Consider the following 72,089-nt stretch of genomic DNA (forward strand, 5'->3'; position numbering starts at 1 on the left):
GTCAAGGTGTTAATTGGATTTCCTATTATTTTAAAGTTTGTATACTTTTTTTGTATTTACTGGTTGTCTTATTTAAACCAATTTACCTCTGAACTAAAGAGAGAAAACAAAATGTATATTTTCACAGTACACTTAACACATTCATTTAATTTTTTAAAACTTTTGCCTGTATTTCTTTTTTTTCTATTTCTTTTTCTATTTATTTATTAATTTGAAAGTCAGAGTTACACAGAGAGAGAAGGATAGGCAGAAAGAAAGAGGTCTTCCATCTGCTGTTTCACCCTCCAATTGGCCGCAATGGCCGGAGCTATGCCAATCCGAAGCCAGGAGCCAAGAGCCTCCTCCAGGTCTCCCACGTGGTGCAGGGACCCAAGGATTTGGGCCATCTTCTACTGCTTTCCCAGGCCATAGAAGAGAGCTGGATTCGAAGTGGAGCAGCCAGGACTCGAACCGGCGCCCATATGAGTTGCCGGCACTGCTGGTGGTGGCTTTACATGCTATGCCACAGTGCCAGCCCCTCATTTAATTTTTACATTTTGAGTGAAGTGAAAAGCAATTAAAGCATAATCTAGGAGGGAAGGTCAATGCATTAGCTGGAAGATCTGTTTTGAAGTTCTGTCTCATTTCAACTCTGAGACTCAGTTTCCTCAGCTATAATATTTATGTCATTACTTGAGGACTATATAGCACAAGTATATGAATAATTTACTAGTTGCTTATTGTCATGTGAGTTGCCAAGGGATAGCTATGATAAAGAAAGACTGTGAAATCAAGGAAAATGTATCTTATTACTTGCTCAGGACTTTATATCAGATGCCGTATGTTGTATCTTTTTGTGGTAAAAGATTAAATGTGACCTGCAAGGGATCATTTTCTTGTCTAGTATAAGTCCTAGACTAGAAGCAGGTCTAGTGGCTCCTTATTTCTTTACACTTGGTTCTTGTGATCTTATGTCTCTGGTAGTAAGAAAGGGAACATAAACATGGAAACAGGTACAAAGAATATTCTTAAGAGATTAGAGAAGAGCTAGCTCAGTCCATTTATTCCATTACTCTCTCTCTTTGATTTTACCATGATCCCATTATATCTCTTGAGGGCTCCTCACCCACTCAAGAAGGAAATAGTCCAAGTTATGGAGGTGGAAATAAGGGAAAAGAAAAACTAAAACAGACAAACAATTGTATTATCCCAGGAGAGCTACAGAGAGAGAACAATTTAAAGAAAGATAATCCAGGTAGATGGTTGGTCAATTGATTGATTCATTCATCCAAATCCTATAGAGTGTCTATCATGATATCAGGCTCTTTATTAAGGACAAAGGCAGACATGGACCCTTTATTCATAAAGCATAGATATTAATGGAAAGAAACAGTAAAAAATAAATGCATAATTGACTAATATAATTTCTTACTATGGTCAGAACTATGAAGAAAATAACACATGCTGCTATTATAGTAAATGGAGAAAGACTGAGTTAAGTCTGAGTGAATTTTATGGAAGCCTTCACCATTCAATAAAAACTGATTTGGTATCTATAGAGTGCTGGACGTTGGCACCCATTGGTCACTGCCTCTTTCACCAAAGGCCCTGAGAAAATTATGTCTGAGTAAGATGCTCTGTCTTCCCAAGAGATATAATTTTGAACAACTTTTCATACCCCATGTCATCTTTACAAGAGCCAAGGCAACTAAGTAAACTGTCACAGGGACTGGTTTTAATAAAATAATAAGGAAATGTGCACCGAAAAAGTCAGGAACAAGTTTCCCTGTTGCATCTTTCCCTGCTAAGATTATAAAAGCATGGATAGAGGGCCTCCTGCTAGGGGAAGAGGGAATTAAGTCCTGGCCTTAGACTTGAAAACCAAATCTGCTTTGGTGAAATCTAGAGTAGTACAGGTCCTCCTGGCACTTGCATCCAAAGCAATATCTGCACATTTAACTTAACTACATTTAACAGATGGCCAAGGAAGCATATCCACTATCTATCCCCCATACTCCAATAGGCAGCACAACAAGAATCCAACTACTAGGTCATAGGGTGGGAAAGTGAGCCTAAGCATTTATTTTGAAACTTAGTGGTGGATTTACTGTAGTGAAACCCAACACCAAATAAAACGCAAAGGCCTCTGGGCACAGACCAGGGGTTACAGAAGCAGCCTCTTGATCTGCAACAACATTAACCAGAATGCTATACTCTAGTGAGATGGACTCATTTGGGTTTTTATCACTGTCAGCATCATGCCATGCTTGCCTGGTATACACCCTGAGAATGCGCACTGCCTGCTAATATTGAAACTTGGGTGTAACCCAGTTTAGTATCAGCAGGATGGCCAGGGGCTGTGTCCTTCACCTGTCTCCCAACCTTGGGCAGAGAGTAAGGAGTAAGGCTTCAACCACAGAGAAGTGGGGCAGGAAAGTGATTTCAGGATTATTTCTTGAGCCTCAGTGCTAGTCTTACCTTTATGAAACTAAGAAACTAGATAGAGACCAGAGGACCCCATCCTTAAATCAGAGACAGAGGCTTTAGACCTGCCATGGCATCAAGTGAAGATCTGCATCCAGGTAGTGCAGAGGAGGGTTTCAGACTGCATTATTCGCAGCCTCTTAAGGGCTTGGGTGTATCTTTAAAGGAGTGCATGTTCCTTACAGGTGAGGATCAGGAGCAAACTAGCTTTGTGTCAACCTGGGTGGCTGAGGGAATGCCTTAACCACCCTCCCCTAGTCATGGACAAACAGCAAGGAGCAAGACCCAAGCTACTGAGGAGTAACGCACTGAAGTGAGCACAGAATAGTGTCGTGTCTCTGGTAAAACCATCACTGGGTATGGACAGTCCCTGTTCTCTGGCTGGTGCCTCTGTACGGAGGCCCAGGAACTGATCCAGTTCAAATTGATGACTTGTGACCCTGTTCAACTGGATTTACTTTATCCCAGTCAGCATCACCTGTGGTTGCTTGCAGTGACCTTGTGATATAAGCCCACCTGTGCAGAAAGCATATGGTAACAAAGTGGGCCTTGACTTTAACCCATGCTGTTCTGGTCTTGGCATGATGTGTATTCCAGGTGTGATCTAGAATTGTGGCACAGATGAACACAGGACTGCTCACTCTATTCATCCCCAAACTGTGAGCAACCAAACAAGGAAACAGCAGTTGTTTGTGGGAAGAAAACATAGGTAGGTGCAATAGGGGCTTTTGTGTTTATGCTCAATTTTGGGCTGACATTATCATTAACCCAACCATGCCCCTGCTTACATGCATACCCAAGCAACCCCTCCAGATTTCCTCATCAACAGTCCCAAAACCTCACTTATAATGGACTAAAAGGTCAGTGACCTTGTAGCAAGCCCCACAGGCTTTTACTGAGATGCATGCATCCCTGATGGGGCTGAGAGAAGCACACAACACAGTGCACTGCTGCTGTCATGAGTTTCTATGGAGAAAGATTTCAGAAGACCACTATGGCATCCAAACCAGAAATAAAGCCAAAATAGCCTCCCAAAACTGAAACTGAAGGTGCATCCTCAGGAAAAAGCCTTTTACCATGAAAACCATGTGACAGAAACAATTTTCCAAATCTGCAGATATCCACAAAGTTTCACAGGAAGTGTTAAGAAGAAGACGATGTTGGGGCCGGCACTGTTGTGCAGTAGGTTACTCTGCCTACAGCGCTGACATCCCACATGGGTGCCAGTTTGAGGCCTGGTTGCTCCACTTCTGATCCAGCTCTCTGCTATGGCCTGGGAAAGCAGTAGAAGATAGCCAAAATGCTTGGGCCTCTGCACCCGTGTGGGAGACCCGGAGGAAGCTCCTGGCTCCTGGCTTCGGATCGGCACAGCTCTGGCCTTTGTGGCCATCTCGGGAGTGAACCAGCAGATGGAAGACCTCTCTCTCTCTCTCTGCCTCTGCCTTTCTGTAATTCTGCCTTTCCAATAAATAAATAAATCTTTAAAAAATACAGTGTTATGCTTTCCAAAGGTAAATAATAATTCTTTAGTAACCGGCTCCAAAGAAAAGGAGATTGATGTAATACCTCCTGAAGAATTCTAAAGAATATGGACAGTTAAATAAAATCCTGGAAACAGGCTTGGAATGGATGAGAAATTTAGTAATGAGAGAGATATACAAAAAGAACCAAATAGAAATTTTGAAAATGGAGAATTCAATAAACCTCAACAATAGACTCTATCAAGAAGAAGAAAAATATATGAAGTTGAAATATCTCAGTAATACAAAAGAAAAAAAAAACAAGAAGAAAATCAAAACAAAGAAGACAACATCTGAGAACTTTGGGACATAATTAAAGGAAAAAAATGCTTGAACTGTGTCAAATACTGAGGGTGAAGAGAGGACCATAGATTTAAAGAAACAATTCAATGACACAATAACAAAAAATTCACATTCACCAACCTGAGAAAGGTGTGGACATCCAAGTACAGGCAATTCATAGTACACCAAACAGACATGATCAGGAAAGATCCTCATGTGACACATTATAGTTAAACTTGAAAGTACAACACAAAATGAGAATTCTAACATTTTCAAGAGGTAAGTGCCACGTCACTTTTAAGGGAATGCTCATTTGGTCAATGGTAGATTTTTCCACAGAAACCTTACAGGTCAGGAGGAATAGAATGATATATTCTAAGTTATGAAAGAGATAAATGCTAATGTGGAATATGCTACTTGGTGAATTTAACTTTAATAAATGAAGGAGAAGTAGACTTTCTGAGGCAAGCAAAAGCTGAAGGCGCTTGTCACCACTAGACCAGCTCTACAAAAGATGCTTAAAGGAGTCTCACATATCATATGATCATCTTAATAGATGCAGAAAATGCATTTTATAAAATTCAACATAAATTTATGATAAAAAGATCTTGAACAAATTAGGAATAAAAAGAATATACTTCAACATAATAAGGGCTATACATGACAAATACACAGCTAACATCAAGATCTGGAACCAGGCAAGGATGTCCATTCTTAGCATTCTTCACTGTAGTAGTGAAAGTTTAGCTGGAGACATAAGGAAAGAGAAAGAAATAAAAAAATACAAATAGGAAATGAGGAATTAAAATTATCCATGTTCGCAGATAGCATGATTTCATATAGAGAGAAATGTAAACATTTCAACAACAGGATATTAGAACTGATAAACAAGTTCAGTAAAGTGGCAGGATACAAAATAAGCACACAAAAATAAATAGTATTTTGATAAGGAACTCACTGAGAAAGAAATTCTAAGAAGAATCTCTTCACAATAGTTACAAAAGTGCCTTGTAATAAATTTAAGAATGTTAATGACTTGTACAATGAAAATTAAAAAACACTTAGAAAATAAACTAAAAAAAGACATAAAAATTGGAACAATCTCCACTGTTCCTGGACTGAAAATTAATATCATTAAAATTTCCCTATTTCTACTAAAGTTATTTATAGTCAGTATAGTCCCCATCAAAATATCAATGACATTCGTTAGAGAACTCAAGGAATCTATCCTAAAATTCATATAAAAGCACAAAAGATCCTGAATAGTCAAAGCAATCTTCAACAGCAACAACAAGCAGGACACATCAAAATATTATATTTCAGGATATACACAATTTATTGTAACCAATGCAAAATGGTACATTTGGAGCAATGGAATTGATTTTTGACAAAGTTTCCAAAAACATACACTGGATAAAGGGCAGTCTTTTTCCTAAATTGTGCTAGTAAAACTGGATACCTATAGGCAGAAGATTGCATTTTGAACTGCCTTTCTCCCACATCTCACACTATAAAGTAATCAACTCAAAATGGATCAAAGATCTAAAAGTAAGACCTGAAGCTATGAAACTACTAGGCAAAACTATGAAGGGAAAAACTTCAAAGTAAAACATTTCAAGTTACTGGCAACGGTGATGGTATTTTGGATAAGACTCCTAAAACAGGCAACTAATGCAAAAATAGACAAATGTGATTATATCAAATCAAGAATCTTCTTTGCACACATACACAGAATCAACAAAATAAAGAGACAATAGGGCCGGTGCCACGGCTCAATAGGTTAATCTCCGCCTAGCGGTGCCGGCACACCGGGTTCTAGTCCCGGTTGGGGTACTGGATTCTGTCCCGGTTGCCCCTCTTCCAGGCCAGCCCTCTGCTATGGCCCAGGAGTGCAGTGGAGGATGGCCCAAGTGCTTGGACCCTGCACCCCATGGGAGACCAGGAGAAGCACCTGGCTCCTGGCTTCCGATCAGCGCGATGCACCAGCTGCAGCGCGCCAGCCATGGCGGCCATTGGAGGGTGAACCAACGGCAAAAGGAAGACCTTTCTCTCTCTCTCTCTCTCACTGTCCACTCTGCCTGTCAAAAATAAAAAAAAAATAAAAAAAGAAGAGACAATAGAATGGGAAAAATACTTACAAACTAAGCATGTGACAAAGGATTAATATCCATATAAAAACATATAAGGTACTTGGAAAATTCAACAACAAAACCCAAAGCATCTAGTTAAGAAGTTGGTAAAGAATCAGAAGAAATATGAATGGCCAAAGAATACATGAAAAAATATTCAGTATCACTGACTGTCTGAGAAATGCAAATTAAAACCAAAATGAGATATCATCTCACTGCAGTTGGAATGGATATTAACAAAAACACAAAAAACAACAAATGCTGGTGGGAATGAAAATTAGTACAACCATTATGGACAGCAGTATGAAGTTTCCTGAAAAAACTAAAAGCAAGTGGGTGTTGTACCATAGTGGTTATGCTGTCTCTTGGATGCCTGCATCCTATATTGGAACACCTGGGATCCAGTAGCATCTCTGTTTCTGATCTAGCTTCCTGCTAAAACACTCTGAGAGGTAGCAGTTGTTGGCTCAAATACTTGGGTCCCTAGCATTCATGTGGGAGACCTGGATGGAATGGCTAGTTCCTGGCTTCACCCTTGTCTGGCCCTGGCTGTTGCAGGCATTTAAGAAGTGAACCAGCAGATGGAAAATCATATTTCTTTCTTTCTCTCTCTCCCTCTGTCATTTTACATTTCAAATAAATAAATAAACTGAAAAGCTAAAAATAGAGCTATCATATGGTCCAATCATTCCACTTCTGGTATATATTAGAAGGATGTGAAATCAGCAAATTAAAGAGATATTTGCACTCCCATGTTCATTGCAGCACTATTCACAAGAGCAAAGATATGGAATGTAAGTGTTCAATAGATGATTGGATAAAGAAAATGTGGTATAAATGCACAATGAAATTATTCAGCCATAAAAGCCAATGAAATCCTGACATTTTTGGTCAAACAGATGGAACTGGAGATTACTATTTGAAGTGAAATAAGTCAGGCACAGAAGGACAAATAGTGTATGTTTTCTCTCACATGTGGAGGCGCTGGTCAATAAAATGGTCAATCTTAACTTTGGATAGCAATTGCTAGAGGCTGTGAAGAATAGGGCTAGAAGGATAGAGGGAAATTGAATAATAAGTACCAAAACACAGCAAGAAAGACGAACAGCTTCTGGTCTTCCACAGCATTGTGGGTGACCATAGTTCACAATAATGTGTAATGTGCTATATAAAGAACTGCAAGAGAGGAGCAGATAGATTCCAAACACAAAGACAAGGAAATGGAAAGACCAGTTGTCCGATATGAATGCCTTACACTGTGTGTATGTGTTGAAATATTGCACTGCATCCCATAAAATGGTACTACAAATTTTACATGTTCACCAAAAATATGACATAAAATAAGAAAAAAACAGGCCCTTTCTTTAGTTTCTTGGCTAATTTTGTCTGCGACACCTTCTGAGTCCGTACCTACCGGCTGAAGTATGTGACTGGTGGCTGCTATTGAAGATTACTGAGTTGAATGAGATGACTTGAAATCATATGCAGAAAACTCTTTAATAAAATTGATTCAACAGATACGTATTTTCTACCTGAATGCCAGACATAATTAGTGAATAACAACTTCACCCCACTTATACATATCTCGTACAGAGTTTATGGTTTACTCCTAGATGTAATATGAATATTATTTTCCTTTTTTTTTTACTAACAGGCATAGTTTGGACTAGAATTTCTGTGATGAAGCCATTTTTCTTTGTGCTGTATTTAGTTGAAGTGTTAAATATTTGCAAAGCATTTACTGTATTATATTTATTTAGAGGAATTTTCAACCCAACATCCCTACACCTAGCATAATTGCTTTACTCTTTATCAGGTTAGGTCACTAGGTAAGGTGAGGACTATTTCAACTTAGTGTTTTGTATTTCTAGCCTTTTGGTTTATACCAAGATTTTATTTTGCCAAGAATTTTTCTGCTTTGAAGTTATTTATTAGGCTATATGCAGGTGTGAAGCTGTAACTTCTACAGGCCTTATGGTTTAATCCACTATCTCAAAACAGCGAGGTGAGTCTATTTATCATTCCTACTTTTTAATGTATTTTAGCAGACTAAGGAATATTGGTTGAAGATGCAGAAACATACATCTTATAAGAAAATGGGCCGACTTAACATCTTCTACTCTGAGATGGGCATGATGCCCAAAACATTCACAGCAATAAAATTATTCCTTAACTTACAATGATTAATGAGAAAAAGGTGCCACTTTACCTCAGCTAAATGCTACAATGACAGAACAAATAGTAGAGAAGAAATGAAAGTTTCTTTTAGTTTTTTTCCTGAGCTAGTACAGGTTAGAATAACAGGAAAATGATGGCCACAGAATGTCCACTTCCCAGTAGGTGGAAAAAACAAAACAAAACAAAACAAAAAAAAAACCGGTGCCACTACATTACCAATAGGCAAACTGCTTAAAGGTCAAGGGCAAATGAATGTCAACAAAGATGCCCAGGCAAATAATATTTGGAGAGGATATGAAATCTATTTGTTAATATTTACCCCATGATAGCTACTCATAATTTTTTCAGTGGAAATCATTTAAGAGGTATGGAATTAACACTGTACTTTAGAATCCACCTGGAAAGTGCTATATTCACTTAACTGTCAGAGGATTCTCCATCTCAAAACAGAAACAGGGGAAACAAACAAAAAATTTTAAGATGTAATAGTTCTAACAGGATAAGGAAAAAGAAAAAAAATGACAAGAGCACATGACTCTGATAGTCTGTGTATTTTTCCCCCATTTTAAAACAAACGAAAATATGAACTATTGTGCAATTCTCTCTGATCCATTTTCAAAACTGAGTGACACATTCATGTCATTATCTTGGATAAAACATTTCAGATTGGGAGAAAGATATTTTTGGAAATCACAGGGTGACCAGGCAATTTCTGATTCTGCCTGTGAAATCGAGTAGCCTCTAGGAAAGAGGTGAATTTGTGTCTGACAAAAAAAGAATGAGTGGGCAAGGACTGGGTGGTAATGACACAACACAGGAAAAGGGTAGACTGAAAAAAATAATTCCAAAAGCAATCTTTTATTTCAGACAATATTAATTTCCTTGTATTGAAGTTTGCTTTGAGAAATGTCATTTTCTAGTCCTGTGTATCAAGATAGACTGCTATGTATTGTTTACTACTTAGCTTATCTAGAACAATCAGGCAGGTGCTTGAAAGAATTTTTTTCCTTGTTTTTGGCATCTAATCTATTTTATATCATCAACAGATTATTTGGAACCTCTGACAGTCAGATAAATAACTACAAAGCATTGTATTTTAGCCTCCATAGCATTTTTTTTTTTTTTTTTTTTTTTGCTGATACTTTCACTGCTGTGAAAACCACTGTACTGAAAGGATGTGGATCCTGCCCAAAGACAGAGATGCTGCTGAGTGTGTTGAAAATTAGTCAGTCTGAGGTTTTAAAAAGCTTAATTTGGAAAATGCTGGCTCTATATTTGGATTTTATTTCTTTTTATCTTTCTGAGAGCACTGAGTGAATCATTCTCAAGGGTGATAAGTAGCCCTTACCTCTCAAAGGAGGAAACTCTGCTTCATGAATACACCCAAGAGAGGAGGCTTTCTGAACAGGCCTTAACATCCAGCTGAATAGAGTCAGGATTCAGCAGAGAAACATCTGGGTTAATAAGGGATGGGGGAGCACTTGGGGAGTTTCTTACTAAGACTAAAATACAACTTGTTATAAAGATTTCTATTATAACAGGGTCAAGGGGAATTGCAAAATAAGGAAGGAATCAATTCTGGGCAGCCAGAATCTTATTTTTGCTGCTGGCACATGCAGTGCTTGGGAATTACTGCATTAAGCATGACTTGATAAATTTTTCCTCTGTCTCTCTCATTATAATTATATACAAAAGCAAGAAACTGAATATTCACTCTAGGATATTGGGTTCCAGATTAAGATGTTCCTAACATTTGTATATTTAAAACTTGCTACAAACGTTGAAATCATTTCTATGAGAATATAGCAATAGGTTAAGACAAATGATGGTTTCTATTTTTTCTTTTCCTTCCATTTTCTAATTTGCTAATGTAATGGGGCCAGGGTATCATACTCAGTGTTGTCCAGCAGACATTTTTGTGATGATCACAATGCTCTGTATCTGTAGTGTAAAACAGTGGTCAACAGTCCTATGCCTAAATAGTCACATGTGGCTGGTTGCTATGACATTAACAGAAAGGTCTGAGGCTGAAATAAAACCATAGGCAATGCATTTACCTATATTGATTAGAATTCTTAAATGTTAGAATTAGTACTATTAAAACGTTGTATAATGTTGGTACTTACAAATAATGGATTTACTTTTCCTTTACGTTTTATGCCAAATAAGGAACATACATTTTCAGATAAGGTTAGGAATTTGGTGAATGTGCTTTCATGAACAATCTTACTTCTCCTGCTTTGTGTAGGTGATTGATCTCTGAATCATGTCAAGGGAAGTATCTGCTCCTGAAGAAGCTACATCATGACATTTAGTAGTAATTGAACATGAATTGTCTGAAAGTTGCAGTATCTTGGCTTTGCTCAGGATTAGTTTTGCTTTTTTTAAGTAGGCCAGAACTGTCAAGGTATTATGTGAAGGATATTAGATAAAGTGTTCAGGAGTGGTGAATACTTTGAATTATAGTTCATTTGTATAAGAAATCAAATAACTGACATTTAATTTTTTACTGATTATTATGTGCATGAATTCTTTTTTAAAAAAGATTTATTTATTTGAAAGGCAGAGTTACAGAGAGAGAGAGAGAGAGAGCTTTCATCCATTGGTTTACTCCCCAAATGGCCACAGTGGTTGAAGCTGGGCCAGGCCAAAACCAGGAGCCAGGAGCCAGCGCTTCTTCCGAGTCTGCCACATAATTGGCAGGGGCTTAAACAGCTAGGCCATCATCTACTGCTTTCATAGGAACATTAGCATGTTATCAGGGACCTGGATTTGAAGAGGGTAGCCAGGACACAAACTGTCACCTATATGGGATGCTGGCATTGTAGGTGGCAGTATAACCTGCTACAATGCTGGCTCCACATGTATGAATTCTATTCTGTGGTCTAGTACATTCATCTGTTAACTACACAAAGTCTCACCTCTTATCAAGAACCATACTTCACTCTTTCAGGATGATAGAACCTAGCCTACATGAACATCATAAGGATACCAACATTTTATCTATAAAGTGCCAACAAAATATGCTCACATTTATATCTGCAGTTAGTTTCTATTCCTATGAACTTCTTTAATTTTGTACCAAATGAATGGCTTTCACAGAAAAACAGGCTTTTGTAGCTATTCACAAACAAACAGCATCATCTTGGGGTTAATGATTTCATTACACATGACATGGAAAAGTAAGTTATGTAAGAATCATGACAAAATCATAATAGAAGGCATTATGGTGCGTAATAATTTGATCTTCTCATCCTCATCTTCATTCTCCTTGTTGCCTCCAAAGAAGAAATTGCTGGTGGTGTACTGTGGCATGAACAATGGTTGACCAGAGCTGATTCTGTTCATCTTATCCCAATGCCATGTTCAGTGACATTATGTTGGATCTTGAAATCAGCCACTTTGGGAATATTCATTCCAGAAAATTGTCCAAATGCTACAAATCAAAGAAATTTTAATTTGTGAGATCGGGTTGTTAAACATTTCCTAGCATAGCAAGAGGTGACCAGCTCCATGCTAATCACAATGGTGGAAAATGAAGTAGCAGAGAAAGAGACTAGGGGATTTTGTTTTCTTTCTAATCTTGTCTTATCCTTTTCATTTAACTTTCTGTAAGCCAATTTAAGGGAAATAATGCATAAGTCAAAATGGACCATCCTTATATATACAACCTTTATGATAAGCTGTGGTTAATTTTATATGAGCCATTAGTATAAATAGGACCTCCACTGTGAGGATTTTGAAAGGAATTTATAAATGAAGGTGGAACAGTCCAAAGCTTGTCAGTGACACATTTCAAGATCCCACAGTAATTACAAAAGGTGCCAAATCCTGTCACATTTGTGGAGAACAATGAAATGTATAACTTAAATGTGGTCTTGTGTTGGAGCCATTCAAAGTAAACCCTTTGGGAGTTAATGGCGGAGTTTAACAATACCTAGAAACAAGTATGCCACGTTTCCAAAGCTAAAAGTTTGCTGAAGTTCACTGCATGGTAAATGGGGCTAAGTGATCCTTTCTAACTGCTAGATGTGGTTCATTACTGCCTGTAATTTTAGTTTCAATTCTCATTCCATTCTCTTCTACCTTACTGCTTTACTTATTTCCACAGATTGCAATTTCCTCTTGACTCAGGAAATGAAAAGTGAATGAGGCTGGTAAAATGGACTCTGGGAATTTAATGAAAAGACTATGAACATCTATGAAAATTTTCACACTCTCTTTCATTTCCCCCTTGTCAATTTCATTCTAAAATGTTTACCAGGGTAGGGAGGCCAGTCAGTTTGGGTATACAAAATACATAAAATGTTGTCAGCTTAAAGGATTGCCCTTAAAAACATTACTTTCAGAGATGTTTTTGGAAATGGGAAGTGAAACCACACTCAAGATTTCTAATCAGAGAGAATTGTTAAAGCAATGCTTCTTACTCAAGGAAATGAACTCATTTTTTACTCATTAAAATGCTCTTTTAATTTATTGTGTAACTGAGAGAGGGAGACAGAGAGAGGGAAGGAAGAATGGGTGGGGGGAAGGAAGGAGGGAGAGTGAGAGAGAGCACTCCCATTTGCTGGTTCACTCTAAGTGCCTTCAATGGTTGGCAGAGTTTGAGCTGAGGCTAAAGGGAGGAATACAGTCCACGTCTCCAAGTCTCCTGAGTGGGTCACAGGCTGATTGCTTTGTTAGTGAGATCAGGGATGTTGGCAACACTGAAGAAAAAATTATTTCCAAGTTTTCTCGCAACAGAAATCTGGCTTCTAATGAAGATCAGTACATAACAAATTAACAATCCTATAATTCTGATTCCCTCCAGTGGGTAACCAGGGTTGGAGATAAAGGAGAGTTCAATTTTCCTATTTCAGTTGGAAGTTCACACATTGCAGAAGGCAGTCTACTTTTTGGAAAATAGACATCAGAAACAGTCCTGCTTCTATAAAAATCCAAACAGTAGCAGTTAACTTGCAGTACTTCCTTTCAGAGCACTTCTTAAGAGACTAAAAGATTTGTATATTAAAACAAATTCAAATCTTAATTATTTATTTAATATAGAAGGAGTATTTTCCTGTTTTAGTATTTAAGTGATGTTTAATATATTTCATGACTGACTGGTATTATAGTTGATGGTTTGTTTTCTGTGTGTCCATACCCTTTAATAACTTTGTTTTTAGCAGCAGAACAACAGCAATCCATGTAGAAATAACTAATTTATAATGAGGAAAATCTCTTTTAAAATGTAGAAAGAAGTAAAATATTAATTTCCTATCTACCATACAGAATGAGACAGTACTTATAAAAGAAAAATACGCTTTTTAATTGATCTACACAGAAAAGTAAAAATTACTCTAAATTCATTACCTAAAAACAATTAAGGGAATATTTTTCCTAAGTAAAACATTTTTTTTGTGATTCCTAACAAAACTATAGTGATGACGTTCTTTTCTGACGGGTGAGTGGGAGGGACTTTGTTAAACTAATAATGTAGTATATAAAATTCTTTGAGGCTAGCAGTGTATTCATAAAACTACAAACAGTAATTGCAGAACTGGTCAAAATTAATGGCTTAGAAAGCAGCTTTAAACTTTGTGTTTTGAAATTGCTCATTAAACGTAAATCACAACTGAAGTAGAGAACTTTTGTTGTTAATTTTTTTCAGAGAACTATATTATAATATCACACACATACTTTTAAAAAAGATTGTTGTATCTGGTTAACATTCATGTAGAATGCTGAGGAAAAATGATTTATAAATGCCATAGGAATTTTTAACTGAAAAGTTGACAGCTGCTGTTTTTTTTTTTCTATAAAAAAGGACAACATGAAAATCAAATTGAGTTTACATTAGTTTTTAATATTACCAGACTGAATTTCTACTATTCACTTTGCTTTGGGATTCATCTGGTGATTCTAGTGTTAGAAGTAAAGGGGGGAATAAACTACTGAATTTGATTTAAAATAAGGACTGGATTAGGAATTTTTGAAATGCCATATCCTGTATGTTCTGGCATATTCATTGCTACATTTAGACATACTGACCTCAGTGTTGTTTCCATACTCATATGATGGAATAATGACTAAGGAAAAGTTGAAAATGTGTAATAGATATGTAAGGAATTATATTTAGTAAATATACAATAAGTAATATTTTAAGTTTATTGATTTCTTTTGGTTTGTGTGTATTATTTTGGCTAGGTAGTATTCATGAGAGTATTTTGGAAGTTAAAAATATGTGCCATTTACTGAAGTGTGTGATAAACATTTTTATATGAGTAAAGTTAATGAAATAAAACTAATTTCATTGCCAAAATTCAAAAAAAAAAAAAAAAGAGACTAAAAGAAAGGCGGAAAGAAAAAAAGAAACTTTGACAACTGAAAAGACAAAAATGAAACAGAACTGGAGATGATCTGTATGACAAATGCACATTAGATGCCTACAAGAGGTTCATGGAAAATGTGTGTGATGAAAAAACAATTTATGGATTTCAATTTATTTTGCACCAAAATAAACTTGTCTTCTAATTCAATATTTTCTATGAACTTTCTGAAATCTCCCTGTACTTTCAAAATATTTCAAGGTGTTCAGTTTGATTCTTAAATGGCTAACTTAGGAAGCATAACATTGAATGTGAATTTTTCATAGAACCCCACTTTTATCCTAACATCTAAATGGAAGTCAGAAATTCCCATTTTCAAAACCCCCAGCTTCTTTTTGGCCAAATTTTCAAATTCTCTAAGACTTATCTTTCCTTATCCATAAAATGAAGACACTCATGATACCTATTTCACAGGTTTATTGTTTTCACCATTTATTTTTGTTTCTATCCCCAAGTCATGCTGTGGATCCATTTACTTGTCTCCAGTCTGTGCTGTGTTCTTAACCCAACTGCTAACATTTTTGCCTGGGACACTACAATGATATTCTCCAGGTCTTCTGTTTTTCCCTTCTTGATTTTTTCCACATTTCCTGACTAAGCATACAGAAACCATACCATTAAAAAAAATGACTAGTTCAGGAGCTGGCACTGTGGTATGATGAGTGAAGCCGCCCCCTGCAGTGCCGGCATCCCATGTGGATGCTGGTTCGAGTCCCGGCTGCTCCACTTCCTATCCAGTTCTCTGCTATGGCCTGGGAAAGCAGTGGAAGATGGCCCAAGGCCATGGGCCCCTGCACCCACATGGGAGACCCAGAGGAAGCTCCTGGCTCCAGGCCTTGGACCGGCGCAGCTCTAGCCCTTGCGGCCATTCGGGGAGTGAACCAATGGATGGAAGACCTCTCTTTCTCTTTGTCTCTCCTTCTCTCTGTGTAACTCTGACTTTTAAATAAATAAATAAATCTTAAAAAAATAACTAGTTCAGAGTATGTTACTGTTTTGCTTAAAACAACTCAACTTCTTCCTTTTACTCTTGGAATAAAAAAATTAAACTTCTTTCTGTTGCCTGTAAGCGCTTAAGGGATAGGCTTCCTTTGTTCATCTTCTTCTGCATGTTGCACTTGTTGCCTCTTCTTCCTAGAAGAGTTTATTCCCATTTTATGGTGTGGGTGGCTCATTTTTATCCTTTGGGTCCTTCTTAAGTGATGATTCTACAGACCAGGTCTTCCTTACTCTTTCTTCTCAATTGTCCATAACTTGTTATTGCCAATCTAATCACCATGTTTATTTTCTTTATTGCAGTATAAATTTAACTTAAAAGTTATTGTTTATTTGAGAGGCAGAGAGACAGACAGACAGACACAGAGAGAGAGAGAGAGACTAAGAAATATATACACAGAGGGAGAGAGTAAGCTCACATACACTGGTTTACTCCCCTAAATGCTTCAGTGGCCGTGGCTGAGCTGGGCCCAAGTCAGAAACTAGCAACACTATCCAGGTCTTTCTCATGGGTGGCAGGAACATAATTACTTGAGTCTGCATAAGTTGGAAGCTGGAGACCGGAGTTGGATCCAAGAATAGAATCAAGGCATACCAATGTGGGATGCAGGCATCTTAGCAGCAACACTTACCTTCTACTAAAGTTGTCTTTTAAAATTTATTGTGTTCTTGTTTGTGCGTTGTTCCCCTAGGAATCTAAGCCTAATTCATATCCAGGTTTTGTTGAATACAACGTTTTGTTGTTCACCATTGTATTTGCAGGGCCCAGTAATCATGGGGAATGTAGAAGGGGTCTTCCTTGAAAAAGTTCATGGAAATCATATAGTATGAAAAAACTATGCTTGGATTTCAAAATTTCTGGCACCAAAATCAACTTCTTTTTTATCTCATTTTCCCATGACTCTTTTTAAGTCCTCTCATGACTGTCATGTACAATAACAACTACATTTATTGAAATTACTCTGTGATAGGCCCTTTCCCCAAGGCTTTATGTGTACAAACTTGTTTATTTCAATATTATTTGTATCCATTATCCAGGTTGCATTTTAACTATTGTGGCCAAAGTGACTTAGTTGAGTGGTAGACCAAACCAGACTATCTACAGAATCCAACTGTGTAATCATCTTCCCAATCTTGTTTAATGTTTGTTGAATAAGTAAATACTTATTGCATAGTATGTGCAAAGCATCAAGGGTTAAACTAAAGCTATTAAGAATTTTACTGCAGGTAAAACTGCTGCCTGCAGTGCCGGCATCCCCTATGGGCACTGATTTGAGTCCTGGCTGCTGCACTTCCGATCCAGCTCTCTGCTAGGAAAGCAGCAGAAGATGGCCCAAGTTCTTGTACCTCCGCACTCACATGGGAGACCTGGAAGAAACTCCTGGCTCCTGGTTTCACATTGGCACAGTTCAGGCCATTGCAGTCATTTTGGGAGTGAACCAGCATATGGAAAATAACTCTCTCTGCCTCTGCCTCTCTGTAACTCTGACTTACAAACAAATAAATAAATCTTAAAAAATATTGTTAATGTTCCATCATTTTATTCTCTTACTTGCCTTCTTTCAGAGTTGTTGTGGTCAGGGTTTGAGTTAAAACTTTTAGGGAGCTGAATGTATGAGTTGTGGATAAGACCGTGAAAGTTCCTCCGAATTAGCTTTCTGTCGATATTAATTCTGTGGCGGACATGCTGCCGTGAGTCAAATCAGCTGATTTGGCTCAAGGCGATTTCAAACAGCCTTGTGGAATATGTGTCTTCATTTTAAATTTGAGGATATAATGCTACTCGATGTTTCACAAATCTTACTTATAATCAGTGTTGCACTTCTGTGGAAGCTGTAAAATATATTTCAGTGACTGGAAACCATTCAAAAGATTATCTTGAGATTTGCTACTTTTAAATTATAAGTCGAATAAGTGCACTGAGCAACAGAAGAGAAATTCCAGGACTGAGCCTTCATCTAATCCCTACTCCTATCTTGTGTTGGTCTTGGCTCATTTCTGTCAAATTTGACCTTTGATATAGGACTAACAGTAATAAAGGAGATGAACATGATGCTAGCTACATACTGTACATTTAAATTTTAAGTTGTTCTGATTTGAACCAACTTCATATCCTGAAAAGACTAGTTAATATGTGAGGAAACAGAAACCTTATCTGCACAGAATTCATTTCAGAGTAGTAGCTTCCCTCATCTTCACTCTGGGGATTTGATAGGGACTCCTGATGATCTTGTCTTACAAAATTATTAGAAAGATTTTAATGTAATGATAAATATATGCAAAATATTTATGTAGTATCAAATGCATGATTATTACAGTATCCCTTATCCAAAATACTAGGTACCAGAATGTTTCACATTTTGGAATTTTTTTTCAGATTTTGTAATATTTGCATTTGAGGTATTAAGGATAGGACTCAAGTCTAAACACAAAATACTTTTGTTTCATATATGCTTTATACATATAACTTGAAGGTAGTTTCATTCAATAGTTTTGGTATACCTGTGTTTTGACCTGGAACTGTAGTATATAAAAATATCTTGATCATTTTTTCCTTTAAACTTGAGACTTTCTGGAGAACTGAAGGATGATTGAATCCTTTGCTTTTTAAAAGAAAGCAGTATAAAATTCACTGTAGGAGCACTCACTTTGCCTAGCAGTTAAGATGCCTGTGTTTCACATCAGAGTAGCTGGGTTCAGTTCTCAGCTCTAGCTCCTATTTCTAAGTTTGCTCTTGGTGCAAATCCTGGAAGGCAATGGTAAAGGGAGCTCTCTGTTATGCTGTCTCTTCCTCTTGAATAAATAACAAAAACTTACTGTATGGTTATGCATTGATAGCAATTCCTGAATGCTGTCTGTGTAGATAAGGTATTACTTTCTTGTTATAAATTCTGAAGAACTGGTGATCTCTTTAATGTTATGGTTAAATGAAGATCCTAAAAACCAAAAACAGAGGGTGGTCTGGACTGTCTCCTTTGTTTACCATGTGATCTTACTTTGACCAAAAGGTCTACTTAGATTCTTCATTATTGAACACATGTTATTGTGATCCTTACTCTTTATATTTTTAATAGTATCTGAGTATTTGATGGCTTTAGATAATGGCTGGAGCTGGGCCAGCTCAAAACCAGGAGCCTGGAACTCCATCCAGGTCTCTCATGTGGGTGGCAGGCATCCAAATTCTTGGCCATCTTCTGCTGCTGTTTCAGGCAGATTAGAAGGGAAGTGGAATGGAAGTGGAGCAGCTGGGACTCAAATCAGCACTCTGATATGGACTGCTGGTGTCATAGGCTTTAGCTTAACTCACTGCACCTCAGTGCTGGCCCTGTGACACTTCCTTTTTAAGTGAAGTGCAAGCAATAAATCCTCATAATGACAAGTTAAAAATTCAGAATGAAGGATTTTTTTAACTATTTACAACTTTCTTTTTCTTCTTCCACTTAAGCGATTAGTATGCTCAGTATTTATTGACTCACAGTAAAGATGCAACGGTGAAGAAAACTTGGACAAAAGTCTTTGAGCATTTATTTTCCAAAGGTTAATTCCATTAACGAATTTAGACTGAATAGATCTGAAGAAAATATCAAAAGTATGGCAATACCTATGAGAAAAAAATCAGGATTGACAGAATCCTGGAGGGGTGGATTAATCAAGGAAGAAAAAGGGGATAGAAAAGACTTCACTTGGGTTTTGGGGAGGGGAGACTAACAGAACACATTTTGGGCTCTCCTGAGAGAATGGGACTCTGGCTCTACTTCTTGGCCATGTGTCCCAAGAGGCAACACAAGCCATGGAAATAACAAATTTTGATGTGCTAAAGGGATGTAAGAAGTGACAAGGCAGCGAAACCTGCTGAGGGAAGTCTCAGCCTAAGACTTCACAAATGATGAGAGAAGTTGCTACAAGGAGGTCCACTGGGAAACATGGCATAGGTTGGGGTCTGCTCTAGGACTTGATCTGGAGCCTTCAGCTTTCTCTGACAAATCATCTCAGAAGAGGTTTGCAGCTTGGCAAAGCATAGAGGACTGTTTCTATGCCATCTGTCATGCTCAGCTCTCTGCTTATCATTTGACAACACGGTCCCCTGTACTTTGACCATGTATTTGAACTACCTCAATTTGGGGTTACTGGATAAGAATAGCTCAATAAGAGTTGTTCGGCTATCCTGTTGCTCTTTACATAAAGTAGCTCTGGAATGGGTGTGGTTCTTATGGAGAGACACCTCTCTGAGTCCCGTTAAAGTCATTGACAGGAGGGGAATCTTAAGTCCTGAAGACAGGGCACCCAAAGTTATTACACCTCAGTACATGTTACTTTATCTGGGCAGAATGTATTTGCAGATGTGATTAAATTAAGGACTTTGAGATGAGATTACCCTGAATGATACTGGTGGGTCCTAAACACAATCTCTATAGGAGAGAGGCAGAGGGAAATTTGAAACAGGCACACAGAAAAGAAAATGTTGCTGCTGGTGATGGGAAATTTGTCTTCTTAGAGAAGTGTGTTCCTCTCAAAGTGGAAGGTGACAATAGGGCTTTTTACTTTATTTTTTTAAAGATATATTTTATTTATTTATTTATTTATTTATTTATTGGAAAAACAGAGTTACAGAGAGGCAGAGGCAGAAAGAGAGAAAGAGGTCTTCTATCTAGTGGTTCACTCCCCAGATGGCTGCAATGGCTGGAGCTGTGCCAATCCAAAGCCAGGAGCCAAGAGTTTCCTCCAGGTCTCCCATGCGGATGTCTATTGTTTTCCCAGGCCATAGTAGAGAGATGGATTGGAAGAGGAACAGCTGGGACTCAAACTGGCACCCATATGGGATGCTGGCACTGCAGATGGTGGCTAGCCTACTATGCCACAGCACCAGCCCCAAAGGCTTTTTAAACATTTAAGCTAACACCATGGCTTTTTTTTGCCTTTGTTATAGCATGGGATAACTTCTCAATTGCAGTTAAAACTGGAAGGTGGGCTTCCCATTAACTACCTCATGTTTCTTGTACAAATGTTTATGTTTTTCAAAAATATATTTTAAGCTTATATATGTACAGATAGATGTGTATATATCCATATGTAATCTTGAATTATCCTAAATTAACTCAATGTTGTATTATCAATTTTGATTTATTTTAAGCAACTCTTGGAAATATAGTTTTTTTTAAAATTTTTTTGACAGGCAGAGTGGACAGTGAGAGAGACAGAGAGAAAGGTCTTCCTTTGCCATTGATATAGTTTTTAATGTTTATACAATAGTACTTCTTGTGGTTGTAAAATTTATCCTATTCTTGTTTGAAGTTGCATTGTTTTCTGATTTTTTTTTGCTTTCAAACTTTTATTTAATGAATATAAATTTCCAAAGTACAGCTTATGGATTACAATGGCTTCCCCCCCATAACGTCCCTCCCACCCGCAACCCTCCCCTTTCCCACTCCCTCTCCCCTTCCATTCACATCAAGACTCATTTTCAATTCTCTTTATATACAGAAGATCATTTTAGCATACATTAAATAAAGATATAACAGTTTGCTCCCACACAGAAACATAAAGTGAAAAATACTGTTTGAGTACTAGTTATAGCATTAAATCTCAATGTACAGCACACTAAGGACAAAGATCCTACATGAGGAGTAAGTGCACAGTGACTCCTGTTGTTGACTTAACAATTTGACACTCTCGTTTATGGCCTCAGTAATCACCCTAGGCTCTTGTCATGAGCTTCCAAGGCTATGGAAGTCCCCTGAGTTCACTGACTCTGATCATATTTAGACAAGACCATGGTCAAAGTGGAAGTTCTCTCCTCCCTTCAGAGAAAGGTACCTCCTTCTTTGATGATCCATTCTTTCCACTGGGATCTCACTCGCAGAGATCTTTCATTTAGGTTTTTTTTTTCCCCAGAGTGTCTTGGCTTTCCATGCCTGAAATACTCTCATGGGCTTTTCAGCCGGATCCGCATTCCTTCAGGGCTGATTCTGAGGCCAGAGTGCTGTTTAGGACATCTGCCATTCTATGGGTCTGCTGTGTATCTCACTTCCCATGTTGGATCATTCTCTCCGTTTTTTATTCTATCAGCTAGTATTTGCAGACACTATTTTTGTTTATGTGATCCCTTCTGATTATTTAAAGACATAACAAATGATTTGAGGAATCTCCTACATGCAGTGCTTTGCAAATTTACCTTAGTGGATGTATGCATAAAAGAGAAATTTCTATTTAAAATGATGTAAACTTTGACAATCTTTTTATATGTGTCATAAAAATGTTTTCCAAAGTCTTGTAACAATTTCTGTTCATTCCTGCAGTATTTGAGAGTGGCCACTCCACTGCATCAGGAGTAACTCCATAGTAAGTATTGCCATAGTAAGTACTACCAACTCATCTTTCCACCATAGTCAGTTTGTGCCCTATCACACAGTGTTAGTTGGTTAATACAGATAGCGTAGGCCTTACTCAACACTGTACTTAGCAATGACCCACAGGACACAAGCACACAGTAGGTGCAGACTTGGCATTCCTTTTGCAATGGCTCAGATCCATCAGAGTCTACTTCCTGATGGTTCCTTTTCTCATACTGGGATTCATTTTGGTTCCTGAGATTCACTAATAATGTGTGCAGGACACAGTGGCTCCAGGGGCAAGCGTTTACATTTGGGGTTTGTGTTAATTTCTGTTTGTACCATAAAAATGACAGTAAATTTAAAGGCCTAGAACAACAAAGTTTATTATTCCCAAGCTCTATAGCTCAGGCGTCCAGTGAGCTCAGTTGGTGTCTCCACTGTGATGCGTCAATGCTGAAAGCTGGAGGCTCTCAGAGGAAAATCTGCTTCCAGGCTTTCTAAGGCTGTTGCAGAATTTAATTCTGGGTGGTTGTGGGGCTCAAGTCTTTGTTTCCTTCTGGCTTTCAGTCAAGAATTGTTCTCAGCTTCCAGAGGCTGCCCGCATCTCTTGGCTTATGGACCCGACCCTTATGTTTTCAAAGCCATCAATAGTGTGTCAAGGCTTCTTTATGCCCTGTCTCTCCTGAATCTTTCTTTTACTTTATTTCTCTTCCTGCACCCAGCAAAGGATCTCCAATTTTAAGATTTCATGTAATTATATCTGCTCTAAAATAATTCAGGATAATCTCCCTATTTCATTTAATCACATCTGCTGCATCCTTTTTGCCATGGAAACAGCATAATTAAAATTCTAATGATTAGGATGAGAATGTCTTTGGGGAGTCATTATTCTGCTGCCTACAGGCTTTCTTTATTTTTATATTCGGTTAGATGTGTGGGAATAAAGAGATCGTGGATCTCTCTTCCATGCTTCATCCAACTGCAATGCAAAAATCTTCAATTACACCTTCATTTATAGTTATCCATCCACACGAGGGTTTCTGAGTCTTGGCTGTATTGGCATTTTGGTCTGGACTTTGTTGTTGTTGTGAAGCAAGGCTGTGCTGTTTATTGCAGGATGGTGAGAGACATTTTTGGTGTTGGCCACTAGTTCCTCTTCCAACTATGACAATCAAAAATGGTGCCTGAGACTGTCAAGTGTCAGTTGGAGGGCAAAACAGCTCATGGTTTAGAGAACTGTCCACTTAATTAAGTAGGTATATTTGACTAAAAGAGATTATTTTTCTTTATTTGGATAATAAATCCACATTTTTCATTTTAGTAAAATCCACTGGTGTATGTATAAAGAGATCTGATCAAGATCAACTCTTCCTCTTGTGGGAGCACCCAGGGGGGAAATTGAGCTAATAACCTATTGAGCTAGTAACATTTTTTTCTTCCCAGTTTGATAGTGAAGAGTTAAAAATTATTTCTTTCCTTTGAATATGTTAGGTACTATGTGCTAGAATGTTATGACAATTACAATATCACTAGAATTTTTCATCTCCACTGTAATCTCTTGGGACCTCCATGGTGTATCCTATCATTGAAACAAATGTTTTATCATCATATCATGGAATATTTGAATAATATAGAACTCCTAGAAGATAGATAACAAGAAAAATAATGCAAGGTTTCATGCCGTATCTTTTAAAATATGGTTTTGATGACTAATGATGAGTTTCTAAAGAGTTTAATATTATAAAGGATTTCATGGGTGATGACAGAAGTTCTTAATGTATAAAAATGTTAGCTTTGAAAAGCATTTTATTCTCAACCAACTTTGACACAAATATATAAACATTTAACATTTGTTTAATATTTAACATATATATTCCATTAATATTTAATATTTAACATATATATATATATATATATATATATATATATTCCACCCTCCCTACAAGGTTTTGAAATGTGTGGTCACTGTATAGATCACTGTGCATCAGAAATCTACTCAATTAATAGATATTTTCAATCTGGTTTCTAGGCAGTTTTCCTAGCAATGCAGCAGTTTCTTACACAAATACAAAATGATTTACAGGTAAAGTAGAACAACAGCTTTGTTGCTATTCTACTGACCTTTTAGAGTCAAATACAAAATCCACTATCTAGCCGGCGCCGCGGCTCACTAGGCTAATCCTCTGCCTTGCGGCGCCAGCAACCTGGGTTCTAGTCCCGGCCCGGTTGCCCCTCTTCCAGGCCAGCTCTCTGCTGTGGCCCGGGAGTGCAGTGGAGGATGGCCCAAGTGCTTGGGCCCTGCACCCCATGGGAGACCAGCAGATGCACCTGGCTCCTGCCATTGGATCAGCGCGGTGCGCTGGCTGCAGGGTGACGGCCATGGCGGCCATTGGAGGATGAACCAACGGCAAAGGAAGACCTTTCTCTCTCTCTCTCTCTCTCTCTCTCTCACTATCCACTCTGCCTGTCAAAAAATTAAAAAAAAAAAAAAGAAACAAAATCCATTATCACAGATGACAAAATTTTATAGGATCAAGACATGGCCTGGCATTACTTCCATTGCAGTTAAATAGTTGCAATCTGATCTAGAGAATCTTTGTTTGCTCCTATCAATGGGTTTCCATTATTTCTTGCTTGATATTCCTTGTTTAAGCTCAATTTAAAATATATCTCATTTGTAGCAGAGGCATTAATTTTTAATGTGTGATGATGACATTTGTTATTAAGTCATTTTTTTTATTTCACTGAAATATGTCTGTAGAAATCATATTGTTCAGACCAGAGAAGTTTGGCTAACATGCAGTTTGATTTAGTTTACTCTTACTCCTTAATGATGGTATTTAATTTTAAAAATTATTAATTAACTTACTGTATTACAAAAAAGAATTAAGGCAGAATATGGAAGTCTGTACTTCTTTTCTACTAAAATCTCTTATCAATGTTTATTTACCCCCTAGATTGAGACAAACTTTTCTACTATTTAATTGTAATTGCAAATAGAATTCCTTGCTCCCTAAGAAGTTCTTAATGTATAAAGACAAGTTCTGAGTTCATGATTTTGACTTGTATTTTGGTCCCTAGCTCTAGCGTCAGCCACACTAAACTTGGCAAAAATACTTCACGCTAACAGTGACACAGCATTTATATTCATTTATACCATCATGGAGTATGTGAGGCTGAATATAAATAAGTACTGAGAAAACTTGGTAAGACAAGTGATACAAGAATTTAATAGAGAATTAGGGACAGGCAAGGGTGTTTCTGGTTTTTATTTGTTTTGAGAGGATATTTAATTTTCAGGGTCTTATCATATCCTGAACTTCAGAGGAAAAAAGTCTATATTTTACTTGGAATCATTGAACACTCTACCTGATCCTAGTTGCAAATGCCTTTGCAACTTTTTGGACAGTTTTCTGGTTCTGATCTCAAACATCAAAAGGATAGGAAGGGACAGAATATATTAAAGAAAAATGTTAACACTTTTTCTTTTGAGAAAGATTAGTATTAGCTATCTGTATGGTATGATTTCAGACTTCTTAAACCTCTAAAACACTTTCTCCACTAACTCCTTTTATCTGATACTGTCCTCATTAACTGTCTCTTTCACTGATTTAAAATTTTATTCACTGTTAAAAATCACAACACTTAACATTTCATCTAACTAGTCATTTCACAGAGGTGTAATGGGCTTTGCAAATCGCTGTCCTCAGGGTAGGCTTTGCAAGAGGTCTAGAAGAAAGGATAACCACTGTGGAAACCACTCACTTGAATTTCCTTACAATCAAACTTTCTCCTCAACAGTGTACCAGCCATAGGCACACCTGTCTCTTCTCCCTCTTCCCCTCTCTTTCTACCTCACTCTTTTCCTCCTTCTTTTATTTTCCATTCTTCCATCCTTCCTTCTCTACTTCGTTTGTTCTGTTTTTTTTTTTAATGATGATATTTTTGTTGAGCCCTTTCTCCATTTTTGAAATTCAGAAAAATTTCTAGTACATATTTCAGTTTTGATAACTCTGTTTAATAATTATTTTTATTTTCTCAAACATTGTAGACTCATTTAATTTAGTTGGCAGGTCCATTATTTCCCATGTATATCATGATAGTTTTTTTATACAAAGATGAACCTTTCTCCTCTATTCCACTATAGGATGAGATATATGAATACCTTAGAATTAAAAACAATTAACATCATTTTGCTGCAGCATCATTAACTATTTGATATATCTATTATCTCTTTTCTATAGGATCAGTGATTTCTTTTTAAAGATTTATTTATTATTTATTTGAAAGTCAGAGTTACACAGAGAGAAAAGGAGAGGCAGAGAGAGAGAGAGGGGCAGAGAGATATAAGTCTTCTATCCACTGGTTCACTCCTCAATTGGCCACAACGGCCAGAGCTGCACCAATCTGAAGACGGGAGCCAGGAGCTTCTTCTGGGTCTCCCACACAGGTTCAGGGACCCAAACACTTGGGCCATCTTCTACTGCTTTCCCAGGGCATAGCAGTGAGCTGGATCAGAAGTTGAGCAGCCAGGATATGATCCAGTGCCCATATGGGATGCTGGCACTGCAGGCGGCAGCTTTACCCGCTACGCCACAGCACAGGACGTGGTGATTTTTTTTCACCTTTACTCCCTGCATTCATTTGGTTTCTCATTCAGTACATGGCTCTATGTGTTCTGTTTTGTAGTATTTTAATGTACTTATTATTCCTATAATTTGTTTTTGTCCCCAGTTTGTTTTATTAAGATTTGCAATCTCGTTTTCCCTGTTATTATTTTGTCCTTTCATATTGGGTGTCTTGTTTAACTGATTTCCTGTGTTGAATCCTTCTAAAGTACAAGTGTCTCATTATGGAGATGTTTTCTCTGCTGTTTGAGTAGTGTTTAATTAATGTTCCTTGCATTTAAAAATTTTCTGCTGATCTTTTACTGTTTATTTTGTCTGACCAGAATTTAGAAATAACAAAACAATTAGGTATTTCTTGTAATTGGAAAACACTGTGGAGCTGTATAAAGAAGTTCCTTGTCTCCTCATTCCCACCTGTGTCACTATGGTTGAGTGTTTTGTGTATATATTTCCACATTTTCTTTCTGTTACAAAATATATATGTAAATATATATACTCAAACATACACATTTTTACACATGTGTACATATGCTTTTCTATGTTTTTTAACAGGAACTGGGGCAGGTGTTATAGCACAGCAGGTCAAGCCCCTGTGCTTGAATGACAGCATCTCATAACAGAGTGCCTGGTTCAAGGCCTGACTACTCTGCTTCAGATCAAGCTTCCAACATATCCATCCTAGGAGGCAGCAGGTGAATTTGGTCCCTGCATGGGATATCTGCATGGAGTTCCTGGCTCCTGGCTTTAGAAAGATTTATTTATTTGAAAGAGTTAGAGAGTTAGAGGAAGAAAGAGACAGACAAGAGAGCTTCCATCTGCTGGTTCACTCTCCAGATGGCTCCGATGGCCAGGGTCAAGCCAGGCCAAAGCCAGGAGCCTTAAACTCCATCTGGGTCTCCCACATGGATACAGGGGTACAAAGACTTGGGTCATCTGCTGCTTTTCCAGGCACATTACCTGGGTGCTGGATAGGAAGTGGAACAGCAGGGACTTGAACTGGTACACATAAGGAATGCCCGCATTGCAAGTGGTGGCTTAACTCATTGCACCATAATGCCAGCCCCTAAATTTGCCTTTTAAAAGGTAATAATCTATAATAAGTCCCCTTTCAAACTGCTGACCAAATTCATTTTCTAAAATTGCTACTTAATAGTGTGTTTTATGTATATATTATAATTTATTCAATTATATCACTATTAAGAACATTTGGGCAATTGTTGTTGTTAACTGTTGTAAACAATGCTTCAGTAGATACATTTGTGCATATATTCTTATACAATAATGCTTTTACATCTGTTGTATTGAGGCCAAAAAAGAAAATATTATGGCAGAGGGTGCATGTTGAATTATTGCTAAGCTAGATAATTTTAGGTTGAAAATTTTTTTGCACTCCATTGTCTTTTTTAAAAAAATTATTTCTCCAGAAAGCTCAAAATAGCTCACGTTTTCATCATCATTGCTTTTGAATACCTGTTTTTCTCTCCACTAGCAAGTTCTAGATGTTATCAAAATTTTAGTTGCCAAAACAATGAAGGAGAAATGGTAACTCATAGTTAGTTTGATTTTTGATTCTTGGGCTAAAAGTCAAAATGAGCAAATTTTCAAATGTTCACCTACATTTCTTCTTCCAAAAAGTACTTCATTATATCCTTTGACCATTTTTTTTTCTATTGAGTTACTTGCTATTTACATATAAGTTTATATTTTTTCCTTGAGTATAATTTTTTGGTCATACATGTTACAAGTGTTTTCTCCTAGTTTCTGTACACCTTTGATATTTATGAAATGTTTTATTATTTTGTTCTTCGCAATATTATGATCTCATGAATGCTGTTTTCTGTAAAATCAAGTAGTATGCCTTAGTGACATATTATAAACATTATTATAGGTTTTATATGTTTATTTCACTCTAGAGTATATATTTCTCATGTTTAAAACATTTCATTCTATCTCTTTTCTAATCTTTCATCTCTGTTAACCCATCTCATTTATGGCGCTCTCTAACCTTGGGAGCATATTCTAGAATCTTCTCTTGTACTGTTGTATGGATTGATTTCTCTCAACCAATGTGCCATTACTACATTTATTGACTTCACTTTTCCTAGTACTCTTATTTTTAAAACTTTATTTTATTTATTTAGAAGGCAGATAAACAGAGGGAGAGAAAGAGATTTTTTAATTGCTGGCCCATTCCCCAGATACCTTCCATTCCTGGGGCTGGACAGGTTGAAACCAGGAGTTCGGGATTCTACCCATATCTCCCACATTGGTGGCAGCCATCACCCGCCTTCCATAGTACACATTAGCAGGAAGCTGGAATTGGAAGTGAAGTGGGGACTCGAATCCAAGTACCATACCAATATGGGATACAGATATTTCATTGCTTGCCCTAATCCTACTATTTTGATGCTGTTTGTTTTATAACTTATTTTGGGCAATAGTACCCTCAATCAAGGTCCTAGGAGAGTATATATGAAGTAAAATTTAGGTATCCTTGTATGCCTGAAAATGAAACATTATTTTGTCTACAAAGTTAATAATCTATGTTGGCTAGATAATTTTAGTTGAAATTCTTTTTGTACTCCATTGTCTTTTTTTTTTTAAAAAAAGATTCAGTTTTTGAAAGGCAAAGTGACAGGGGTGTGTGTGGAGTCAGAGAGAGAGAGAGAGAGAGAGAGAGAGAGAGAGAGAGAGAGAGAGTTCCATCTTCCATCTGCTAATTGACTCTCCAAATGGCTGCAATGGCTGGGACTCCTTCAGGCTGAAGCCAGGAGCCTGGAATTCCATCTGGGCTTCCCACATTGGTTTCAGTGACCCAAGTATACATATCATCATCCCCTACTTCCCCAGCCACGTTAGCAGGGAGCTGGATTGAAAGCAGAGCAGCTGGGTCTTGAGCCATTTGCTCTGATATGGAATGTATAGAATGCTGGCATCTCAAGAGGTGTCTTAATCCCCTGGGCCATAATGCCAGCCCTCTTCTCCATTTTTTAATGGCATCCAGGAATGTCTATTAAATGTTTTGTTTGGGGACCAGTGCCATGGCTCACTTGGTTAATTCTCCGCCTGCAGCGCCGGCATCCCACATAGGCAATGGGTTCTAGTCCTGCTTGCTCCTCTTCCAATCCAGCTCTCTGCTGTGGCCTGGGAGGGCAGTGGAGGATGGCCCAAGTGCTTGGTCCCCTGCACCCGCATGGGAGACCAGGAAGAAGCACCTGGCTCCTGGCTTCGGATCAGTGCAGCTCCAGCTGTGGTGGCCATTTAGGGAGTGAACCAACGGAAGGAACACCTTTTTCTCTCTCTCTCATTCTCTATAGCTCTACCTGTCAATTAAATAAAATGTTTTGTTTGCTTGCTTACTTGTTTTATTAATATTGGGCAAAGGTCCTTTTTACTCTTTTTATCCATTTGAGAGACAGAGACAGGAAGAGAAAGCTTCCATCTCTTTGTTTGCTCTCCAAAGGCCCACAACAACCATTGCTTGGCCCAGGGTCAGAAGCCAGAAGTTGGAACTCACTACAGGCCTCCCATGTGGCTGTTAGGAACAAACCTTCTTGAGCCATCACTACTGCCTTCCTGGGGTCTGCATCAGCAGGAAATTGAAATCTGGAGCCAGAGGCAGGACTTGAACCCAGCATTCTGATATGGGATGTGGGCATCTTAACTAATGCCATAATTACCATACACTTGCCACCATTCAAAGTTTAACACATGTGTAATGTTTCTTTATAGGTCACTTGTTTTTTTCTTCCTATTCAATGTCTTCTGAATGATGGTATATTCTTTTTTAAAAATAATTATTTTATTTATTTGAAAGAGCTACAGAGAGAGGTAGAGCCAGAGAGAGAGAGAGAGAGAGAGAGAGAGAGAGAGGTGTTCCACTCCGCTGGTTCACTCCCCAAATGACTGCAACGGCCAGGGCTGAGCTGATCCAAAGCCAGGAGCCAGGAGCTTATTCCGGGTCTCCTATGTGGGTGCAGGGGCCCAAGGAATTGGGCCATCTTCTACTGCTTTCCCAGGCTATAGCAGAGAGCTGGATCAGAACAGGAGCACCTGGGACTCAAACCAGTGCCCATATGGGATGCCAGTGCTGCAGGTTGGGACTTTAACCCACTGTGCTACAGCACCAGCCCTGAGAGTGTATTCTTTTTCCTGTTTAGTATGAAGTACAGAACTAAAAAAAAAAAAAAAAAAAAAAAAAAAAAAAGACCTGGAGTTAGCCACGTTCTTTCAATCTTAAGATTTATATCTCTTTCAGACTTAAAAAAATTCTTACGCACATTAAAATATTATTTACTTCTTGTTGTGGACTGAATTGTATTCTCCTCATGTTCATATGTTTAAGCTATAACTCACTCCCCCCCATGTGACTATCTGGAGATAGGCACTTTAAAGGAGGTAAATAAGGTTAAATGAGTTCATAAAGATGATGTTCCTATATAAGTAGAAGAGACACGAGCTCTCTCCCGCTCTCTCTTCACCCACACACAGAAGAAAGGTCATGTGAGGACAGAACAGGAAAGTGGCCATCTGCAAGGCAGTCTGAGAAGTCTCTCCAGAGGCTAACTTTGCTGGCATTTAGATCTTCAACTTCCAATCTCTAGAACTGCCAAAAAATAAATTTCAATTGTTTAAGCCACCCAATCATTCTGTTATGGCATCCTGAACTGACTAATATACTTCCTTACTCTTCATTTTCTTGATGTCTTTTTTAGGAATTCCCATTAGTTGGATGCTTGCCTTTTGGAGAAATTGTGTTTTCATTTCTTTTCTTTTTTTTTCTTTTCTAATTTTTAATAGCACATTTAGATAACTGCTTAATTTTACCTTTCAATCCTACTAAATTAATTTTTTTTTTTGACAGGCAGAGTGGACAGTGAGAGAGAGAGACAGAGAGAAAGGTCTTCCTTTGCCGTTGGTTCACCCTCCAATGGCCGCCGCGGCCGGAGCACCACGCTGATCCGATGGCAGGAGCCAGGAGCCAGGAGCCAGGTGCTTCTCCTGGTCTCCCATGGGGTGCAGGGCCCAAGTACTTGGGCCATCCTCCACTGCACTCCCTGGCCACAGCAGAGAGCTGGCCTGGAAGAGGGCAACCGGGACAGAATCCGGCGCCCCAACCGGGACTAGAACCCGGTGTGCCGGCGCCGCAAGGCGGAGGATTAGCCTAGTGAGCCGCGGCGCCGGCCTAAATTAATATTTTTGAAACCATTTTTTCCTCATTTCTAAGAACTCTTCTTTTCGGATTGTCCAATTTAATTTCAAATTACCCTGAGTTAATAGGTAAAATATCAAAAATTTCATGAAAAAAATGGAATTGATATTCATGTTGGTGTAAACATTTTTAATTTCATGCATATGAATACTGCTCAAAAATTCATGAAAATGCATGTTATGAAAAAGGTATGCATGGATTTCAAAGTTTTTTTGACAATAAAAGAAACATTTAATTCCATTTCTGTGTACTTTTTGAAGTATCCTTCTACTTTGAAAGTTATTATTTTGTGTAAACTGTTGAAATCTTTACTTAATATATGCTAAATTAATCTTCTGTATATAAAGATGGTTGAAAATTAATCTTGATGTGAATGGAAGGGGAGAGGGAGTGGGAGAAGGGAGTGTTGTGGATGGGAGAGAAGTTATGGGGGGGGAAAGCTATTTTTGTTGGTTTTTTTTTTTTTTTTTTTTTTTGGCAGGCAGAGTGGACAGTGAGAGAGAGACAGAGAGAAAGGTCTTCCATTGCCGTTGGTTCACCCTCCAGTGGCCGCCGCGGCCGGCACACCGCGCTGATCCGAAGGCAGGAGCCAGGTGCTTCTCCTGGTCTCCCATGAGGTGCAGGGCCCAAGCACTTGGGCCATCCTCCACTGCACTCCCTGGCCACAGCAGAGAGCTGGCCTGGAAGAGGGCAACCGGGACAGAATCCGGCGCCCCAACCGGGACTAGAACCCGGTGTGCCGGCGCCGCAAGGTGGAGGATTAGCCTAGTGAGCCACAGTGCCGGCCGAAGGGGGGAAGCTATTGTAATCCATAAGCTGTACTTTGATAATTTATGTTCATTAAATAAAATATTAAAAAAGTTATTATTTTGCAATCAAATAAATGTAACTTTCTTAATTTCTGGAGTTGGTTTTATTTTGGCTTGTGTTAGACTTGTTCTTTCATTTTAAGATGTTTTCAAACAATTATTCAGCAAAGACTTTTGAGCACTTATTGTGCCCCAGGCACATTCTAGGCACTACAAATTCTGTGGTCAGCAAAACAGAAAATTGAACCCCATAGAGCTTTTATCCTACGGTGGGAGAATTCTATAATGCATGAGTAAACTCAAAATAGACATTCTGAATTTATGCAGCTGTGATGTGAAGAAAGTTCCAGCTTTGGGGACTTTTCCGTGTGATAGAGAATGACTTGGTAGTTAGGTTAGACCTCTCCAAGGAAGTTGAGACCTGAAAGAAGAAATGTCAGCCAAAAAGAACAGCTATCATTAATGTCCTGAAGATGGAGTAGTCTTTGGAAATCTCACATACACCAAGATCAGTGTGTTTGCAGCAGTGTGAGAAAGAGGGTGATTGACAGGACATGAAGTGAGGAAAGGTGGCAAGGACAATATCGTCTTGGAGTGCAAGTCTCGGTAAGGAATTTGAATTTCATTTTGAGTGAGAAAGAAGTCCTTTGAACAGCAGAGACAGAACAAGTTTTGAGTTACATTTTTAAAAGTTCACTCTATGGGCAGGCATTTGACACAGTGGTTAAGATGCCACTTGGGACATTAACTGAATGCCTGATTCAAGTTCTGGCTACTCCGCTTTTGAACCAGCCTATGGCTTTTGTCTAGCCTGGGATGCAGGGATTATGGCTTAAGTGCTTAGGTCCCTGCTACTATATGGAAAACCTGTATAGAATTCTGGGCTCCTCGCTACAACCCAGCCAGCCAAACTCTGGCTGTCATACACATCTGGGGAGTGAACCAGCAGATGGAAGATTTCTCTGTCTGTCTGTCTCTCTCTCTCAGCTTTTCTGTCTGCCTTTTAAATGAAAAATGAAAAACGTTCATTCTAGCTTCTCAATAGAAAATGCATTGTAGGAAGTGGTAAATTTGGATTTTTCTGCAGACAAAAAAAAAAATCTGTCCCTTAATTGACTTTTTTCTCTTTTCACTTGGCACATTGTATTCATTTCTCCCTTGTAGTTTATTATGTAGTTCCTGTCCCATTGAATATATCTGCATTGACATTTGTCATTTTCAGCTCTTTGTAGAACTTGAATGTAACATGCTTCAATTGTGTGATACTCTTTCCTTATCTCACTGGAAACAAGATTGTCTTATTCTTGGAGATCCATTACAATGTTTTCTGTTGTTATGAGAATCTCACTTAGAGCTGGAGGTGGGACACTCTTGAAGTATATCCTTGTTTCTTATTACCTTTTTGTATGTAACAAAATTTTTTTCCCCTGCATATTTTTACTTCATTTAGAGATTATGATAACTAAATATGAAATTTTGAAAATAGTGTTCACTTTTAAAAAAATCCATCTCTGCACCCCCAAAGGGTCTGCCCATGAACTCTAAGCACAGGAATTCAAGAAAGGCTTCAATAATGAATAACTGGAACATTTCTCCCTCAATCCCTCTCTCCCTCCCTCCTTCCCTCCCTCTATGCCTCCCTTCTCTCTCTCTCTGCCACCCCTCTGTGTTCCATCCCTCTATCTCTCTTTAGTCACTCAACATCATACATGGAATAAGCACCATGTTCCAAATTTTGAACACTGGTGTATGCTAGAGATCCAATGCCAAACAAGGCTTCCATACCCTCTAGAAATTCAAAGATTTTGCACCCATCATCTATTGCTTTGAACCCTGTTAAATCTATGAGTCTTCTCCCCAGTGGAGGGGTGGTTGAGGGTGAAAATTATCTCATATATAAGAGATCTGGAAAAAGATCACCAGAAATATGTATTATGAAAAAAAAAACTACACATGGGTTTCAATTTTTTTATAAGAGTAAACTTAATTTTTATTTCCAGAATTTTGTGTAGTATTTTTGTATTTCTTGCATTCCTTTCTCATACCAAATGTACTTGGACATTACTTTAAGAGGTGCATGGTTTCTCATGATCTGTATTATCCTGCCTTAAGTGATCATAATTCATTTTTTTCCAGATTCCTTTTTTTAACTTTTATTTAGCAAATATAAATTTCCAAAGTACAGCTTATGGATTACAATGGCATTTTCCCTCCCATAACTTCCTTCCCGCCCACAACCCTCCCAACTCCTGCTCCCTCTCCCATTACATTCATATCAAGATTCATTTTCAATTATCTTTATATACAGGAGATCAATATAGTATATATTAAGTAAAGATTTCAACAGATTGCACCCACACAGAACATAAAGTATAAAATACTGTTTGAGTACTAGTTATAGCATTAATTCACACTGAACAACACATTAAGGACAGAGATCCTACATGAGGAGTAAGTGCACAGTGACTCCTGTTGTTGACTTAACAAATTGACACTCTTGTTTATGGCGACAGTAATCTCTCCAGGCTTTAGTCATGAGTTTCCAAGGCTATGGAAACCTTTTGAGTTTGCTGACTCTGATCATATTTAGACAAGGTCATAGTCAAAGTGGAGGTTCTCTCCTCCCTTCAGAGAAAGGTACCTCCTTCTTGGATGGCCTATCCTTTCTACTAGGATCTCACTCGCAGAGATCTTTCATTTAGTTTTTTTTTTTGTTTGTTTTTATGCCAGAGTGTCTTGGCATTCCATATTCCTAGAATACTCTGATGGGCTCTTCAGCCAGATCTGAATGCCTGAAGGTTGATTCTGAGGCCAAAGTGCTGTTTAGGACATCTGGCCTTCTATGAGTCTGCTGTGTATCCCACTTCCCATATTGGATCGTTCTCTCCCTTTTTTATCCTATCAGTTAGTATTAGCAGACACTATTCTTGTTTATGTAATCCCTTTGACTCTTAGACCTATCAGTATGATCAATTGTGAGCTGAAATTGATTACTTTGAGTAGTGAGATGGCATTGGTACATGCCACCTTGATGGGATTGAATTGGAATCCCCTGTCACATTTCTAACTCTACCATTTGGGACAAGTCAGCTTGAGCATGTCCCAAATTGTACATCTCTCTCTCTTATTCCCACTCTTATATTTAACAGAGATCACTTTTCAGTTACATTTAAACACCTAAGAATAATTGTGTGTTAATTACAGAGTTCAACCAATAGTATTAAGTAGAACAAAAAAAATACTAAGAGGGATAAAGTATTAAGTTGTTCATCAACAGTCAGGACAAAGGCTGATCAAGTCATTCTTTCTCATAGCGTCCATTTCACTTCAATAGGTTTCATTTTTGGTGCTCGGTTAGTTGTCACTGATCAGGGAAAACATATGATATTTGTTCCTCTGGGTCTGGTTTGTTTCACTCAGCATGATGTATTCCAGATTCCTCCATTTTGTTGCAAATGACTGGATTTCATTTTTTTTACTGCTGTATAGTATTCTATAGAGTACATGTCCCATAATTTCTTTATCCAGTTTACTGTTGATGGGCATTTGTATTGATTCCAGGTCTTAGCTATTGTGACTTGAGCTGCAATAAACATTAGGGTGCAGACCGCTTTTTTGTTTGCCAATTTAATTTCCTTTGGGTAAATTCCAAGGAGTGGGATGGCTGGGTTGTATGATAGGATTATATTCAGGTTTCTGAGGAATCTCCAGACCGACTTCTATATTGGCTTTACCAGTATTTTGATTGGTATCACATTGAATCTATAAATTGCTTTTGGGAGAATGGACATTTTGATGATAATGATTCTTCCAATTCATGAGCTTGGAAGACTTTTCCATTTTTTGGTATCCTCTTCTATTTCTTTCTTTAAGATTTTGTAATTCTCATCATAGAGTTCTTTAACTTCCTTGGTTACCTTTATTCCAAGGTATTTGATTGTTTTTGTGGCTATTGTGAATGGGATTGATCTTAGAAGTTCTTTCTCAGCCATGGCATTGCCTATGTTTACAAAGGCTGTTGATTTTTGTGCATTGATTTTCTATCCTGCTACTTTGCCAGACTCTTCTATGAGTTCCAATAGTCTCTTAGTAGAGTTCTTTGGATCCCCTAAAATAAAGAGTCATATCGTCTGCAAAGAGGGATAGTTTGACTTCTTCCTTCCCAATTTGTATCCCTTTAATTTCTTTTTCTTGCCTAATAGCTCTGGCTAGAACCTCCAGAACTATATTGAATAGCAGTGGTGAGAGTGGGCATCCCTGTCTGGTACCAGATCTCAGTGGAAATGCTTCCAACTTTTCCCCATTCAATAGGACGCTGGCCGTGGGTTTTTCATAAATTGCTTTGATTGTATTGAGGAATGTTCCTTCCATACCCAGTTTGCTTAGAGTTTTCATCATGAAAGGGTGTTGAATTTTATCAAATGCTTTCTCTGCATCTAATGAGATAATTGTATGGTTTTTCTTCTGCAGTCTGTTAATGTGGTGTATCACATTGATTGATTTGCACACATTGAACCATCCCTGCATACCAGGGATAAATCCCACTTGGTCTGGGTGGATGATCTTTCTGATGTGTTGTTGCATTCTATTGGCGAGAATTTTATTGAGGATTTTTGCGTCTATGTTCATCAGGGATATTGGTCTGTAATTCTCTTTCAATGCTGCATCTTTTTCCAGCTTAGGGATTAAGGTGATGCTGGCTTCATAGAAAGAATTTTGGAGGATTCCCTCTATTTCGATTGTTCTGAGTAGTTTGAGGAAAATTGGAGTTAGTTCTTCTTTAAATGTCTGGTAGAATTCAGCAGTGAATCCATCTAGTCCTAGGCTTTTCTTTGTTGGGAGGGCCTTTATTACTGTTTCAATTTCTGTCTCAGTTATGGGTCTGTTTAGGTTTTCGATGTCTTCCTGGTTCAATTTAGGTAGGTTGCATGTGTCCAGGAATCTATCCATTTCTGATAGGTTTCCCTGTTTGCTGGCATACAAGTCCTTGTAGTAATTTCTGATGATTCTTTTTATTTCTGTGGTGTCTTTTGTTACATTTCCTTTTTTTGTCTCTGACTATTGATTTGGGTCTTTTCTTTTTTTAGTTAGTTGGGCCAATGGGGTGTCAATTTTGTTTATTTTTTCAAAAAACCAGCTCCTCGTTTGGCTGATTTTTTTGTAATTTTTTTTTTTTTTTGGATTGAATCTTGTTGATTTCTTCTCTGATTTTAATTATTTCTCTTCTCCTACTAGAATTGGGTCTGGATTGCTGCAGTTATTCTGATCCTTGAGATGCATTGAAAGCTCATCTATTTGGTGCCTTTCTAATTTATTGATGTAGGCACCTATTGCTATAAACTTTCCTCTTAACACTGCTTTTGCTATATCCCATAAGTTTTGATATGTTGTGCTGTTATCCTCATTTACTTCCAGAAAGTTTTTGATTTCTCTTTTGATTTCTTGTATGACCCAGTGTTCATTCAGGAGCATGTTTTTCAGTCTCCATGTGTTTGTATACTCTCTAGGGATTCCTGAGTTTCTAATTTCCAACTTCATTCCACTGTGGTGTAAGAAGTTGCATAGTATGATTCTAATTCTTTTGAATTTGCTGAGACTTACTTTATGGCCTAGTATGTGGTCAATCCTAGAGAAGCTTCCATGCACTGCTGAGAAGAATGTAAAGTCTTTAGATGTAGGATTGAAAGTTCTGTAGATATCTGTTAGATCCATTTGAGCCATAGTGTCGTTTAAATCTACTGTTTCCTTGTTGATCTTCTATTCAGTTGAACTGTCTATTTCTTTTCTTCTTTTTTTTTTTTTTTTTTTTTGACAGGCAGAGTGGACAGTGAGAGAGAGAGACAGAGAGAAAGGTCTTCCTTTGCCGTTGGTTCACCCTCCAATGGCCGCCGCGGCCAGCGCGCTGCAGCCGGCGCACCACGCTGATCCAATGGCAGGAGCCAGGAGCCAGGTGCTTTTCCTGGTCTCCCATGGGGTGCAGGGCCCAAGCACTTGGGCCATCCTCCACTGCACTCCCTGGCCACAGCAGAGAGCTGGCCCGGAAGAGGGGCAACCGGGACAGAATCCAATGCCCCGACCGGGACTAGAACCCGGTGTGCCAGCGCCGCTAGGCAGAGGATTAGCCTAGTGAGCCGCGGTGCCGGCCCGAACTGTCTATTTCTTAGAGTGGAGTATTGAAGTCCCCCAGTACTATTGGAGTCTAAGTCTCCCTTTAAGTCCCTTAACACACCTTTTAAATAACCGGTGCCCTGTAATTAGGTGCATATACATTTATAATGGTTACATCTTCCTGTTGAATTGAACCCTTAATCACTATATAGTGTCCCTGTTTGTCTCTCTTAACAGTTTTTTTTTAACTTCTTGAAAGATTTTTAATTTCTACAAGGTGATTTTCTTGCTTTTTTTGTTAACAAAGTGGCTTTTCTTTTTTATATTTTTATTTTTATTTAATGAATATAAATTTCCAAAGTACAGCTTATGGATTACAATGGCTTTCCCCCCACAATGACTTCCCTCCAACCCGCAAACCTTCCCTTTCCCGCTCTCTCTCCCCTTCCATTCATATCAAGATTCATTTTCAATTCTCTTTATATACAGAAGATCAGTTTAGCATACATTAAGTAAAGATTTCAACAGTTTGCACCCACATACAAACACAAAGCGAAAAATAATGTTTGAGTACTCATTTTAGCATTAAATCATAATGTACAGCACATTAAGGACAGAGATCCTACATGAGGAGTAAGTGCACAGTGACTCCTATTGTTGACTTTACAAATTGACACTCCTGTTTATGGCATCAGTAATCTCCCTAGGCTCTTGTCATGAGCTTCCAAGGCTATGGAAGCCTTTTGAGCTCACCGACTCTTATCTTATTTAGACAAGGTCATAGTCAAAGTGGAAGTTCTCTCCTCCCTTCAGAGAAAGGTATCTCCTTCTTTGAAGACCTGTTCTTCCCACGGATATCTCCCTCACAGATCTTTCATTTAGTTCATTTTTTTTTTTTTTTTTTGCCAGAGTGTCTTGGCTTTCCATGCCTGAAATACTCTCATGGGCTTTTCAGCCAGATCTGCATGCCTTAAGGGCTGATTCTGAGGCCAGAGTGCTGTTTAGGACATCCACCATTCTATGAGTCTGCTGTGTATCTCGCTTCCCATGTTGGATCGTTCTCTCCCTTTTTTTATTCTATCGGTTAGTATTAGCAGACACTAGTCTTGTTTATGTGATCCCTTTGACTCTTAGACCTATCAGTATGATCAATTGTGAGCTGAAATTGATTACTTTGAGTAGTGAGATGGCATTGGTACATGCCACCATGATGGGATTGAATTGGAATCCCCTGGTATGTTTCTAACTCTACCATTTGGGCAACTCTTAACAGTTTTTGTGTTAAAGTTTGTTTTGTCTGATATTAACTTGGCTACACCTGCTTTTTTTCATTTCTGTTGGCATGGAATATCTTTTTCCAACCTTTCACTTTCAGTCTGCATGCATCTTTGTTGGAAAGATGTGTTTCTTGTAGGCAGCAAATAGATGGGTTTTTGTTCCTTAATCCATTCAGCCCTCTGTGGCTTTTACCTGTAGAGTTGAGTCCATTAACGTTCACTGTGACTATTGATAAGTAGTGACTTTGCCCTGCCATTTTCCCAAAGATATTTTCTAGTATATGCTTTGAGCTTCTTATGATCTTTTACTGGTAGGTTTTCTTCCTTTATCTTCTTTCATATTGATAACCGTGTTTCTGTGTTTCTGTAACAAGGAGGACATTGTGACACCCCCAAATGAACAGGACTCCCCACTCCAAGATTATGAAGATGATGAGATAGAAGAAATGGAAGATACGGATTTCAAAAAATTTATGATAAGAACATTTAAAAGTTTTCAAAAACAAATTCTTGAACTACAGAAATCTTTACTGGACAGGATAGAAAATCTCTGTCATGAAAATTAAATCTTAAGGAGGAATCAAAATGAAATACAGAAACTAGTAGCACATGAAAGTGTGATAGTGAAGAGAAATCAAAATGAAATGAAGAATTCAATAGATCAAATGACAAACACAGTAGAGAACCTTAAAAACAGTCAGTGAAGCAGAAGAGAGGATATCGGACTTAGAAGACAGAGAACAGGAAAGGATACAGTCAGACCAAAGAAAAGAAGAGGAAATTAGAAATCTAAAACATATTGTCGGGAATCTACAGGATACTATTAAAAAACCAAACATTCAAATTCTAGGAGTTCCTGAAAGCATGGAGAGAGAGAAAGGATTAGAAGGCCTTTTTAGTGAGATAATAGCAGAGAACTTCCTGGGTTTGGAGAAGGACAGAGGCATCCTAGTACAGGAAGCTCATAGAACCCCTAGTAAACATGACCAAAAGAGATCCTCACCACGACATGTTGTAATCAAACTCACCACAGTGAAACAGAAAGAAAAGATCCTAAAATGTGCAGGAGAGAAACGTCAGATTACTCTCACAGGATCTCCAGTTAGACTCACAGCAGACTTCTCATCAGAAACCCTACAGGCTAGGAGGGAATGGCGAGACATAGCCCAGATACTAAGAGAGAAAAACTGCCATCCCAGAATATTATATCCTGCTAAGCTCTCATTTGTGAATGAAGGTGAAGTAAAGACCTATCACAGCAAACAGAAATTGAAAGAATTTGTCGCCACTTGTCCAGCCCTGCAAAAGATGCTTAAAGATCATAATTCATTTTGAAAATCATGTTTATAGCTCTCATATACTTCTCCAATACTTTTAAAATAGTAAGTATTAAAAAATATTATCAAATTAAATGCTCTGCTATGGATGGTACAAGGTATTTCAGGAAGTGTCTGGCACAACACTGTAATTTGCTTCCACTAAAACAGTGCTGAGGTGGGACAAGGCAAGTTTCAACATTGAAGGAAGGGAAGGATATCTGGGGTTGCAGAAATGGAGCCTTGGGTGGGAAATGATCTTTGAGAATTTTTTAAGTAGCTTTTTTCATTTTCTTGAGTCAAGCACAGAATTCCATGACAAGAAAACAAAGAGTGAATGACAGAAAGTAGCCAGGTTTTACACTGGTTTAGTTTTCTTCTATGGGCATATTGCTGTCTCTGTTTTTCTCTTCTAGTGAGAATCACAGAAGACTTACTTATTAGCTCACTGTTTTTGGTCACTTTCTCATTGCTAAAGATTTTGGAAGTCGTTGTGTTGTAAGAGCTTATACTTCCTCTTAATTTTGAAAATAGTAGGAAGGGTGGAGAACATGTCTTGGGATAATTATTGTATACAAGACTTTACACCATTGTATATTTGTTATACATATGTATGCTATATACTTATATAGCATATATAGTACAATGTAGTAAATATAGTACAACACAACACACATAATCCTTCCTAACATTTTTTTTTAAATGTTCATTTTCATGAATGGAAAAGCAAAAAAGAGAGGGGGAGAGAGAGAGAAAGACAGAGAGATCTCTCTACTGCTGTTTTACTCCCCAAATGCCTGCAGAAGTTAGGTATGGGCCAGGCTAATGTCAGGATCCTATGATTCCATACAGATCTTCCACGTGGATGGCAGGGACCCAGGTATTTGAGCCATCATTTATACTGCTTCCCAGGATACGTTAGCAGGAAGTTGGATATTCAGTAGAGTAGCCAGGGCTTGAACCAAGCACTCTCATATTGGTTGTGAACATCTCAAGCAGCAGCGTGACCTGCTGCACCAAAATGCCTGCTTGTATATATTTATTTTTAGAGTGCTGAAATTCAATTTTGCCACAAAGTCTTCCTGGAAGAGTCTACAGGCTATTTTCCCCACTTATCTATAAAACATATATGGTACTTAACTAGCAATACAAGGGAATTTATAATATTACAATATATATTTAAATATTAGAAATATTAAAAATAATAATAGGTACTATGTATTGAGTATTCATTATATGCCAGACATCATGACATGCAAACCAGAATTTAAACTCCCTATTGGCCATAACAGTGTATTTGAGTTCATTGTGTCTCCATTATATCATGGTATCTGCATAAAAAGAATATTGAACAAAATAATCAAATTACTGGTTTATTTTGTTAGATAATTTGCTTTTTAAATTTCCTGTCTTCAACTGAAAATAAGAATTTTGGAAATATGATATCATTAGTTGTCTAAAATATTTGAAAATACAAATAACATTGGATTTTACTTACTGAATATCCAGAACTGTACCATGACTAGCATGATGTGAATTCTTGCAATAGAATAAAATGACTGATAATATTCACTGATTATTATGTGCAGGTATTGTAACAATAATTTTGAAGGGTCACAGTTTTTAATTGCATGACAATTGAATGTGATAAGTATCCTCATTACAGTGAATTTCAAGGGAAGACATTGGAGTTCTTTCATGCTATACTGTCTGTCCATATAAATACAGCATTTTGATTTTGTATTTGTATACTTCCATTTTTGTCAGTTTATGTTTTTTTTATTTTAACAATATAGTTAACAGTTTACAGTATTTTTTATGAGAAACTAACAAAATACATGAAAAAATATATGGTCTCAATAGTATATGATTTCTTTAAAAGGACAATTGTTGATTGAAAAGCTGCATCAATAACCCTCATAAGGTGACTGCTTTGGAATAACAGAAGAGACTGGGGCAAGGCTGTGGAGATTTCTGAATTGATTTATTGCTTCATTCTAGTTCAAGCAGCTGTAGCTGAAAAGTTGATGCCAGAAGAATTACAAAATAACGTGAATGCTAGTTTGTTAAATTTCATAAAATAACCATTATATCTGAGCAAAGAATGAAAGTTTACCTATAGATGAGATGAAATACCATTTTACATTAAGGTCCAGAAGGAACTTGCTGATTCAGAACATTAACATGTGATTTTACTATTGGTAAATCTTTTTCCTCCTTACATTATATCTGTCTTATTTTTGTAGGGGGCATTTGGATATGAGGAGGTAATGATAACTAGGATTTTAAACAGTTTGAATATGCTGATAACTTCAGCCATATGTCCTTTCTTAGCTTCAAAATCCCTAATTAATCAACCATCACAGCATCCTAGAGAATGAGATCAAAGTATTATTCTCACTTTTATAAGTTCCTTTAGGCACAGAGCAGATAAGTGTCTTATCAGAGATCACTGGTAAGCCAGGGGCAGAGTGGGAATTAGAGTGTCAAACTCTGGATGCTTTATCTTGGGTTTAGTCAAGGGATTTTTACCAACTCCTAGGCAGACCCCAAGGCAAATGGAGAAGCAAGGGTGGAGCTGAGAATCACTGATACCTGGGTCTGCTGGAGGCTCTCACTGTGAATTTCTGTGTGTCTGTGAGATGTTAAGAACCCAGGAGCCCATGTGCTAACCTCCAGATAATAATATAAACAATCTGTTTTTTTCAAGTTCATCAATTTCTTGGAGCTGACAGCCTCATCTCCCTTGTTCACTGCCAAAGGCTAGTGCTGTGCTGAGTTCTACCAAGAAAATCCTCATCACTCTAGGAAACTGCTAAACGAAAATAAAATGACAATTTTCTCTTCAGTTTAACTTATAGCTCTGCTTACTCTAGAAAAGTATAAAGCTTCTACTATATATTTGTTAAAAAATGAACATATATTGAGTATACAAGACATCAATCAGTTAAGTAAAATTTGGCAAAACTGGAAAGACAGAGTGAGATGATAAAAGAAATGACTAGAGGCAAACTGATAGTTCTAAAATATTTATGGCTTCACACTACAAACAGAAACCACTAACAAATAGGTTTGCATATATATATAAAAAGGGGCTCAGATTCTGTAGTTTCATTTTTTTAAATAAAGTTGTAAAACCATAAATTGCCAAGTATTTTCTTATCACAGGTAAAATGGCTTATAAGAATTGTCAGTTGCAATGAAACTGATGAGAACATAGTCTTGTTAGCTAATAAGTAAGATGATGTTATAAATACTAATTGCTACTCTAAATATTAATGAAATCATACAAAAGGAAGCTTTCAAAGCCACAAAGAATAACTACAATGGTTATTACTGGACCAGGCTGAAGCCAGAACCCTCTGCTCTAGAGCTGACCAACTATATATCCATACAGTAGAAATAAAGGGAGAGGTGATTAAATATACTATTGGTTTTTCATTTATTAGTGAATACAAACAATTTAAGAAAGTAAAAATGAACAGATCTTAAATCAGAGTAACTCTTGGGTTACATTTTTGGTAACTTTCTGCCCAAATACATGTATTATTATAACTAAAACATTGGGCAAATCCATTTTGTCATTGTTATCTCATTAATTGATATAGTACTTCCGCTTATATGTGGGGGACATATTGCAAGACCTCAGTGGATGCCTGAAATCATGGATACTGAACCCTAAACATAAGTACTGCCATACTGCTGCAGTTGACCTGATAACCAAGATGGCTGCTAAGTGACCAATGCCAATACAGGGTGAATAGGCTAGGCAAGGGGTGATGCATGCCCCTAGCAGGATAGAGTGGAATAGTGTGAAATTTCAAGATGCTACTCAGAATGATGTGCCATTTAAAACTTAGGTATTATAATTTCTGGGATTTTTCATTTAATATTTTCTTTTTTGAAAAATAATAATTTAATTATTTTGAAAGATTAAAGAATGAGAAAGAAGGAAAGACAGAGAGAGTGGTATTGATGTTCCATCTGTTGGCTCACTCCTCTGATATCTGCAATGGTTATTGCTGGGCCAGGCTGAAGCCAGAAGCCAGGAGCCAGGAGCTTCATCTGGGTTTCCTATATTGGTGGTAGATGCCCAAACACTTGGGCCATCTTCTGTTGCTTTTCTCAGGCCATTAACAGGGAACTGGATTGGAAATGAAGAAACCAGGCCTGAACCAGGCCAAAGCAAGGAGATCAAAACTACATCTAGATCTCTTTCATGGGGGCAAGGGTCCAAATACTTGGGTCATCATCTTCTGCTTTCCCAGGCACATCAGCAGTGAGCTGGATTGGAAGCAGAGAAGATAGAACTCAAACTGACACTCCGATAGGGGATGCCAGTGTTGCAAGCTGAGAGTTTAAACTGCTGTGTCACAATATTGGTCCCAAAGTGATTTCTTTTTTTCGGGAACACAAATTATGTTGCATATCATTTCTTTGTCAACTACATCTACCTTTTTTATTCTCTCATGATTTTTAGTTCTTCTTATTTATTATACATTAGAGGGAGCTGTTCAGATTTGTTGTACATGTTTCTATTCAGTTTTCAGCAGTCCAGATCTTGTTCTTTAGTGAATCTAATCTTGAATGCTTCTAATTTTATGAAAATATTAATTTTTTTTGACAGGCAGAGTGGACAGTGAGAGAGACAGAGAGAAAGGTCTTCCTTTTGCAGTTGGTTCACCCTCCAATGGCCGCCGCGCTGCGGCCGGCGCACCGCGCTGATCCGATGGCAGGAGCCAGGTGCTTCTCCTGGTCTCCCATGGGGTGCAGGGCCCAAGCACTTGGGCCATCCTCCACTGCACTGCTGGGCCACAGCAGATAGCTGGTCTGGAAGAGGGGCAACTGGGAAAGAATCCGGCGCTCCGACTGGGACTAGAACCCCGTGTGCTGGTGCCGCAGGTGGAGGATTAGCCTAGTGAGCTGCAGTGCGGGTATGAAGATATTAATTTTATCATTTGATTCTTAATTTATTTCTTTACAGCTTTTAGGCATGTAATGCTGGAGCCGGCGCTGTGGTGCAGTGGGTTAACGCCCTGTCCTGAAGCGCTGGCATCCCATATGGGTGCTGGTTTGAGACCCTCTGCTCCATTTCTGATTCAGCTCTCAGCAGTAAAAGATGGCCCATGTCTTTGGGCCCCTGTACCCACAAGGGAGACTGGAAGAGTTCCTGGCTCCTGGCTTCCGATAGGCACAGCTCCGGCCATTGCTGTCAATTGGGCAGTGAACCATCAGATGGAAGACGTCTCTCACTCTCTCTCTCTCTCTCTCTGCCTCCCCTCTCTCTGTGTAACTTGACTTTCAAATAAATAAATCCTGTTTTTTTTTTTTTTAAAGCTAACTACTCTTTGGTAGAGTCCCTTTAAAAGAAAAAAAGGAATATAGTGTTTCTTCCCCTATTCCTGCCCTTCCATCCCCACTCTCATTCCACTTCCTACTCCCTCTCCCATTCAATTTTTCATTAAGATTCATTTTTAATTCACTTTATATACATAAGACCAACTCTGTACTAAGTAGAGATTTCCACTGTTTGCACCCACACAGACACACACAGTATAAAGTACTGTTTGAAGAAAGGTTTTACCATTATTTCTCATAGTACACCTCTTTAAGGACAGAGTTCCAACATGGGGAGTAAGTACATAGTGACAAACATTGGAAGCTTTTTGAGTCCACAAACTCCGTTGGTATTTAGACAGGGCCATGTGCAAAGTGGAAGTTTTCTCCACACTTTAGAGAAAAAAAGTACATCCTTCTTTAATAGCCCCTTCTTTCTACTGAGGTCTCACTCACAGAGATCCTTCATGTAGGTTATTTTTTGCCACAGTGCCTTGGCTTTCCATGCCTAAAATACTCTCCTAGGCTTTTCAGCCAGATATGAATGCCTTAAGGGCTGATTCTGAGGTTAGAATGCTATTTAGGGCATTTGTCATTCTATGAGTCTGCTGTATGGTCTGCTTCCCATGTTGGATCATTCTCTCCTTTTTAATTCTATCAATTATTATTAGTAGACACTTGGTCTTATTTATGTGATCCCTTTGACACTTAACCCTATCTAAATGATCAGTTACACACTTAAAATGATTGCTTTAAAATGTAAGATCACATTAGTACCTGCCAACTTAATGGAATTTGGAGTCCTATGGCAAATTTTTAGCTTTACCCTTAGGTGTAAGTCCATGGGAATGTATGCCAAACTGTACATCTCCTCCTTCTCTTATTCCCACTCCTCTTTTTTAAAGGGATCAATTTTCAATTGGATTTAAACACGTAAGAATAATTCTGTGTTAAAGAGTTCCACTGATGATATTAAGTAGAAAAAGAAAATACTAAAAAGAATAAAATAGTAAGCTGTTCCTTGACAGCCAGGACAAGGGCTGATCAAGTCATTGCTTCTGATAGTGACAGATTCACTTCTACAGGTTTTCTTTTAGGTGCTCAGTAAGATGTCATAGATGAGGAAGAACATATGATATTTGTCCTTTTTTAGGATTGGCTTATTTCACTCAGCATTCCTTAGAGTACATATCCCGTAATTTCTTTATCCAGTCTTTCACTGATGGGCGTTTAGGTTTATTCCATGTCTTAGCTATTGTGAACTGAGCTGAAATAAACATTGAGGTACAGATAGCTCTTTTATTTGCCAATTTAATTTCCCTTGGTTAAATTCCAAGGAGTAGGATTTCTGGGTCATATGGTAGGGCTATATTCAGATTTCTGAGGTATTGCAAAACTGTCTTCCATAGTGGCTTTACCAGTTCCATTCCTACCAACAGTGGATTAGTGTGCATTTTCCCCAAATCCTCACCTGCATATGTTGTTTGTTGGTTTCTGTTTGAAAGCCATTCTTACTGGGGTGAGGTGAAACCTCACTGTGGTTTTGATTTGCATTTCCCTGATGCCTAGTGATCCTGAACATTTTTTCATATGTGTGCTGGCAGTTTGGATTTCTTCCTTTGAAAAATGTCTTTTTAGTTCCTTGGCCCATCTCTTAAGTGGGTTGTTAGTTTTGTTGTTGTGGAGTTTCTTGATCTCTGTAGGTTCTGGTTATTAATCCTTTATCTGTTGCATAATTTGCAAATATTTTCTCCCATTCTCTTGGTTGCCTCTTCACTTTCCTGACTTTTTTTTTTTCAGTACAGAAACGTCTCAATTTGATGTAATCCTAGTTGTTACATTTGGCTTTGGCTGCCTGTGCGTCTGGTGTCTTTTTCAAGAAGTCTTTGCCTGTGCTAATATCTTGCAGGATTTCTCTGTTAATTTGCTTGTGTCAGGTTGTAGATTTAGATCTCAAAAAAAAGTGACCTAAATGAAAGATCTCTGTGAGTGAGATCCCAGCACAAAGTATGAGCCATCAAAGAAGGAGGTACCTTTCTCTGAAGGGAGGAGAGAACTTCCATTTTGACTATGGCCTTGTCTAAATAAGATTGGAGTTGGTGAACTCAAGAGGCTTCCATAGCCATGGCAGCTCATGACAAGAGCCTACGGTGATTGCTGATGTCATAAATAAGAGTGTCAATTGCTAAATCAACAACAGGAGTCACTGTGCACTTACTCCTCATGTAGGATCTCTGTCCTTAATGTGTCGTACTATGCGAATTAATGGTAAAACTAGTACTCAAACAGTCCTTATACTTTGTGTGTCTGTGTGGGTGCAAACTGTTGAAATCTTCACTTAGTATATACTAAGTTGATCTTCTGTATAAAAAGATAATTGAAAATGAGTCTTGATGTGAATGGGATGGGAGAGGAGTGGGAGATGGGATGGTTGCAGGTGGGAGGGAGGTCATGGGGGGAAAAAGCCACTATAATCCAAAAGTTGTACTTTGGAAATTTATATTTATTAAATAAAAGTTTTAAAAAAAGAAAAAAAGAGAAGTCTTTGCCTGTGATTATATCTTGCAGGATTTCTCTGATAATTTGATTGTGTCAAGTTGTACATTTAGATCTTTAATCCATGTTGAGTGGATTTTTGTGTAAGGTGTAAGATAGGGGTCTTGCTTCATGCTTCTGCATGTAGAAATCCAGTTTTCCCCGCACCATTTGTTGAATAGACTGTCCTTGCTCCAGGAATTGGTTTTAGATCCTTGATCAAATATAAGTTGGCTGTAGATGTTTGGACTGATTTCTGGTGTTTCTATTCTGTTCCATTGGTCTATCCATCTGTTTCTGTACCAGTACCATGTTGTTTTGATTCTAACTGTCCTGTAGTATGTCTTGAAATCAATCTGGTATTGTGATGCCTCCAGCTCTGTTTTTGTTATATAAGATTTCATTAGCTATTTGATGTCTCCTGTGCCTCCATATGAATTTGGTATTTTGATTGGTATTGCATTGAATCTATAAATTGCTTTTGGAAGAATGGACATTTTTATAATATTGATTCTTCAAATCAATGAACATGGATGCTTTTTCCATTTATTTTGACTTCTTCCTCCCCAATTTGTATCCCTTTAATTTCTTTTTCTTGACTAATGGCTCTGGCTATAACTTCCAATACTCTATTGAATAGCGATGGTGAGAGTGGGCATCCCTGTCTGGTACCAGATGTCAGTGGGAATGCTTCCAACTTTTCCCCATTCAGTAGGATGCTAGCCATGGGTTTTTCATAAATTGCCTTGATTGTGTTGAGGAACATTCCTTCTATACCCAATTTGCTTAGGGTTTTCATAATGAAAGGGTGTCATATTTTATCAAATGCTTTCTCTGCATCTTTTGAGATAATCGTATGTTTTTTCTTCTGCAGTTTGTTAATGTGGTGTATCACATTGATTGATTTGCAAATGTTGAACCATACCTGCTTCCCAGGGTTAGATCCCACTTGGTTTGGGTGGATGATATTTCTGATGTGTTGTTGGATTCTGTTGGCTAGGATTTTGTTGAGGATTTTGGAGTCTATGTTCATCAGGGAAATTGATCTGTATTTCACTGGGAAATCTAGCAGAAATGGATAGATTCCTGGAAACATACAACCTACCTAAATTGAACCAGGAAGACATAGAAAACCTAATAGACCCATAACCAAGACAGAAATTGAATCAGGAATAAAGGCTTTCCCAACAAAGAAAAGCCCTGGACCTGGTAGATTCTCTACTTAATTCTACCAGACATTTAAAGAAGAACTAACTAGAATACTTCTCAAGGTATTCAAAGCAATTGAAAGAGAAGGAATCCTCCCAAATTCTTTCTATGAAGTCAGCATCACCTTAATTCCTAAACCTGAAAAAGACGGAGCAGAGAAAGAGAAATGCAGAAGTCAAAAGTGAAGACAAAAAGATTTACAGGAGAGCAGGATTTGTAAGCTCAAAACCAAGTAGTACATGAACAAACAGCCAAAATGCCAAAAATCCCAGAGAAAACCTTTCCACAAAGAAAAACATCCAACAGTGAAAAAGTTCTTCACAAAAGAAAAAGCCCCTGCCATGAAAAGACCCCCGTGGTAATTTTATTATAATGCCCTAAAGATCACTGGTGGTAATGATGGTGGGTAGAGCACATCCTGCAGCCATGTTGGATATTTGCAGCTAGCACTGTTTGCACAATTTGGCAACTTTATGGAATTTGTGGGTTTACCTACGTGGAAAGGAGAGAAGCTTGAACAGTGCATAGGAAGTGGACTTGCAAAGTGCACAGAAAGGGAAATTTGGGTTGTGCTCAGAAAGGGAAGGGAGTTTGGAAATTGCACAGAAAGGCTGGGTCAGGCTGTCCGATGGGCTGGCTACAGCTCTCTTGCAGCGGTCATGGCTGTCAGAATGTCATTGACTGGAGCTGTCAGTCACTGACCCATACCAGCACCTGTCAGTGAAAAGCTGTCAACAATCGTTTGTGTGGAGCTGTCAATCACAAACCTGAACTGTCAAGCAGGTGGACAAGGGGTTGTGAGACTTCAGCTCCTCCCCTAGCTACCTATATTTCCATAACAGTGCTATACCTCATGTTCTCACAAAATTGAGGTTAGTTAATAAAAATAGTAGACAAAGAAGATATTGTGGGTGATATATGGAGTAATCCAGCTCCTCTCTTTTTCTCTGAGAATTCTCAATCTTGAATTGTAGGGCTTGAAGATGTGCCTAGGCCTTAGACAGTTTTGTATTTTTCATTTGTTGTTTATCTGTTCTTGTTGCTAAATGGAATATCTGCTTCTCACAATCAGAGATTCTTGATTTCTGGATAATTTGTAGAAATCTATAGTTATATTCTCACCAATAACAATTACAGAAAAACTGATTTTAGAGTGTAGTGCTACAGTGTAATTTTTTGTAGTCCTTTTACCAGGAACAGAGACTCCGTATTTACAGGTGCAAAAGTCTGTTGCCATTTTGAATAACCAGAAGTACATACAGAATGTCAAATGCAGGAAAATCTCAGGCTATTCTAAGGCCTTGAATATTTCTATCTCTATAAAATTCATTTGTTGAGATTTTAATTCTCAAGGTGATGTTTTTAGGAGGTATGACCTTTGGGAGGTGATTAGGTCATGAGTCTCAGGAATGACATTTCTGCCCTAATATAGTGGACTCCAGGAAACTTTTTCACCCCACCAACCATGTGAGGACAGAGGTGAGAGAAGGTGTCCTCTATGAGAAAGTGGACCATGGTCAGCTGTTGATCTGCCAGTGCCTTGATCTTGGACTTCCCAGTTTCTAGATTGTGAGAAATAATTTTCTGTAATTTTTGAGGTAAAAATAAGCATTGCCTAAGTGGTGATTGTTATTTCAGCTTCCTAAGTCTTATTGCTAGCATTTATATTTTACGGATTTTGCAAGTGGGCTTTTAGGTTTTGGTTAATGAATTTTTTCTCCACAGCTGTTTTAGTGAGAAGGTAGAAGGGACTCCATCAGAGATGCAACATTTATTCACACATACTCAAAGAAAAGATACAAAATGTAACATGAATACAACAATGAAGATTTTTTAGTTAGGTTAGTGTATTTTGACATTACATAAAGCAACATGATTAGATCTGATAATACTATTTGTTAATTACTCTTTGTGTGGTAAGTAGTAGTGAACATACAAATGTGAAACCTATTCATATTGCCTCCTATTATCACACAGAATAAATGAAAGAGGAATATAAATTCTAGACTGCATACTGTTTGGGAACATCACCCATGTCTTGGTCCCATTTTTTAAATTATAAAAATACATAAAATCTGCTCTGGAGTTCACAGTAAAAATAGCTTTAAGATTAGATAATTTGTACATTTGGTTCTCTTCGTGGTAATGCTCACGAGGTAAGTAGGACTTCAGTAGGAAGGAAGGGATGCTGAACCATGGGGAATCAGTCTAGGACCAAGACTCAGCCTAAGCTGGAGCACGTATTTCTTTTGGAAGTGGGGAGGGAGACCAGACTGCAACATGTGCCTCTTGACCTGGTCTTTGTTCCAGACATAATGCGAAGATTTTGCTTTGTTTAAAGATTTATTTATTATTTGGAATCAAGAATTACCGAGATGGAGAGACAGAAAAAGATCTTCCATCCAGTGGTTCACTTTGCAAATGGCCACTGGTCAGGGATAGGCTAGATTGAAGCCAGGAGCCTGGAACTCCATCTGGTTCTCCCATGTGGGTGGCAGGGCCCAAGCACTTGAGTCACCTTCCACTGTTTCCCAGACAAACTAGTAGGAGGGCTACATTGGAAAGGGGAGCAGCTGGGACTCTAACCAGTGCTCATAAGGGTTTCTGGACTCTAAGGTAGTGGCTACAACACCATGCTTAAGCTTTTGAAGTTTTGAGAGAATATATCAGAGAAATGTAGGTGAAATGGAGAAGTCAACTCTGGGTGGAAGAGAATTAATCTGGTTCTTCTAATTGGTTTCCTTGATTCCATAGTGAGTATATAAATATGGTGATAATCGTGTATATTATTTTAAGGAAATTCAAGTATTCAGGTTTGGAACAATTTTCAAAATTTACGGTCTTTATTTTCTATGTAAGACTTTCATTCACATATTTTTATTTATTTAGATCTTATATAAATTTTTTAAAGATTTTATTTATTTATTTGAGAGGCAGAGTTATAGACAGAGAGGTCTTCCATCTGCAGGTTCACTCCCCAAATGGCTGGAGCTGAGCTGCTCTGAAGCCAGGAACCAGGAGCTTCTTCCAGGTCTCCCATGCAGCTTCAGGGGACATGCAGTTGGGCTACCTTCCACTTCTTTCCCAGGCCATAGCATTTCCCAGGCCATGGCAGAAAGCTGGATTGGAAGAGGAGCAGTCAGGGCACGAACTGGTGCCCCTATGGGATGCTGGCACCGCAGCGGAGGCTTAGCCCACTACACCTCAGCTCTGGCCCCCTTTACATAAAATTTTAACAGACTTGTAAAAATTGTGCATATTATGTGGTACTATATGATATTTCATTTCATGTATAGATTGTTTAATATTCAGTCATGGTAACTATATGTATCCTTTTAGGCATTTAACATTTCTTTGTAGTGAAAGCATTCAAAATCCTAACTTGTAGATTTTTTTTAAAAACTAAAGAAAGATACAAGAAATGGTCTGTTATCACTCCACTATTAGGTAGAATCGCAGAATTTCTTGCTCCTTGTTATGGCTTGAGTAGAACTTATCTTCACAAAACTTATGTAAAATATTTAAACTTGGACTTGTTAGTGGGGATATGATCTCAATGCGACAGCTTAGAGGTGGATCTGCTGGGAAGTGTTGGGGTCACTGGATAGATGTCCTTGGAGGGTTGTTTGCATGAAAGGGTTGATTAGTTTGAGTTTGAGTTTGGCCTTGGTTCTGCCTCTTTGCTCCCTGGATCACCATGTATTTGTCCATCTGCACCTGCCATGATAAGCCTCCATCAGAAGCTGGTTAACTGTAACCTCCAAACTCTAAGTTGAACTTTTTTCCCAAACAAGCTCCTATTGTATATATGTAGACCAACATACTCCTATCCAATTATAATCTAGTATGTGACAATAACCTTTCCGCATGCCTCCCTCCTCCCTACTTCCCTCCTCAGCCTCTTGCATCCTCCATTATGTTTAGCTTCTACCACAATATATTTTGAGTTTCACACGAGTGAGATCGTATGATATTTATCATTTTGTGCTTGTTTATTTCACTTAACACAATGAATTTCAGTTCCATCCATGCTGTTGTAAATGATAATCTTTCATTCCTTTTAAAATTCCAGAGTAGGATTCCATTGTGTATATTTGTCACAATTTCTTTAACCATTCACTGGTGGATGGATATTTAGGTTTCCTTTTCTTTGCTATTATGAATAGTAATTCAATAAACATGGGATTGCAGATACCCTTTTGACAGATGAATTAAATTTCCCTCAGATATTTACAAAAAATTGGGTTACTGGATCATATGGTGGTCATGTTTTTAGTATGTTTAGTTTATTGAGGAACTTCCATACTACTTTCTACATTGACTGTACTAATTACATTCCTACCAACAGTGTACAAGAGTTCCCTTTTCTCCACATCCTACCAATAGTGTTATTTTTGTCCTTTTGATAATAGTGAATCATACTGAAGGGAGGTGATAGCTCGTTAGAGTTTTGATTTGCATTTCCTTGATGATTACTGGTGATGAGCATTTTTCATGTACCCTGGTATATATTTGTATGTTTTCCTTTGAGAAATACCTGCCTATAATTGGACTATTTAGGTTTTTAATTTTTCTTGATATTGAGATATTTGAGTTCCTTATATATTCTGAATATTTACATCTTGTCAGATATATGGCTTGAAGATATTTTCTTCAGTTCTACAGTTTGTTTTTACACTTGTTGATTGTTCCTTTTGCTGTGCAGAATGTCTTTAGTTTGTTGAAATCCCATGTGTTTTTTCTTTTATTTCCTGTGCTTTGGGAGTCTGATCTAGAAAATCTTTGTCCACCTAATGTCTCTATGTTTGCTTATAATAGCTCCAAAGTTTCTGGTCTCACACCTAGTTCTTTAATCTATTTTGAGTTGATTTTTGTATGTGATGAGAGAGAGGGATGTGGTTTTGTTCTTCTGCATGTGGATATCCAGTTTTCCCAGCACCATTTGTCACAAGACTGTTCTTTTTCCAGTGTGCGTTGTTAGCACCTTTGTCAAATATCAGTCAGAGGCAGATGTTTGGGTTTTCTTCTATTCTGTTCCAGTAATCTATGGATCTGTTTTTGTGCTAGTATCTTAGCGTATCATAGTGTATCAAAGGCACTGTTGTTTCACAACATATTTTAAAGTTAGGTAGTCTACTACCTCCTGCTTTGTTCTTTTTTTTCTCTTGCTATGCTCCTTGGAACTGGGAGAGCTCCTTGGAACAGGGGTAACTCTTTCTTGCTTTCTTCAAGGCAGCCTTTACTATGATGATAACAAGGCGAGACACTGTAGTCTGTCACCTGGCTTCCATGACCCTGGTCAATGTAACATGTGTATAGCTGTTCACAGTGTTGTCTCTGTGGACAAATGATCACCAGATCTTCTTACTCTAGTGCCAACTTTTTGAAAAATTTTTTTATTTAACTCAATATAATAGGTACTATGACTCCAAGTAACCATGTGATCCACATGATAGTATCTGCTTCCCAGTTGATTTACATGCTCACCATTTCTTTCTTTTTTATACAGTTTAATCGCTTTTATATGTAGTATTTTATATATATAGTATATATATGTATTTTTATATTCTACCTTTCTATAAAGATATTTTGCTGTACATAATATTTTAGAATTTGTCTCATTTGGTATTAGATTGTTTAGATTTATTCCTTTTTTAAAAAATTTTTTTTGCATTGTTAATTATTTTCTAGTTGTGATGAACTTGATAATGATCTATTAGCAATTTAATTACATTCATTAATTGATTTGCCTAGTTTAGTTGTCACTGAAACAAATTCATGAAAGGACTGAGTCTGAACTAACTTTTGTTTGTCTTGATCATGAAATGGTGGTGTCTGTTAAATCTAACCTTAACTTAGTCAAAATGCCTTTGCTTCAATCAGTAAATATATCAGTAATCAAATATAAAATATAGCATTTTGGCTATGTTGGTAAGATGTTTCCTGAGATGAAATATAGTGAGAAAATTTCTAGCAAAATATAATGCATTTTATAAATTTATAGTTATCATCCAAAACAGAATGCATAGTAAGTATGTGTTTAAGTACTAAATATTAAATGTGCTAGCTGCATATAAAGGTAATAACTTTTGTTGATGCTTTAATCTCTCAGAGATCAAAGAAAGCTGAGTAGAGGAATTTTGTAATATTCACCCATTCAAATATGTCTTTTAAATCCCTAGGAGTAGGGTCTTGGATTAGATGGATTCTTTTGTTTTGTTTTGTTTTCCTCTGGATCTAGAAAACTCTGGGGCCTGATTAAGCTGAAACAATTTTTAGTTACCCAATTTCACATGAAAGTGTATAATTTTACACATCCCCCCCCAACAAGAACTAAAACATATCAGAAGAAAGTTGTCCCAGACATTTGTGCCTTGCCTAGACAGCGACTTTAATTTGGCATGAGTTCTTTTCCAGAAGTAGGGATCAGCTTATTTCAGTTTGCCTGGGGCTTCCCTGCCTACTGAGCGTAAGGCCCTGCATTCGGTCAGTGCTGTGCCTCTAGACGCTTCGTCACTCACCCAGAATCCTGTGTAGGTCGGCTTGCAACTGTACAGCCTCTTTTGGTGATGAATTTCAGATATATTAGATTCTCATTTACATTTCAATATAACATTTATGCTATTTCAAATTTATATTTTAGAGTGTGATATGAAAAACCTAAAACATGAATATTTAAAATTCCTCCTTTTAACTAATCTGAATTATAGACTATTTATGAAGCCATTTTATTTCTTTTAAGCATATATAGTAATTTGGATGAGATAGACTTCCTCATTTTGCTGTAATGAAGAAATGAGAATGATTTGTGATTAGTTTTTCAGTTGTTTGTATGCAGTGCATGAAAATAATTTCTTCTAGCAATAATTATATTTAAAGAGTTTTCTCTTTCGATTTTATTTTTTGCTGATGGTGCTTAGAAAAGCTTACTCTGTCTTTCAGGACAGTAGTGTTAAGCTTGTCTTCTGGGAACAAAACTTGTGGGAACAAAGCCCAGATATCAGTGTTCCTTATTCTAACTGTGTGTGATCTTGGACAAGTGATTTACCTCACAAAGGTAAAGCTTTTTGATTTCTAAAATGGTGTCATAATAATCTCTATTGCTTATGCAGAATCAATAAAATTACATCAGGTTGTCATATGGGATAATGCCTGACAAATAGGAAGTTTTCAATATTTTGGCTACAGATGAGCCCAGACTTGTGCTGGAGTAATATATATACTCTGATTTACCTTTTTCCTCCTGCAATGGGATTAAGATGTTAAAGTTGGGGCCAGTGCCATGGCCTGGTAGGTTAAGCCTCCACCTGTGGCACTGACATCCCATGGGTGTGCTTGTTCCTGTCCAGGCTGCTCCTTTTCTGATCCAGGTCTCTGCATGTGGCCTAGGAAAGCAGTAGGGGACAGCCCAAGTGTTTGGGCCCCTGCACCAGCATGGGAGACCTGGAAGAAGCTCCTGGTTCCCAGCTTTGGATCAGCTCAGCTCTGGCCAATGCAGCCATCTGGGGATAAACCAGCAGATGGAAGACCTTTCTCTCTGTCTCTCCTCTCTCTGTAATTCTACCTCTCAAATAAATAAATAAAGTCTTAAAAAAAAAGATGTTAAAGTTGGTGTTGTGCGTGTGTGTGTGTGTGTGTGTGTTTGCTAATGACTTAATCATTGGTAAATGCCGACACATGCTAATATCTAACATCTCTGGCCACTTGCTATTTTAATTGAGAGCTCAGGTGGCAAAGGACACCTAAACTGAGGTAAATTATTTCTTTTATTAACCTATGTCTTACGTCAAATTTTTCTCAGGGGACTTGGCAACAAATTGACCAGGTTTGCTCCTGGTCACTCTCTTACTGTGGATATGTCTTACTCAAGTAAGTGCTGAGTTTTTAATTGGCTTCAGAATGATTTAATCAGGTAGTGTTTATGTTCTGGTCATAAAGAATGCAGTGCAATAGGCTTGCCATCTGTTCCCGATAAAAGCGAAATCCCCTTTGAAGAAATGGGCAGTTGTTAGAAAGATTTTAATGACTGTTTAATGTTTTAGTATCTGTGTAAGGAGCTTATTGTGACTGCAACATCAATGTCACAGAAGCCTAAGGGCTTGTGTTTCGGTCTTACTATCTCTGCTGGAGTGGTGTAGTTTGAATTTCTGAAATTGTGTACCAGAGTGAGGATTTAGTGGAAGGAAGAATTTCCTCCAGTCAAGTTCTGTTCTGTGTCTCCTCTCACCCAGTCCAGTTATCACGAGGGCTTCCACTGCAAAGTGGTATCCTCCTTCAGCACCCAATGTTTTTAAAGTTATGCTTCATGGATTTTAGGCAGCGCTTTTATCCACTTGGAATCTAAACTGTGTTACTGTCTTTTTCTAAGATGCAGCAGTTGCCTCACTGATATCCATTCTAGCAATGTTTATTTCATGTTCCAATGACCTTGCAGTCCCCTTCCTGATGTTTTGTTTCCAGAACGTGGGCCCATTATAGTATCCTGCTATTACGTCGTCTTTGACCATCGTTGTCTCTTCAAATTGAAGTACACAGTCCTAGCAAACTCAGTAAGAGGTCTAGCCAGGGAACAATTTTCTAATTTAAGACTGTCACTGCATATTGTTTAGTTTCCCCTTGGAGTTCTGATTGAGGTTGTTACAAGGGTACTAGAAAAGAGGGAAGAAGAAAGCTTTTCTCCAAATGTGACATCATGAAGTATATAAACTTGACCTACAGTGTGAAAATTTAGTGTATTTTCTTCAATATAAAATGCTATTTGGCACAGTATATGTTTCCTGGTGTCATTTTGCTATAGAATAGTTGCCTGTTTGTCAGAAGCTATTTGTCACTTTTCTCAGTGTCTCCAGGTGGTAAGTATGCTTCAGAATTCAGAGAAAGAAAATTGTATGCTCACAGAGATTTATGCAAGTGCTTGACAAAATATATGACCTTATTTCTGAGTACTTCTGCAACCTGAATGTGCATACTCAGGACATTTGCTGGATATCTTCAATCGGGCACAGTTAAATCTATCTTAATTGATGATGGTGGTCATCATTAACGATTTGGGCATCAAAATTTTTCTAAAATTTATTTTATGTTTTAATTATTATAGTTCACTTAAACAAATACAATTTATATGTAAAAGAACACAAAGTGAGTTGAGTATTTATGAGGAGAAATTCTTCTAATGTAGAGGTAAGGATATAGCAGCATGCCTATACTTGGAATAATGGCCTTGAGGGTTAGAGTGCAAGTTAAGTAAGGTGTATACATTACAGTACTTTTGGCTTCAAGCACTAGAATACTGTATAACTGCAGCTTTGTTAACAGGGACTTACAATGTTAACTGGAAATAAGCACAGAGACAAGTAGTTCCAGAGTTGATCTAATGGTCCATGATGTCAGGAATCTACATCATTCATTTTTTTTTCCAGAATACAATTCTGTCCTCAAAGATCTCAGTAGACTTCCCCTTATTCTGACAAGGGCCTGGTGAGAGGGGTGGGTGGAATTGTGATACATTGAAACCAATAATTATTAATTCCCTGGAGCTGGCTCCTTTCCTGAGCATGTTGTCACTTCAACAAAATTGGGGTTCTGTTAACAAGAACAACTGGGATAGGGTAGAAGCGACTGCTAGGCATAACAAGCAGTGTTTGCTACACCATCCAATCAAGAGCATGGACAGAAACAACAATCTTCCATCTCTGATTATTTTACCTATTCTGTACAAATCCAAAGACTTATTTCATTGTTAACATAATGAGTTGATTTAGGGGTAGCTTGAAATTATTATTTCCTGTTTAATTGTGATATGAGCATTATACTTTCCTGGTTTTTTATTTGTTTTTCAAAAAACAGAAGCTGGCATTGTAGTGTAGTAGGCTAAGCCTCTGTCGTGGTGCCAGCATCCCATGTGGGCCCTGGTTTGTGTCCCAGCTGCTCCTCTTCTATTCCAGCTCCCTGATATGACCTGGTAAAGCAGTAGAAGATGGCCCGAGTGCTTGGACCCTGTATCCACATTGGCAATCCGTAAGAAGCTCCTGGCTCCTGGCTTCACATCAGCTCAGCTCCGACCATTGTGGCCATCTGGGGGGTGAACCAGAAGATAGAAGACTCTCTCTGTTTCTTCCTCTCTCTGTCTATAACTCCACCTCTCAAATAAATAAATAAAATCTTTTTTAAAAAGCTTTATTTATTTATTTTGAAAGTCAAAGTTACAAGGAAAGTGGGAGAGAGAGAGAGCAAGTGAGCAAGAGCAAGAGAAAATATTCCATCCATTTGTTCACTCCCCTGATGGCTGCAACAGCGACAGCTGGACCAGACCGAAGCCGTGAGCCAAGAACTTCATCCAGTTCTCCCACTTGCATGCAGGGGCCCAAGATTTGAACCATACTTTGCTGCTTTCCCAGGTGCATTAGCAGGAACTGGATCAGAAGTGGAGCAACTGGGACTAGAAGCAGTGCCCATATTGGATGCCAGCATTGCAGACGGCAGCTTAACCAACTACACCACAATGCTGGCCCTGCTTTCCCTGGATTAATGATTTAGTTTCTTTAAGAACATCTCTATTTTGTACCATGAGATGACATATGCCTCTGCGGTAACATTATTTTGCAGATTATCAATATCCATACCAGTAGTTCAATACAAATACAAACAAGGAATTTTGGTAGCGTTTGCTTAGGCATGCAAGCTGAAATTGGTTTACCTTTATGTATTAATTGAAAAAAAAAAAAAAACAACCTAGGCTTGATTAGTCAAAACAGGTGTTGAATGTGTTTTGTGAAAAAATTGTATTGACATTGGATGACACTGCATTTTTGTTTCAATAATAAAATCTCATACAGATTAGCAACATTGCATAGTTGCTAATAACACACAGTGTTTGGAGACATAACGCTTGGCTTTGAATCCTAGTTTAATCACCAGTTCTGACATTTTTTTTTCAAATTATGTATATGTACTTTATTTTTTTTAACTTTTATTTAATGAATATAACTTTCCAAAGTATAGCTTATGGATTACAATGGCTTCCCCCCCATAACGTCCCTCCCACCCGCAACCCTCCCCTTTCCCACTCCCTTTCCCCTTCCATTCACATCAAGATTCATTTTCGATTCTCTTTATATACAGATCAGTTTAGTATACATTAAGTAAAGATTTCAACAGTTTGCTCCCACACAGAAACATAAAGTGAAAAATACTGTTTGAGTACTAGTTATAGCATTAAATCTCAATGTACAGCACACTAAGGACAAAGATCCTGCATGAGGAGTAAGTGCACAGTGACTCCTGTTGTTGACTTAACAAATTGACACTCTTGTTTATGGCCTCAGTAATCACCCTAGGCTCTTGTCATGAGCTGCCAAGGCTATGGAAGCCCCCTGAGTTCACTGACTCTGATCATATTTAGACAAGGCCATGGTCAAAGTGGAAGTTCTCTCCTCCCTTCAGAGAAAGGTACCTCCTTCTTTGATGACCCGTTCTTTCCACTGGAATCTCACTGGCGGAGATCTTTCATTTAGTTTTTTTTTTTTTTTTTCCCAGAGTGTCTTGGCTTTCCATGCCTGAAATACTCTCATGGGCTTTTCAGCCGGATCCGCATGCCTTAAGGGCTGATTCTGAGGCCAGAGTGCTGTTTAGGACATCTGCCATTTTATGGGTCTGCTGTGTATCTCACTTCCCATGTTGGATCTTTCTCTCCCTTTTTGATTCTATCAGCTAGTATTTGCAGACACTAGTCTTGTTTATGTGATCCCTTTGGTTCTTAGTCCTATCATTATGATCAATTGTGAACAGAAATTGATCACTGGGACTAGTGAGATGACATTGGTACATGCCACCTTGATGGGATTGAATTGGAATCCCCTGGTATGTTTCTAACTCTACCGTTTGAGGTAAGTCAGCTTGAGCATGTCCCAAATTGCACATCTCTTCCCTCTCTTATTCCCACTCTTATATTTAACAGCAATCACTTTTCAGTTAAGTTTCAGCACTTAAGAAGAATTGTGTATTGATTACAGTATTCAACCAAAAGTATTAAGTAGAACAAACAAAATAATACTAAGAGGGATAACATATCAAGTTGCTCATCAACAGTCAGGGTGAGGGCTGATCAAGTCACCGTTTCTCATAGTGTTCATTTCACTTTAACAGCTTTCCTTTTGGTGCTCAGTTAGTTGTCACCTATCAAGGAGAACAAGTGGTATTTGTCCCTTTGGGATTGGCTTATTTCACTCAGCATAATGTTTTCCAAATTCCTAACAGGGATCACTTTTCAGTTAAAATTTAAACCTAGAATAATTGTTTGTTAATTACAGAGTTCAACCAATGGTCCTAGAACAAAAAAAATACTAAAATGGATAAAGTATTACATTGTACATCAACCGTCAGGACAAGAGCTGATCAAGTCACTGTTTCTCATAGTGTCCATTTCATTTCAACAAGTTTCCCCTTTGGTAGTTCTGACACTTTGAGGAGGTTGTACCACAGTTTTGTTATCCACAAAATGGGGACATTTAGCTACCTAATGAGTTTGTTGTGAAGATTAAGTAAATTGGGTCCGGCACCGTGGCTCACTTGGTTAATCCTCTGCCTGCGGCACCAGCATCCCTTATGGGCGCCGGGTTCTAGTCCCAGTTGCTCCTCTTCCATTCCAGCTCTCTGTTGTGGCCCGGGAAGGCAGTGGAGGATGGCCCAAGTACTTGGGTGCCTGCACCCACATGGGAGACCAGGAAGAAGCACCTGGCTCCTGGCTTTGGATTGGCATAGCTCTGGCCATCTGAACCAACAGAAGGAAGACCTTTCTCTCTGTCTCTCTCACTGTCTAACTCTATCGGTCAAATAATAAAAAAAAAAGAACATTAAGTAAATTATCATTTTTATGTTCTTTAAATCACTTGGCCCATAGTACATAATATTCAAGTGGTAAAAATACAGATATGCTTTAAATTGTGGATGTATGGTTTTTTATTAAGTATATTAGGATGAGGCCAGCACTGTGACACAGCTGGTTAATGCCCTGGCTTGAAGTGCCAACATCCCATATGGGCACCGGTTCGAGACCCAGCTGCTCCACTTCCTGTCCAGCTTCTCTGCTGTGGCCTGGGAAAGCAGTAGAAGATGGCCCAAGTCCTTGTGCCCCTGCACCCGCGTGGGAGACCCAGAAGAAGCTCCTGGCTCCTGACTTCGGATCGCGGCCAATTGGGAGTGAACCATTTGATGGAAGACCTCTCTCTCTCTCTCTCTCTCTGTGCCTCTCCTCTCTCTGTGTAACTCTGACTTTCAAGTAGAATAAATAAATCTTAAAAAAAATTACATTAAGATAATCAAAAATTTTTTTCAGAAAAAAAGTGAATACCTAAATAGTGGATTCCTGTGACATCTAATTTTTATTTTGTTCAGTCATGCATGATAAAAGGATGAAATTATTCAATAAAATTTTAATGAGCATTTACATTATGTTATTCTTTCTAGATGGAAGCTTATTGAAGGCAGCAATAATTTCTTAACAGTCAGACAGATTAGAGCCAGTGCTGTATCACAGCAGTTTAAAGCATCAACCTGCAGTGCCGGCATCCCATATGGGCACTAGTTTGAATCCCAGCTGCTCCACTTTTGATCCAGCTCCCTGCTAAAGTACCTGGGAAAGCAGCTGAAGATAACTCAAGTACTGAAGCCCCTGCACCTATGTGGGAGACCCAAAGGAAGCTCCTGGCGGCTTTGGCCTGGCCCAGCCTTGGCTAAAGTAGCCATTAGAGAGTGAACCAGGAAATGTGAGACCTCATTCTCTGACTCTCTCTCTCGCTTTCTGTCTCTCCTTCTCTGTCTGTAAATCTGCCTTTCAAATGAATTAATCACTTAAAAATAATCAGGAAGATAACACATTGTGCCATTCTGATACTGATGATATGATGTAATTTATATATTCCCTAAGGTGCATAGAGTATTACAATTAGTAAATTCATTATCAACATCAACATGTGTCAACACATTAAGACTAAAGCTGGCAAAATTAATGATTATTGGAACAAACTTTAACATTTACACTTTTTAAATGAGTTATCACAGTAATACCCTAATAGTTTCTTTAAAAAATATTCATTTATTTATTTGAAAGTCAGAGTTGCAGAGAAGGAGTGGCAGAGGCAGGTAGAGAGAGATCTCTTCCATCCACTGGTTCACTCCCCAAATGGCCACAAGGGTCAGAGATGGACAAATCTGAAGCCAGGAGCTTCTTCCATGTCTCTCATATGGGTGACAGGAGTCCAAGCACTTGGACCATCCTCTGATGCTTTCCTAGGTGCTTTAACAGGGAGCTGGATTGGAAGTGGAGCAGCCAGGACTTGAACTGGTGCCCATATGGGATGTCATTGTTGCAGGCAGTGGCTTTGCCTGCTAAGCCACGGTGCCAGCCTCTACCCTAGTACTTTTATTAACTGGCCATTAATGTTTTAATATAATAGATAAGTTTTTAAGGATGAAAGGCAGCAAGTCTTTGTCTTTTTGGGCAGCATGCCTTATAAAAGCAAAGGTAAACAAAAAATTACCATAAACGTAATATAACTAAAGAAAGTGAAACTAAAAACCCTTAGTAGCCCTATGTGAATGGCAGACTGATCACAGTCTGAAGGTAAGAGAATTTTCCTTGAATGTGAGTTAGGTACTGAATTTCAAATCCAGAAGAGTAAAACGCAGTGATAGGCAAGGTGCAGAGGAATTCATGGCAGTGAGGGGTCACTAGTCAACGTATCACATGGGGCAAGTCCTTGACCTTATGATGTTGATGTGGACATTGCTATTAAAGGAACTTCCCTTATTATAGCTGATTTTTCATGCCAATAAAAAATCATTGACAATATTGATAAATAAGTTTCAATAAGTATGCTGGGGCTGGATCCTAGAGGGTTTTAAAGTAAGGAAAAGCTTTTACCAGTTTTTACAGGTAAAAATGATACTCCTGAAGATTGCTTGAAAAATAAATTAAAAGAGGAAATCTTGGAGTCTGCAAGGAGAGAGAGAGAGAGGAGGCTTTGTAGCAAAATTGACAACATGATGAGAACCTGAGCTTCAAGAATATTGACAATGAAATAGAATGGAAAGTATATATAAGAAAAAATACTGAAACAAGAGTTAATGCTGAAGAGTATGTATCTGAACGGATTTAGGTGCATGCATTATTCAGTGCTTTACATGCTAGTGTCCCCTTCATTAACAGAAAATGAGATGCTCTTGATTTGAGCCCACAATTTGTATTTCAACCTAGAGATTTCTGACTGCTTTAAACCATATTTATTCATGGCTTTAAAAAGGTAGAAATGCAAAAATAAAATGATGGCTTTTATTTCATGCAGAAAGTGATGCACCTGTGAATTCAAATGAAAACAGTGGACATTTTCCCTGCTATGATGTGAGAAACTGAACATATATTTTAAGCATTTTTTTTTCACCATACATCATCACAGTTTAATATAAGAAGAGCCTGCAGAAAGTCTCTAAACTAATCTATGCCATCTTGTTCTTATTTGGCAGAGTAGTGTATTTAAAAAAAAAAACATAAATTAGAAGGATGAGGAGACTTGCCTGTGTTTGAATGGCTATGAAGTTTTCCAGCTTGTGGTTTGTCCTTGGCTCAAAATATTTATCAGACTATCTCATCTTTGCTGCCATCCACTGTGAAGTGATGTGAGTTAAATTAATATGTTATAATGAAGTATAACTTTTGAAAACTTATATCTTAAAAGCATGTAACAACCTTTAGAGAATAGGTTTTAACTTTATTCTCATCAAAGAAAGGGGGAAAGAATGAAAACAAAAGTGTAAGCAGAAGATCCAATTTATGAATTGTAAATAAATAATTCAAAGCAATTTTTAAAAATTATATATATATTCATGAAATGTCACATGGCTCCATAACGGGACAAAGAAATCTGTTGTAATGATAACAGATGGTAGGAGACAAAATGTGTACTTCCATTTTGAGGAATAAATTGGAAAGTGTATTACTAGGTTAGAGTTTTATATAGCTGTTAGTTGGGTGGACCAAGATATATATGTGGGGATATAGGTAAATATTTTGTTTTAGTTCATTTAGGCCAAATAGCATACAATGAGCTGCTAGTAAGGAGCAGAAATTTTATTTCACAGCTTCGAAGGCTGGAAGATCCAAGAGCAGAGTCCTGGCATATTCATTGTATGAGGAGGAGGGCCCATTTCTTATAGATCAGTACTTCTCACTTTTTCCTCACTGCCATGGCATAAGGACTAGCTCATTATTTGAAGATTCTTAAAAAAAACACTAATCTCATGATGAATGAATCCCGGGAGATTCATTTCAAAATATGAATTTTAGGGGAATGCAAGTTTAAAACAGTATATTTGAAAATAAAAGCCTAATCAAAAAAGACATAAATTGACATAAAGAGTTCAACAAAAATATGGAAAAAAAGAAAACTGTTCTTCAAGAGTCAATTCAACGACTGTTTAAAGACATTGCTTTTCAATCAAGCCCAAATCCAAAAGGAGGAAAGAAATACTAAAGATCAGAGAAGAAATAAACAGAATTGAAACCAAAAAAACAATACAAAATATCAACAAAACCAGGAGCTGGTTCTTTGAAAAAATAAACAAAATCGACACACCATTGGCCCAACTAACCAAAAAAAGGAGAGAGAAGACCCAAATCTGTAAAATCAAAGATAGTAATGGAAATGTAACAACAGACACAATAGAAATAAAAAGAATCATCAGAAACTACTACAAAGAGATGTATGCTAACAAATTGGGGAACCTGGAAGAAATGGATAGATTCCTGGACAAATGCAACCTTCCTAAACTGAGCCGTGAAGATATAGAAAATCTAAACAGACCCATAACCATGGAAGAAATTGAATCAGTAATAAACGCACTACCGAAAAAGAAGAGCCCAGGACCGGATGGCTTCACTGTCAAATTTTACCAGGCATTTAGAGAACAACTAACCCCAGTTCTTCTCAAATTATTCCAAATGATTGAAAGAGAGGGAATCCTCCCAAATTCCTTCTACGAAGCCAATATCACCTTAATTCCTAAGCCCGGAAAAGACACAACACAGAAAGAAAACTACAGACCTATCTCCCTGATGAACATAGATGCAAAAATACTCAATAAAATTCTGGCAAACCGAATCCAACTACACATCAGAAAGATCATTCACCCGGACCAAGTGGGATTTATCCCTGGTATGCAGGGATGGTTCAATATTCGAAAGTCAATCAACGTAATCCAGCACATTAACAAATTGAGAAACAAAAATCATATGGTTATCTCAATAGATGCAGAGAAAGCATTTGACAAAATACAACACCCCTTCATGATGAAAACCCTAAGCAAATTGGGGTTAGAAGGAACATTCCTCAACACAATTAAGGCAATCTATGATAAACCAAAGGCCAGCATCATATTGAATGGGGAAAAATTGGAGGCATTTCCATTGAGAACTGGCACCAGACAGGGATGCCCTCTCTCACCATTGCTATTCAATATAGTCCTAGAAGTCTTAGCCAGAGCCATCAGGCAAGAAAAAGAAATTAAAGGGATACAAATGGGAAAGGAGGAAGTCAAACTATCCCTGTTTGCAGATGACATGATACTATATATAGAGGACCCAATAAACTCCTATAAGAGGCTACTGAAACTCATAGAAGAGTTTGGTAAAGTAGCAGGATACAAAGTCAACGCTCAGAAATCAACAGCCTTTGTATACACAGACAATGCCAGGGCCGAGGAAGAATTACTAAGATCAATCCCATTCACAATAGCCACAAAAACAATAAAGTACCTTGGAATAAATTTAACCAAGGAGGTCAAAGACCTCTATGATGAAAATTACAAAACACTAAAGAAAGAAATAGAAGACGACACAAAAAAATGGAAAAACCTACCATGCTCATGGATTGGAAGAATCAATATCATCAAAATGTCCATTCTCCCAAAAGCAATTTACAAGTTCAATGCAATACCAATCAAAATACCAAAGTCATTCTTCAAAGACCTAGAAAAAACGATGCTGAAATTCATATGGAGAAACAGGAGACCCAGAATAGCTAAAGCAATCCTTTACAATAAAAACAAGGCCGGAGGCATCACAATTCCAGACTTCAAAGCATACTACAGGGCAGTTATAATCAAAACAGCCTGGTACTGGTACAAAAACAGATGGATAGACCAATGGAACAGAATAGAAACACCGGAGATCAATCCAAACATCTATAACCAACTCATATTTGACAAAGGACCTAAAACCAACCCCTGGAACAAGGACAGCCTCTTCAACAAATGGTGCTGGGAAAACTGGATGTCCACATGTCGCAGTATGAAGCAAGACCCCTACCTTACACCTTGTACAAAAATCCACTCAACATGGATCAAAGAACTAGAGTTGCGCCACGACACCATGAAACTAATTGAGAGCATAGGGGAAACCCTCCAAGATATCGGAATAGGTGAAGAATTCCTGGAGAAGACCACACAGGCACGGGTAATCAAAGATAAAATAAACAAATGGGATTACCTAAAATTGAAGAGTTTCTTAACAGCAAAGGAAACAGTCAGGAAAGCGAAGAGGCAACCAACAGAATGGGAGACGTTATTCGCAAACTACACAACAGATAAAGGATTAACAACTAGAATCTACACAATGATCAAAAAACACCACAGAATCAAAACAAACAACCCAATAAAAAAATGGGCCAAGGACCTTAACAGGCATTTTTCAAAAGAGGAAATCCAAATGGCCAACAGGCACATGAAAAAATGCTCAGGATCCCTAGCCATCAGGGAAATGCAGATCAAAACCACAATGAGATACCACCTCACTCCGGTTAGATTGGCTTACATACAGAAATCAACCAACAACAGATGCTGGCGAGGATGTGGAGAAAAGGGGACACTAATCCACTGTTGGTGGGAATGCAAGCTGGTAAAGCCACTATGGAAGACAGTCTGGAGAGTCCTCAGAAACCTGAACATAGCACTACCACAGGACCCAGCCATCCCACTCCTTGGAATATACCCAAATGGAATTAAAGGGGTGAAAAAAGCCATTTGCACCTCAATATTTGTTGCAGCTCAATTCACAATAGCTAAGACATGGAATCAACCTAAATGTCCATCAACGGATGACTGGATAAAGAAACTATGGGATATGTACTCTATGGAACACTATACAGCAGTAAAAAACAACGAAATCCGGGCATTCACAACAAAATGGAGGAAGCTGGAAAACATCATGCTGAGTGAAATAAGCCAGTCCAAAAGGGATAAATATCACATGTTCTCCCTGATTGATGGCAACTAAACGAGCACCTAAAATGATACCCATTGAAGTGAAATGGACACTATGAGAGACAATGACATGAGCAGCCCTTGTCTAGACTGTTGAGGAAAAACTTACTATTTTGTTCCTTTAGTATTTTTGTTGTTGTTGTTGTCGCTCAGTATGTTCTACACAAGACCACTGGTTGAACTCTGTAATCAATGAACAACCATTCTTAAGCGTTTAAAAATTAAAAGGAAATTGATCTTTGTGGAACATGGGAGTGGGAATAAGAGAGGGAGGAGATATATAAGACGGCACATACTCACTCAGACCTACCTCCAATGGTGGATCTGGAAATGTGCCAGGGGATTTCAACTCAATCTTACCAAGGAGGCAGGTACCAATGCCAGCACACTTGGTAAAGAGACAAATATAAATACACAACTGATCCAAAAGACAGGGTAAGTGTCGAAGAGATTACACAAATAAGACCAGTGTAAGCAAATAATGAAAGATAGAATCAAAAGGGATGAGAATGATCCTGCGGGGGAAGCAGGTCACACAGCAGACTCATAGAATGGCAAATGCCCAAAACAGCACTCCTGTCTCAGAATCAACTCTTGGGACATTCGGATCTGACTAAAAGGTCCATGAGAGTCTCTCAGGCATGGAAAGCCATGACATGGTGGCAAAAAACAATCTAAATGAAGGATCCTGGTGAACAACACTCCAGCAGAAGGATCAGGCCATCAAGGAGAGAGGAGCCTTTCTCTGAAGGGAGGAAGGAACCTCCACTGTAATATGGCCTTGACTAAACAAATTCAGAGTTGGTGAACTCAAGGGGCTTCCATAGCCTAGACAGCTCATAGCAAGAGTCTCGGGTGATTGCTGACGTCATAAATAAGAGTGGCAATTGTTAAATCAACAACGGGAGTCACTGGGTTCATGCTCCCCTCGCAGGATCTCTGTCCTTAATATGTTTATCTATGAAACTCAAATACAACACTACTAGTCGAACAATACCCTATACCTGGTTCGGTTGTGTGAGTGCAACCTGTTGAAATCCCTGCTTAGTATATACTAAATTGATCTTCGGTATATGAAGGTAACCGAAAATGAAACGTGATGAAGGGGGGGGGAGGGGAGAAGAAGTGGGTGAGGGGAGGGCCACGGGAGGGAGGGAGGTCGGGGGGAAGCCACAACAATGCAAAAGATGCATTTTATATTCTACTTAAAACTATTGGTTGAGCTCTGTAATTAATACACAATTACTCTTAGGTGTTTAATTAATGCTATAACTAGTACTCAAATAGTATTTTACACTTTATGTTTCTGTGTGGGAGCAAAATGTGGTAATCTTTACTTAACATATGCTAAATTGATCTTCTGTATATAAAGATAATTGAAAATTAATTCTGATGTGAAGGGGAAGGGTAGAGGGAGTGAGAGAGGGGAGCGTTGTGGATGGGAGGGAAGACACGGGGTGGGGAGGAGGCTATTGTGGTCCAGAAGCTGTACTTTGGAAATTTATGCTCATTAAATAAATTTAAAAAAAAAAGTAAAAAAAAAATAAAGACATTGCTTTTCAAAGGGTCAATTTCATTTCTATAGATTGCCTTTTAGGTGCTCTATTAGTTATCACAGGTCAGGGAGAACATATAGTATTTGTCCTTTGGAGACTGGCTTATTTCACTAAGTATGATGTCTTCCAGTTTCATCCATTTTGTTGCAAATGACCCGCTGTAGTGTTTTTTTTTTTTTTTTTTTTTTTTTTTTTTTTTTTACCGCTGTGTAGTGTTCCATGGTGTACATATCCCATAATTTTTTTTTATATAGTCTTCAGTTGATGGGCATTTGGGTTGATTCCATATCAAGCTATTGTGAACTGAGCTGCAATTAACATGGTGGTACAGATAACTCCTTCATATGCTGCTTTCTTTTTCCTTCAGTAAATTCTCAGGAGTAGGATGGCTGGGTCATATGGCAGGTCAGTTTCTGTCTTGGGTACTGGTCTGTTTAGGTTTTCTATGTCTTCATGGCTCAATTTAGGTAGGTTGTATGTGTCCAGGAATCTGTCAGTTTATTCTGTTTGTTGGCATACAACT

Source organism: Oryctolagus cuniculus, chromosome 2 (genome assembly GCF_051225735.1).
Source record: "Oryctolagus cuniculus isolate XC-2025 breed Fujian yellow rabbit chromosome 2, ASM5122573v1, whole genome shotgun sequence".
NCBI classification, from domain to species: domain Eukaryota; kingdom Metazoa; phylum Chordata; class Mammalia; order Lagomorpha; family Leporidae; genus Oryctolagus; species Oryctolagus cuniculus.